This window comes from Salvia miltiorrhiza, chromosome 5 (genome assembly GCF_028751815.1).
Source record: "Salvia miltiorrhiza cultivar Shanhuang (shh) chromosome 5, IMPLAD_Smil_shh, whole genome shotgun sequence".
NCBI lineage: Eukaryota > Viridiplantae > Streptophyta > Magnoliopsida > Lamiales > Lamiaceae > Salvia > Salvia miltiorrhiza.
This window is the reverse complement of record NC_080391.1, coordinates 5,862,438-5,933,851: the sequence shown is the minus strand read 5'-3', so window position 1 is coordinate 5,933,851 and position 71,414 is coordinate 5,862,438. Positions and strand designations below refer to the sequence as shown.

At 34.5% G+C, this 71,414-nt stretch overlaps 8 protein-coding genes across 12 annotated transcripts; 2 read left to right on the top strand and 6 right to left on the bottom strand.

Annotated features, from left to right (window-relative positions):
* Positions 1-21,280: 21,280 nt before the first annotated feature.
* Positions 21,281-25,235, top strand: LOC130985477 (MACPF domain-containing protein NSL1). Its single transcript, XM_057908468.1, has 7 exons — positions 21,281-21,604; positions 22,739-22,977; positions 23,396-23,600; positions 23,723-23,806; positions 23,882-24,065; positions 24,205-24,371; positions 24,447-25,235. Exons 1-7 carry the CDS (start codon positions 21,326-21,328, stop codon positions 25,140-25,142), a joined length of 1,854 nt encoding a protein of 617 aa, XP_057764451.1. The 5' UTR covers positions 21,281-21,325; the 3' UTR covers positions 25,143-25,235.
* A 176-nt stretch (positions 25,236-25,411) lies between these two features.
* Positions 25,412-29,982, bottom strand: LOC130985478 (protein DEHYDRATION-INDUCED 19-like). 2 transcript variants are annotated; one of them, XM_057908469.1, is made up of 6 exons: positions 29,600-29,982; positions 29,390-29,529; positions 28,202-28,279; positions 27,804-28,087; positions 25,836-27,592; positions 25,412-25,701 (listed from the first exon to the last, which is right to left on the bottom strand). In XM_057908469.1, exons 1-5 carry the CDS (start codon positions 29,670-29,672, stop codon positions 27,481-27,483), a joined length of 687 nt encoding a protein of 228 aa, XP_057764452.1. In that variant the 5' UTR covers positions 29,673-29,982; the 3' UTR covers positions 25,412-25,701; positions 25,836-27,480. The 2 variants fall into 2 exon arrangements, with proteins under 2 accessions (XP_057764452.1, XP_057764453.1); XM_057908470.1 differs by having other exon boundaries at positions 29,390-29,511; positions 29,600-29,959.
* Positions 29,983-32,727: 2,745 nt separating this feature from the next.
* Positions 32,728-34,611, top strand: LOC130985476 (uncharacterized protein At4g28440-like). The gene is made up of 2 exons (XM_057908467.1): positions 32,728-33,220; positions 34,139-34,611. The coding sequence occupies exons 1-2, from the start codon at positions 32,941-32,943 to the stop codon at positions 34,330-34,332; spliced, it is 474 nt and encodes a 157-aa protein (XP_057764450.1). The 5' UTR covers positions 32,728-32,940; the 3' UTR covers positions 34,333-34,611.
* Positions 34,612-35,130: 519 nt separating this feature from the next.
* Positions 35,131-38,697, bottom strand: LOC130985475 (protein NUCLEAR FUSION DEFECTIVE 6, mitochondrial-like). Of its 4 annotated transcripts, none has more exons than XM_057908465.1 (3): positions 38,398-38,657; positions 38,175-38,299; positions 35,131-35,500 (listed from the first exon to the last, which is right to left on the bottom strand). In XM_057908465.1, exons 1-3 carry the CDS (start codon positions 38,535-38,537, stop codon positions 35,493-35,495), a joined length of 273 nt encoding a protein of 90 aa, XP_057764448.1. In that variant the 5' UTR covers positions 38,538-38,657; the 3' UTR covers positions 35,131-35,492. The 4 variants fall into 4 exon arrangements, with proteins under 4 accessions (XP_057764448.1, XP_057764445.1, XP_057764446.1 ...); XM_057908462.1 differs by lacking the exon at positions 35,131-35,500 and adding an exon at positions 35,509-36,184 and having other exon boundaries at positions 38,398-38,697; XM_057908463.1 differs by lacking the exon at positions 35,131-35,500 and adding an exon at positions 35,509-37,662.
* Positions 38,698-39,202: 505 nt separating this feature from the next.
* LOC130985474 (uncharacterized) lies at positions 39,203-40,255 on the bottom strand. Its single transcript, XM_057908461.1, has 3 exons — positions 39,809-40,255; positions 39,579-39,731; positions 39,203-39,509 (listed from the first exon to the last, which is right to left on the bottom strand). Exons 1-3 carry the CDS (start codon positions 39,851-39,853, stop codon positions 39,267-39,269), a joined length of 441 nt encoding a protein of 146 aa, XP_057764444.1. The 5' UTR covers positions 39,854-40,255; the 3' UTR covers positions 39,203-39,266.
* Positions 40,256-53,140: 12,885 nt separating this feature from the next.
* Positions 53,141-54,595, bottom strand: LOC130985473 (protein E6-like). The gene has a single exon (XM_057908460.1). It carries the CDS (start codon positions 54,309-54,311, stop codon positions 53,385-53,387), a length of 927 nt encoding a protein of 308 aa, XP_057764443.1. The 5' UTR covers positions 54,312-54,595; the 3' UTR covers positions 53,141-53,384.
* A 7,732-nt stretch (positions 54,596-62,327) lies between these two features.
* On the bottom strand, positions 62,328-63,286 carry LOC130985472 (uncharacterized). Its single transcript, XM_057908459.1, has one exon. It carries the CDS (start codon positions 62,968-62,970, stop codon positions 62,431-62,433), a length of 540 nt encoding a protein of 179 aa, XP_057764442.1. The 5' UTR covers positions 62,971-63,286; the 3' UTR covers positions 62,328-62,430.
* Positions 63,287-64,429: 1,143 nt separating this feature from the next.
* Positions 64,430-68,678, bottom strand: LOC130985471 (caffeoylshikimate esterase-like). Its single transcript, XM_057908457.1, has 7 exons — positions 68,608-68,678; positions 68,475-68,507; positions 68,258-68,384; positions 68,024-68,170; positions 67,788-67,918; positions 66,020-66,154; positions 64,430-65,106 (listed from the first exon to the last, which is right to left on the bottom strand). The coding sequence occupies exons 1-7, from the start codon at positions 68,608-68,610 to the stop codon at positions 64,795-64,797; spliced, it is 888 nt and encodes a 295-aa protein (XP_057764440.1). The 5' UTR covers positions 68,611-68,678; the 3' UTR covers positions 64,430-64,794.
* Positions 68,679-71,414: the final 2,736 nt, after the last annotated feature.

Here is a 71,414-nt window from a genome sequence, read left to right as displayed (position 1 = left end):
ATGAGTTTGCTTGATTTTTTGTAAAAGTCTTACACATGATTTGATCGATTTGACAGCTATCAATCAACGATTTGACAGCTAACAGTCAAGAATACATGTGGCAGGTGTGGGTGGCTAGATTATCTGACCGCCCACGCGGTTAGATCATTTTACGGGGCGATCACATGATTTTATCGGCCGATTAGATGATTCGGGCCGATAAAATTATGCGATTGCTCGGTGAAATGATCTAGCCACCCACCGGTCACATGTACTCTTGACTGATAACTGTCAAATTGGTCAAATGTGTAAGACTTTCACAAAAAATCAAGCAAACATATCAACATCAAGGGTATAGAATAGGGCATATGAAGCTTATGTTTATAAAAGAGGACATTTTTCATATACTTCCTCTGTCCACAAAGAGTGTGTGGTGGAGTGGAGGACACAGTTTTTAATAAAAAACTTGGAAGATGTGATTTTATTATTAAAGGGTAGTATGGGCCCTACCAAATTGTAAAAGTATAGGGTGGGTATTGTGTAGGTTTCCAAAAAAGGAAAATACACAATCTTTGTGGACGGACGAAAATAGTAATAAACACACAATCTTTATAGACGGAGGGAGTATAATTTAAGAAATAGACATTTTAAAGTTTTACTCTTTAATTAATTATTAAAAAATGAAGAGATAAATACATGCGACGGACTGTAACATCGTTAATTCATAGGCATATTCCGTTATCTCGGTGCATGACGTGGATCCATCAAGTTATAATGAAATCTTTGAGTGAAGCGGCGGCATTTGTATCGTAATTGCTTTATTTTGGAGCTGGAGCATGCTTTTTGGTAGTACCTATACAACCGTTGCTCCAATAGTAGTTCGACACGTGTAGAATAATGTTCTGGAAAGAAGTACTAACCCCCCCAATGCCGGCATCCCCGCCCAAGGGTCTGCTAAAACCACTGCGATTTTATTACAGGACCATATCTAACTTTTCTTGTCAATTTTTTTTTTCCTCAAAAGACAAAATACGAAAAATTAAACTTTTGCCTGACTGCCTTAAAAAAAAAAAACTTTTGCCTGAAAATTAAACTCGTATTTCTTCCAGAGATACGAGCGGAAAAAAAGAATTAATATTGATGATGCTGTGCTGACTTAACCATGCTATTCAGTCGAGTCTAGTCGAATATATATGGAACTGTTCTACTTGGTGGATAAAATATGATTAATTTTACTAAGATATTTTATTTGATTAAATAGACATAATCTAGTTTTCAATTTTGAGATTATAATTATTTAAGATTAATTTTAACTTATAAATTTTGGCTTTTCCACATAATAAAGTTAGTATTGAATAATCACGTTGAGCTTAACATCGAATCATCTCAAACTAATTTAATCTCTAGTAACCAAATTAAATATCCTTTATAAATACTCTTTCCGTCCCACGAATCTTGACACGTATTTTTTTTAGCCGTCCCACAAATATTGACACATTTCCAAATAAGATAATAATTAGTTCAAAAATAAGGGATCTTAATTACATTCTCTCTCATACTTTATCACTTTATTACATTCTCTCTCCTACTTTATCATTTTATACTTTATTGCCTACACACTTAAACACTAATTTACAATTTCTTAATTCTCGTGCCGAAATCAAACGTATCAAGATTCGTGGGACGTAGAGAGTATTAAATAGTTTGGTCAAATCCAAATACCATTTACATTTGATTACTACTCCATTTCTCATATCACTCTATCGATACCACACACTAATCAATTCATAGATATATGTCATTCTTACTTATATAAACACACATATAAAACACATATTATTTGTTAATGAGGTCAAAGGGAGGTGTCCAATTTTGTTAATGAGGTCAAAGGGAGGCTTTGGAGCTGGAACAAAATCTTCCATATGGTCGAGTCCAATGTTCCTTTTACCTTGTGGTGCTCTAACGAGTACGCACCACTTGTATGATGTTTTTGGTACTCCTGGTACCGCCCCAGTTTTTTAATAGATTTTTAATTGATAAAAAAAAAAACACATATTATTTGAGCTTTCCTCGTTTGTCCTATGGATGATTGATTTAAATAAAAATGATATTTCGTTCTTTTAAGAAATTTCAGAAATTTAAGCAGCGGTGCTCGCACTTTGTAGGTAGACTATCCTTGACATATTGCACTTCATCAATTTATGGGTAATTGTGGTACCCGCTAATTAAACGCGGGACAGGTGTGAGTACCAAAATTTTACAAATTTCAGGATTCGGTACCTATATTTTGCAGGTAGGATACTCGATTCGTGTCGATTTTACAGTTCTACGTATTAAATTACTCAATTATTTTTTCTCATTTTGAATCCTAATTAGTCAATTTTTCGTTGTGGTGACATAGGGATAAATATACTCTTTTGGCATAAATATATTCGTGTTGCATAAATATGATCGTGTGGAAAAATAATACTGACGGTTTGTTGTATAATTGGATAGAAAAAGTACTGTTGTTTCAGACCCAAAATTTGGCCAAAAAATAAGTGAGTGTGCGAAATGAGAAAAAAAGATAGTAGAGTAATTTTATACAGATTTTAAAATTCATGCGTGAAATAAGAATTTGTTGAAAATTCATTACTTTATATACAATTAACCTTAAAAAATAGTGAAAGTTTTGTTGCTTTCGCAAATCCAAAAATATTGGATAGAATGATAGAACAATCAACCCAACATTACCACATGAAAAGCTATAAATCAATTGAAAATTAAAGTACGCACAATGAAATGATTTTACACTGCAATGTTAATTAATTGAGTTGTGAATCCACTATAAAAATTCCTTTTACAATGAATTACACGAAATTACTCAATAGAATCCCTCTTATTGGATAGTATTGATAATAAAATAAATCTCTTCTAATCCTATCAACAATACTAGCAACAACTAGAATTTTAGTGTAGCTAAAAGGAAGGCATTAGCGCGATTCATTTTGAAATAGTTACCTATCCAATTGTATAAATCTCGCAAACACAATGAATCAGAAAATGCTTCACACAAAGTAATAGTGAAAGTATTGCAGAAAGAAATAACACTGAACACCAGAATTGTTCACCCAGTTCGGTAATAAAACACCTACGTCTGGGGGGCCACGCCCATGGAAAATTGTTCACTAATGAAGATATAATACGTATAGGACTTACACGATAGACTCTCTAGTCTTCTAGCCACGATATCTTCCCAAACCTTCATTTAGTAAACAATTAAGAGAAGAACAACAATCAACTCCCTAAACGTGAATAAACCTCATTCATCACCAACACCCACAAGCTAATCTTCACCAAGAGACTGGTGAAGATATGACAGATCAATAAGAACACCCACAATCTTGCTAGAAAGAATCAGACAAGGTAACAAAATAGTTTGTTCTCACACAAATAGAACAAACTAAGCACTCAACAAAACACTCTATGTATGCTGAAGTAGAGTAATAAACGCAGCAACCTTCATGTCATGATCTCTTCGTCTTTTATAGATGTAGGCGGTTGAAACCCTAGAAGAGATATGTTGGACCAAGCACTCTTCTTGATAATTCCTTATCTTCGAATAACCAAAGAGTTGCATCTGCTCTGAACACAGGAAGCAAGTATATCTAAAACTGACAAAATATACTTCAAGTAGGTTAATGCTTGAATTGGACTGTACTCGCCAAAGTACCAGGCACTGACAGATACGAGAAGAGCATATCTAATATATATATGTCTACATAATTTTTAAAATATATATATCTACATAATGACAACAACGTCACTTGAGTATCTCCTATACTCAACACATTTTTCGCAAGTTCTTCCCCAGAAATTGTACAAGGCAAGGCGACAACGGAACAAGAAAGGGCCGCCGCCAAATAATGCGGCAACAGAATCGAGATGGCCGACTTGAAAAACAGTTAAATAATTAGCAGCCGATAGAGTTTCATGAATTGGGTCGGAGCAATTCATGGCTAAACGAAAAACGACTTTCAATCACAGATAAAGAAAACAAAATAATAGGGGAAGTGGGTCGGATTTATTTTGCTCAAATTGAGAATGTTTTTCTTGTCTTCTATATAGGGACACAGTCCGTGTTGTCGTGCAGATATGATACCTGTAATTACATCCTAATGGAAAAAAATAGCCTCTTTCAACAAAATTAAAATCTGAATTCTCAAATGAAACGATGGATTTGGGGGACTGACGTGGATATAAAAAATCGAGTTAATTAAAAAACAACGTCAGTTTGGAAATATAGTAAAATGAGCGTATAACATCATCTCGTAAGGTCACTTGGCACTAAATTTCACTAGAAAATAATTGAGATATGAAAAGAAATTAATAATTAAGTAATTTAGGCATATATTTTAAAATTGATGTGCAAAATGGAAATTGTTTGAAAGTTTAATAATTTATACTCCCTCCGTCCACAAAAGTAGGGGTGAGCATTCGGATTTCGGATCGGATTTTTGACTGATCCGATCCGATTCGAAAATCCGAAATTTTCCTAAAATTCAATCCGATCCGAACCGTATTATCCGAAAATCCGAATCCGAAAATCCGAAAAATTTCGGATAAAATCCGATCCGAACCAAAAAATCCGAAATGTGAAAAAAAATTCGAAATGTCAAAAAAAAATTCGAAAACCGAAAAAATCCGAAAAATCCGAAATAGATATCAACCTAACATATTAGAGAATTACAATCAAATTAAGGTCATAATTAACAAGCCATTAATTATAATCAACCAAAATGGGAGTATAGGGTTAGAATTTAGAAATATTTAACTATTTAAAAACTAATAATTATATATATTTATTTATAATATTATAATATTAATTATATTATAAATATAATTCGGATTTCGGATTTTTTCGGATTTTTAAAGTGCCAATCCGATCCGATCCGAAAATCCGAAATTTGCTTAAAATTCAATCCTATCCGATCCGAAAATCCGAAAAATCCGTATCAAATTTTAAATTTCGGTTTGGTTCGGATTGGATATTCGGATTTCGGATATTTTGCTCACCCCTACACAAAAGAACTTCCTAGAAGGGAGTGGCATGCGTTTTAAGAAAAATATTATTGAGTGTATTAAAAGTGGAGAAAAAGTTGTTGAGTGTATTGAGAGTGGTGAAAAAGTATTATAATTAATATTGATAGTTGTGAAAAAGTAAAAGTAAGAGTTATTATAAGTGGTGAGGTATATTCCAAAAATAGGTAAGAAGTTCTTTTGTGGACATCCCAAAAACAAAAGATAGGAAGTTCTTTCGTGGACGGAGGGAGTATATATGCAACTAAGTTTAAAAAGATTGATGTAATTTTTTTTAATGTCAAATCAACTTCCTAAAAAATACATTAAAGTGTGTTTTCCTAAATATATATACTATATATATTAATAATATTTATAAATTTATGCTAAAAAATCAACTTATTATCAAAATTCAGGCAATTTTTTAATAGCTAACGTGCAATTTAACCCACTCACGTCAGCCTTTAGTTATAAACAAAATTAGACCCTAAAACCTCGTTAAAATTAACAAGCTAAAACCTACTGTATGTTTTTGGCCGGTGTCTACAAGAAAGAGTGAAAATAAAACATAATAAGGGCTGGGGAAATTAGCGGTAAACTTCGTGTGATAATGAATTTGAACTCGAGTTATTAGATATTAGCTACTCATTCCTTCCTATTGATAATGACTCATTAATGTTTGACATAATTATTAAAAAGAAGGATGATTAAAGAATAAAATTGATAAAAAGTGGCGAAACTCATAATTTTTTGTGAAACAAGGTGATTTCCTTTTTTGGAACATGCCATTATCAATAAGACAGACGAAAAAAAAAGAGTAAGTCATTATCAATGAGACGAAGAAAATACATAATTATCATTAGACCAACACATGCACATAAACGTTACTTTTCCGATTATTTCAGGGCATTATTTGTTAATCGTCATGCATGTAATTTATTTTAGATTTCAGGACAGTTGATGCCATAGCTTGGCACTATGGCCAACTCGGTTACTGATCTTCTCATTCTTAAAAATCTTTCCATCGCTGGACAACCCAGGAAGCCTTTCTCCTTTATTTACGTTGCTTGGCACCTTCCCCCGCCGTCTTGGATTAAAGTTAATACTGATGGCTCGGTCCGGGATGGGAGGATTCATGCGGGGGGCGTCTTTAGGAATGCCTTCAACGACGTTCTTGGTTGTTATCATTTTTCAGGCGGCCATGGGGTTGCGTTCGAAGCAGAGCTTTTAGCTATTATTATTGCGATTGAATCTGCACATCGCGCAAAATGGGAGAGAGTTTGGTTTGAGTCGGATTCTTCTTACGTGGTTCAGCTTCTTCAGTCGCTTTCTAAGACGGTTCCTTGGAGATTCAAGCCTCGGTGGCAGCTTGCTCTCTCCAAACTCCATACTTTCACGTGGCGCATTTCTCACATTTTTCGCGAAGGCAACAGATCGGCGGATTTCTTGGCTTCTCAAGCTTCGGAGGAGGGTTTTTGGCCTCATGCCATTGCTGGTTTAAATGATTTTGTCAAGGAGGATGTTTCTATTCCCTATTTTACTCGTTTCGCTTAATTTTTTGGTTTTTTTCTCTTGGTTCTGGATCGGTTGTGAGCCGGGAGGCCTAAGGGTAATGGTTCGGCCGGAATCCTTGAGACCTCCTAACTCAGCTCTGTCAACCTTGGTCCTTGACGAGTACTCTTTTTCCTCAGCTGTTATGAGGTTTTAACGAGGCTCGGCCCTTAGTCTGCAGCTTTGTGCTTTCAAGGGTTTTTGGTTCTCCGTTGTTAAGTTTCTTTTCTTTTAATAAAATCTTATTTCAGCAGATGCCATAGCTTGTTATTGTATTTCAATCTTAGTCTTTGACAACAAATAATTTCGATATATTTTTAGGGGAATGATATTTATTATGTTAAGCTAGGGAAGTATTAACGAGAACCGCAAATTTACACCAGCTGGAAACCGTCGATCCATCATTTTGTATTTGGACATGTTTTTATATTATGAATTTAATTATTTGGTCCATAAAAAAATAAAAAATAAAATAATTTAGTCCAATAAAAAATTACTCCCTACATCTCTCAAACATTTTTATATGGATTGTGATACGAGTTTTCATAAATTTTCGTTATGAAAATTATATGGATAATAGTTAGTGGAATTGTATCTAAAAATAAAATTAGAAGATATTTTAGGGACTAATAAAAAAAATGAAAAAAAAATGTTTGAGGGACGAATGGGTTATATGTCAATTTACGCATGTTGTAAAAGATTTGGTCAAGAACTTAGTAGTCAGTGCTTAGTGCCCTCTTTAATTTGACATCGTTGCATGACTATTACTTTTGTACACATTGGAGGTTCAAGATTGATTTCAAATTTCCACAAAATAAAATAAGACAAAAAAAAGGTGGATTATAAAATTAATATTCTGCTTTTCACGAATAATATTTTATCTCTCTCGACGAATATGAAATGGTTTACTCACGTCAACGAAACTTCAACGTTACAACCACTACGAGGTTAGCCTTTTCTTTTGCATTTTATCTTTTAAAAAGCAGAATCAGTTATTATTTATATTCTGAAATTGTTTCACAAACAGGTATGAAAAAAAGAAAATGAAGAAAATGTATGAATTTCCACAACGGCTGCGCTGTGTTGAAACTTATTTTGATCATTTACCGCAGTGCGTGGTCGGTGAGGCCGCCCCCGGTCCCGAACAGGAATATTAACCCAACGTATTTGGTCGGCGGCATTAACCAAATTAAGTGATTATTATTGTTGCTGAAATGAATTTCCCCATAATTCAAAGCTTTCAAATCCTTCTATTACAGGGACGGATCTAAATTTTTATTTTATTTTTTATTGTGGAGGCATAAAATAACTCTAAGGATGTCATGTGATTGTTTTTTATTCCTTTAAATAGATTAATAATATCATAAAGTATAAATTTATATCACTGAAAATGGAGATCATAATTTTTATATCACTTCACTCCCATAAGATTCGCTTGCGTATAAAATTATGCATTTTCCAAGAAAAAACGTGCCACTCGAAAATTTATACTATCTACATAAATTTATTATTATGTCAAAACAAACGAGGTGTAAGGTAATAGAGTTTATCCCTTATACCTAAAAGCAAATGCATCCTAAATATAAAATACTATATTAAAAACATTACCACGTAATAATCCAAGTCTATTGGAGATTGAGAGTTTAAAATTTTACTTATCTATTCTATATTTAACTATATATATATATATATATATATATAATAAAAAAATAAATGTTATGGGGGCACGTGCGTTCGTCTTTGCTTTCATGTAAATTGCATCAAACCCCATGTTATATTTAAATTCAGTATGAAATTCTTCTGATCCATCCATCCATAAAAGCTTGTCGTAATTTCTCATCGTCGGTTGTTCACAAAAACTTTTTATAATCTTGAAAATAATCTTATGAACTATTATCATTAGGGACATTTACTTTGTATGATTGATAATATGTATGATTGGACATTTTTATTCTAAAAAGTAGGATTTCTTCAATTCCACTATTTTAATGAGATAAGTAAGATACCATTTTAATGAGATATGAACTCAATCAGTCTTTGATCAAGATACTCACTACAATATGTGTCTATCAGTTATAAATTTCTAATGACATGTGCCCTCTTATCACTTGTCATGTGCACTTTCATTCTTGATTCAATATGTCGTTATAGTTTAAAGACATGCAAGGTATCACCCTATGCAAGCTAACTTACTTGACCAACAACCCACGAGGACAGCCTCTGTGACACCCAAATCCAATTTAATTTTTAATGAATACGCATGCGGAAAAATCATGACTATAAATAAATATTTAATATGAAAATAAAGAAATAAATATTTTATATAAAACACTTTAATCAACATAACATCTTTAAGTATAGCTAAATTCAAAATATTTAACTCGCCATTCGACCTTCCACGTGCCTCCGACCTTTAAAACCTGAAAATGTTAAATATGGGATGAGCATACAGGGTACACTCAGTGTGGGAATTAATAAAACGATAACACATACGGTCACTTCATATATATCCTCAATATTCGCACTGTGGCAACCCAAGGACTATTAAAGTCCTGGACCCTATTTACGGGTCCCTAGCGACATCCTCAAAATAAACCTCAAATCGCATTGTGGCAATCCAAGGACGGTGAAGTCCTGGACCTTATTTACGGGCCCCTAGCAATATCCTCAAAATATACGTCATAACACATATGGTAAACACATACTCCCTCCGTCCCGCGAGTCTTGACACGTTTTCCTTTTTGGGCCGTCCCACGAATCTTGACACGTTTCCTTTTTTGGCAATAATTATTACATTCTCTCTCTTACTTTATCACCTTTATTATATTCTCTCTCCTACTTTATCACTTTTATTACATTCTCTCTCCTACTTTATCAATTTTATACTTTATTAATTACACACTTAAAACACTAATCTACAACTCCTTAATTCCCGTGCCGAACCCAAACGTGTCAAGACTCGCGGGACGGAGGGAGTATTATTAAAATGGACAATAAATAACTACGGCATGTATTTAAATAAATCCCACACCTGAAACTTGAACTTTAAAAATTAACTGTGAGAATTTAATGTTCACGTCCTAGTCGCGCCGCACCTTGCCAAATAATTTCAAATAATAAAACATAAGGGCCTAATTGAATTTACAAAATACTTTAATATAACTAAACTTGAGAAAATTATTCATAAAGGTTTTAAGTGACCATTCCTTGTTCTATAAAAAATCTGAATCGGAAATAATAGGTAATTTAAAGAAGCACTTATGGGCTTAAATAAACTTTTCTTGCTACTAAAATAAAAGTTAATTAAGTCAAAAGCCCAATTCCTTTATAAAATTAAGACTCCATTTAAAGCCCAATCCTAACTCATCATATATGAGGCTCATACCACATCTCCACCCTAATTTAAATCACACACACAACTCCACACTACACAAACACACATTTACCTTGATGCCGGAGCGCGTGGTAGTCGAATGGCGTTGTCACACATGACTTTTAAAATTATTAAGAAATTTTATTTTGCAGAGTCTACAGGAAAGTAGACCTGCTCTGATACCACCTTGTGATGAAGAAGATGAGATATATATATATATATATATATATATATATATATATACTGGGTTGAATTATCGTGCTGCACAAGTTAAAATATGTGGTGTAATAAATTCCAAAAATATTGAATGGCTGAGGAGGGAATCGTAGCTAAGAAGAATTAAAATTTGTGGCTGAGTAGCAGTTTAGAATCAGTAAAGATAAAGATGAAGTAGAATGATGGACTCATATTTTAGCCCAACAAAAGTGAATGAATAAGGCTCAATTTTGAGAAATTATAGAAAAATTCGATCAATAAATATATATTCTAAGGTTTTTCATAACTTGAAAATCTAATATTTTTCAAATAAATATTGCAAAGCAAATAAATGGTTTTGGACTGTGACAGCCTCGTAAGTGCAATCACCCAAACAATATTGAATCATAGAGAGACTAGGTCTTGACATAGGCAGACCATAGTCTCTTCAACCTCTCGTGCCAATGATACTCTCAAGACGCAAAATGATTATGCCTATTAACTATTAGGGCAAATTGCATGAAAATGCCTCACTTTATACCAAAATTTGATTTTTTGACAATCTTTTCAATTGTAGCAAAAATTTGAACTACCTTGCAATTTGTTGCAATTGACTTCCGGAGTAATTTTCCGGCCAACTTAATGCTGATGTGGATTCCCGTAAAGTTGATGTGGCATGCCTCGCCGGACGACAAATTGCATGAAAATACCCCACTTTATACCAAAATCTGGTTTTTTGACAATCTTTTTAATTGTAGCAAAAATTTGAACTACCTTTCAATTTGTTGCAATTGACTTCTAGAGTAATTTTCCGGCCAACTTAATGCTGATGTGGATTCCCGTAAAGTTGATGTGGCATGCCTCGCCGGCTAATCAAACGACAACGTCTCTAATTACCTTTAACGATGTCGTTTTCCACGATTTTAAGCAAATTACAATTTCTAGTTTTATATATTTGTCAATTAGGGCTTCAAATGTCCTCATTTCTTCTCCCAAATTTTCTCATCTAAGTTGAAATTCTTGTTCCATAAATTCTCATTTGCAGCAAAAATCTTTGAACTGATGGATCTTCTTCTCAAACGGGACGACTGAGCTCATACAATTTCCCCTTACCTCCAAAATTCTGCAGATGCGAAGAACCAGAGCCGTGCATCTTGTAGGCTTCAAATAGTGTGACTAATCCGGAGAGGCGCTACTTCTCATCATGTACAAAAACACCCACATCAAGTATCTTGTACTCTTTAAAATATACTTTTATTTAATTCATATGTTTTTTTTTCTTTAGAAAATTTATGGAACAAGAATTTCAACTGAGATGACAAAATTTGGGAGAAGAAATGAGGACATTTGAAGCCCTAATCGACAAATATATAAAACTAGAAATTGTAATTTGCTTAAAATCGTGGAAAACGACATATTTTAAGGTAATTAGAGATGTTGTCGTTTGATTAGCCGGCGAGGCATGCCACATCAACTTTACGGGAATCCATATCAGCATTAAGTTGGCCAAAAAATTACTCCGGAAGTCAATTGCAACAAATTGAAAGGTAGTTCAAATTTTTGCTACAATTGAAAAGATAGTAAAAAAAACAGATTTTGGTATAAAGTGAGGTATTTTCGTGCAATTTGTCATTTGATTAGTCGGCGAGGGGTGCCACATCAACTTTACGGGAATCCACATCAGCATTAAGTTGGCCGGAAAATTACTCCGGAAGTCAATTGCAACAAATTGAAAGGTAGTTCAAATTTTTGCTACAATTGAAAAGATTGTCAAAAAACCAGATTTTGGTATAAAGTGGGGTATTTTCATGCAATTTACCCTAACTATTAAAGACAAATTAGACCTTCTTAAAATCAAGTCAAGCACTTCGGAAACACTCACATGCAGATTCTTGCGTCCAAAACAACCTCAAGATTTTAAGAGTTCATATTTGTGTCATAATGTCCAACTCATATTATACAACTTAGCTAAATATAAAGTAAAGAACAAAAAAGAAAATAATAATTAAAGACATAATTAACTGAAAATAATTTTATGATTAATTGGAAAAAGAGTGCACGACTGATTCCAACGTCGCCAAAAAATAACATACAAAATTAAAGTACTTGCCCCAAAGGGACTTGATCATTAATTGAATATCAACAAAAATACCTCAACTAATACAGTGTAATCATAATACTTAATAGCAAGCAGATTATCGTATCTTAAGCGAAAACACTCTAAGTAATCCTAATAAATTGTCAAGCAATATTCAGGCAAACTCAAATATGATGAATAATCAAAACTAAACTCGATAAAGCAAATAAAAATTAGATAAACAATCAAATACAAAAGACACTGACCCTAGGTAATATACTATCATTAATTAAACATATGTATTCAATCTATTGATTAAATTTTAAAGAAAGCCGGACTTAATTCGTAATCGGATCTCTTGTTTTCAATAAAATACTTTGCGTACATATATAGAATCTCAATAATAATTTTTCCCCTTTTGAGTTTCGGAGAGCTAGGAAATGTTTTTGTTAGGTCCGGGGGTCTCGAATAGGTGTATGGGGGGGGGAATACACCTATAGGCTATTTTTATGACTATCTACTGACCTCAATCAGAGGGATCTCAGTCAGATATTAAAACGAAACTTTACACGCAAACAAAGACTCATGTTTTACTGAAATCAGTTTTGACCAACAGGGTTGACGACTGATACTGAAAGCTCTTCAGTAATGAGTTATCAGTTAAGTTACTGGAACTTAACTGATTCAAATAAGGGCTTCAGTCGTGTTTGCAAAGATAGAGATGATATCGCTCTTCCTTACTATCAGAGGATAGTTCAGTCAGATTGATATCATACGCAGCGGAAATTAAACTTAGTTTCGCAATAGCCTCGGTGGAGCAAGTTGTTGGATTAAGGTTTCTCTTTGCTGTTAGTCAGTGTTCAGTTTTATCAATTGAAATAGCACAAGTATGAATGTAAAACTGAAAGCTGTAAATAACACAGAGACTTTTACGTGGTTCGGAAAAACCCTTTCCTACATCCACGGCTGGTTGATCAGACCAACAATCCACTCCGCAAGTGCTTGCCTGGTGCACTGCAAACCGTACCCGTCTGCTTGCTAGGTGCACACAACCGTAAGCTGAAGATAACCCCTCTTCAGCACCCACACACCTCGCGTAGGATTTCCCTGCTAAGCACACCTCGTGCTCAGACTTTTCACTCAGAGTTCAGAGTACCTTCCTGAACTCCGAATCACTCAAACACTCTTATGGGGGAGAGGTTTAAACGAGTGCCAACTATACTTACAAAGAACAAGTTCTTTGAAGCAAGTTTGACCTTTGGCTTCTGGGTAAATAGATATATGCCTAGGGTCTAAGAGAATGTATGTAATCAGCAGTGACTGATTTTGGCTTTGGAATTCTCTTCTTCGATTCAAGCTTTGGGCGGTTAAGCTTTGGGCTGAGTAGCAATTTCGGCATAGCTTCAGTTTATGTCGTTGAATCGGTGAAGATTGAAGTGATCCTCGAGCGCTATTTGTAGGAGAACTCTTGAATAGATCCGTTGGCGTAAATCGTCCTCAAGATTTCTTCCGTTGGAGAGCAATTCGAATTTGGGCTGAGGCTTCAATCTTCGAGGTTCCTTGTCTGTGTGGAAACGGCTCTCTTTGATGGACAGGAGATGTGACATCTCTGAAAAGTAACCACCAGATAGGAATGACCTCTGCAGAGATAAGATATTGAGATCTCTGCATTTAATGCGGCTGTACTTGTGCGTACGTGGATTCCTCTGAACGTTGGAAGATCAGTCCTAGGAGGAATGTTCAACTGATACTTGACTTTAGTATCAGTCCATTGCGCGCATTAAATAATCAGTCTTCAACTGATACTTCAGTTGGTATCTGCAGTCTTCAGTCTTCGTTCTTCAGTCTTCAGTCTTCGACACCACAACTAAACTAGAAACGAACTCTAACACTTGAGTTCAAAACGATTCTAGTCTATTACATATAAGTCCTATGAATTTTGGTATCATCAAAACAAGGGTTAGGATATTCCACAAGGTTCCCAACAGTTTTCCTCAAAGTGCGAACCTATCTAATGCTTAATTGTATAAATTATTATAATTTGAACTAATTTTTAATTTATATATAAATTTTAAAATTTTGATAAAAATTACTTATTTATTAATTATTAGTTTTTTCTTATTTTGTATACTTGTTAATTTTCGGTCAAATTTTGTGTTTGAAACGATGTCGTTTTCATCCAATTATACAATATGATGATTCTATTTTTCACGTGATCATATTTATGTCACAAATATATTTACGTCAAACAAGCATATTTATATCATGTTACCACGTCGAAAAATGAGCGAGTATGCAAATATGAGAAAAATTAATAATTGAGTAATTTAATATAAAATTTAAAGTTTTTATGCAAAATGAAAATTTATTAATTCACATGCAATTAACTCATCTTTAAATATTGTTTGCTTTATTGTTATACATTGCATTCAGAATCACAATGGACGGCACGATTTAATAATAGCTTTCCAAAAGTTTATGATTTACCTTATTAAAATAAAAATATACGTCAAAAGTCATAAATTAAATAAAAAAAATTATCTAATATCTCTTGTTCTTGTGAGGGAAGAAATCGATAAATCATCATTCTTCTAGTTCTACGCATTTTCCTCAAAGTATCATTGCAACGACGCCGCATTTTCCTCAAAGTATCATTGCAACGACGCCATCAAGCACACAATTGGCAGTCCAAAGTCCACATACTGCACAGTCGGAAAGCACACGGATTCAGATATTACAAAGAAGCTGTAATAAAGCGACGTTCTGTTTCGGTGAAGTTAGGGGTGAGCAGAAATCGAATTGCACTGCAAAATCAAATCGAATCGCATTATTTATGGGCGATGCGATTCTGCAGAATTTGGTGCAATTTACAGTTCGATTTATATAGAAATTGAAAATTTTCGGTTCGATTCCGGATTTTTCGGTTTTTTTTATTGAACCCTGAATCGAATCGATATATATATATATATATATATATATATATATATATATATATATATATATATATATAGGGTGTGGTTCTAGAGAGAACTACATTATTTGTGAGAACGGGAGAACCATAAATAAAAGAAGACCGAAGAACCATTTTCAGCCATTCGATCATCAAGATCTACGGTGGATGCATCATCTTGTTGGATGGATGCAGATCCTGGGTTCGAATCCTGAAGGGAGCATTTTTTTTAAATTCTTTTAGTGCATTAATTTTAACAGCGAATGCATTAATTTTTACTGTGGATGCATTAGATTTGGTGATTCTCCCGTTCTCACAAATAATGTAGTTCTCTCTAGAACCACACCCTATATATATATGGTTCTTTCTTGAACCTCTCCCTATATATATATATATATATATATATATATATATATATATATATATACACACACTAGCATTTGTACCATGTGCAATGCACGGAAAATATTTTTATATTTTTAAATTTATATAAAATTGATATCAACTCAATATCAGATTTATAAATATAATACTCCCTCCGTCCACAATTTAATGCCCTGTTTTGCTTTTTGTACCCTTTTACTCTCCTAATTTTTCTATATTTACTACCCTTTGCCACTAATGGACCCACCTTCAAACACCTTTTTCACTTTTATATTCTATATTTACTACACTTTATCACTTTATCACTTTAGTCAACTACCTTTATCACTTTAGTCAACTACCCTTATATTTCACCACAACACATTTTTCAGTTTTATTAGTCTCCGTGCCCACACCCAAATAGGGCATTAAATTGTGGACGGAGGGAGTAAAAATTAACTTTAATTAATTAGATATATTTTATTTGAATATTGAAAAATGAAAAAATAAAAAAGAATTCATATTTATTTAAAAACAAAAAAAAAAGTGAAAAATAAAAAATAATTAAAAATAGCTTTATTCAAAAAAATATGAGAGAGGAGAGAGATTTTTTAAAATTTTAATCTTTAAATAAATATAACTTTTATATTTTAAATAAAATATTATATAAAATATATCAAATTAAAGCTCTTATCGTGATCTTTAATTTGATATGCATATTAAATATATTATAATTAAGCGAATTCCATAATTTTAGAAAGAAATAAAATAAAGAAATAAAAAGTTAAAGAAAAAAAAAACCTTTTTATAGATTATAGAATTGTAAATAAATTAACATTTCATAAGTTTGTGGACTTAGTGGGTGTTTGGCTGAGCTTATAAGCTCCTCAAAACAGCTTATAAGCTCCTCCAAAGTGTTTGACAAAATAAGCTCTCAAACAACTTATAAGCTCCAAAAAAAAAGTTCCTCTATCCCAACTTATTTTTTTATAATCTCATATTCAACAATCTTTTTACAAATATTTTTCAACTCTAATTTATTATTTTCATTATATATTATTGAAGTTCATTTTTCTTCGAGTTTCTCTCTCTAACAAAAAATTCTCTCTCTAACAAAAAATTCTCTCTCTAGCTTATAAGCTCAATTATCCAAACACTTTGACAACTTATAAGCTCTTAAAAATTACATCTTATAAGCTCTTGAAACATCTTATAAGCTACAAGAGCTTATAAGCTCTTTAAAATAAGCTTAGCCAAACACCCTCTTAAATACTTTAACTAGATATTCGAAAATGTGAGTGAGAGATAGTGCGGTTGTGAATGGATCATTTAATTCCTAACCTTCATATTAAAAATATTTTCAAAATTACCATTGAAAATCAATTTGAAATTGAGAACTCCCTTTTTAATATAATATAGATATATGTATATGTATATATTTATATATACAATATATATTATTTTAAATTATAATTTTTAAAATTCAAAACCCTAATACAGTAATGCTCCACATTTGTTCAAATTTCACATTTCAAAACCCTAGAGGAGGTGTCGTTGTTTCTGTTTCAACACAATTCACGGCTCTTCCATCTCTTCGACTTCGAGTCTTTCGGTTCCGGTCGTTCTTCACCCTTCCGGCGTAACCCTTCAGGCTTCCAGACCTCGCCGTTGCCCTCACCCCTTCAAGCGACTTTCAGCATCCGCCACGTCCCTTCGGCAGTTCGCCCTCGCCCCTCTGCCAGTGCCAGGCTCGTCCCCCTTTTGACGAAAACCCGTGCGACAGTTGACAACAGCAAGCTCAGCTTTCGGCATCACCCTTCGCCCTCGGCCCCTCGCCCCTTTGCCAGTGCCAAGCTCTCGTTGGCCCATCCCCCTGCCGGCGACAGCAGCAAGCTTTGAAGTGGGGTTTTAGTAAATTTTTTCAGCTATTTAAAACAGATTTTTAGAGGAGAAAAATAAACATGCTCGATCGGTTTAGTCCAATCAACCAAAACCGACGGTTTTGTTGGTTCAGTTGAGATCTCGGGACTAGTGTGGTTCGGTCCTCCCATTGGGGTGCAGTTCGATTTTCGATTTCTGAAAACTGGTGCAGTTTTGCACCGAATCTCCCCGATGTACACCCCTAATCAAAGTAATTTAGTGTATTTCAATTGAATTTATACGAGTAGATAAATCGCTATTATATAGTGGCAATTATTTATTAGGGATACGTTTACTTTATTTGTAAAATTTGCATTAGAAAATAATAAATAAAAAAGATAAGAAATATTATTTTTTTCTCATTTTTTTTTTATCATATGTTTATTAGAGATAAAAATATAAGAAAATATTAAAAAATGGAGTATTTTCACACTACTTGTGGTGCCCGATAAAATATTTCACTATGTCCGAAAAAATGTCTATCATAGCACATATGAAAATGATAAAATGAATAATTTTTTTATCATAATAAATATATAAAAGGTAATAAAAAAATAATTAATATATATTTTTCTCTCATTTTTCATCAAATTAAACCTACCTAAAAGGTAAAAATGAAATTAATATTGTCCAGATTGTCCTACACGTCAGATTTCATCAAAAGAAAAAGTCGTTAGCAGCCGTATCAACTAACATCCATTCACATTGAAAAATCCTTCACGATGCTGAGAATAAGTAGTCAAAGTCAACATCCCCTAACCCCATCCTACGACATCGACTAACCAATTGCCAAAGATCTGCTCTCAAATCCAATTTAGTAGTAATACATTTATAAATACTCCCTCCGTCCCAAACGAAATGTCATGTTTTCCTTTTTGGGTTGTCCCAAACGAAATGTCATATTTCCTTTTTTGTCAATACACACTCTCTCTATACTTAATATTTAAATAATTTCCACCAACCCACTTTATCTACTTTATACACATTTTTTAATCTCCGTGCCGAAAGAAATAGGCCATTTCGTTTGGGACGCAGGGAGTAGTATCCTTTTCCTTGTCAACTGCTCATTCTTCTAATTTTTATTTTTCCTAATCGAAACTGTTTTTATTTATTTATCACTTGTACATGTAATTAGAAAAAAAACAAAAGAGTTTAAATTTTGGGCATTTAATCTTGATGCTCAAACCGTTCGTGTTGACTGGTCAAAGGTCGCCATATTAAGATAAAAAGTAATGCTAAATATATCGATTTTATATGAAACAGCAATGTAAACTTGGCTTTGATAGTTTATTAGACTCATTTTAAACGTATAATAAGCAACAAAATGACTATGTCAAACCTAAATATTCCCAAAATTATGGGTCGCGTTGGACCATGGAAAGAACTACTATTGTGCTATATTTCAAAATAGTAGACGTAATAAAAAGACGTCCCCTAGTAGAACTACCATAGTCACCATAAAATGGCATTTAGCTGTCACACGCAATACCTCTTCCAAAAGAACTTCAACTTGCTATGCATGTGGAACTCAAGAATGATCCCAACAATAATATTCCTAATTATAAATTAATTTGTAAAATTATATAAAATTAGTATTATAATATCATGTTCAGTTGGATAAATATGATTCGATATTTAATTTTAAGATAATATTGTGGTTTATGAGTCTTGGCCCATCTCCTATAATATAGTCTCTGATAAATATTCGAACTAATTTAATTTCAGATAATTTCGGGATAATTTTATCTCAAGTAATTGGACACCCAATAGTAGTATACTCCTATATCTACGTGGCATGAAGTGTGTCATACATATACCCCTGCCAAAGTGGTTAGTTAACCACTGATTATTTCACATCTAATTATCATTCATCTAAGGTACACACTTAAAATTAATATCTATCCAATGCAAATTGTAAAAAATATTTTTTTTTCTCATTCACAAAGTATAACTAATTTTTCTGAGTTCTCGAATTTCTTCCTAAATATTGTTGACTTGAGAGAATTTTTATTGAATAATAGCTTTGTTGAGCATCGGAGGTTGAACACGGATAATTCATTATTAAGTCCTACTACTATTTTGCATCAATAACATCTTTAAATTCTAATTGATGTATTCCCTACGTACTCTTCATTCATATTTTATTTATTAGTTAATTAATGTGAGATTTAACCCGTCACATTAAACAACATTTATTTTTACTAAATCAAAATAAAGACTTCTGAAAAAAACATGTATTCGTATAAATATATGCTATATATATAGTACTATTATAATTAATTATTATACTTTGTTATTATATATTGCATATTACAATTTATACACAAACCGAAACATATTCTTAAAATTTGCAGTATATGTATAAGACCAAATATAAAAATTGATTTATTATATACATATACATATTTTTTGTTACCATTATACCTCTAATATATTATAAATAGTATTAATGTATATGAAACATAAGACAAATGAGCAGTTGGATGCTCAAGAAATGATTAAATCATGAAATTGTATTTTAATTTGTAACATTCATATGAAAATTTGTGTACTCCAATTGAGGTAACACTACTATAAATTCGATCATCTTAGATAGTATATCATAAATGTCGTGGCCGTAAGATCAAGAGGGGTCTATTTTTTTTTTTTCATTATTGGAAGCAATATGACTTTCAATTTTTTTCTTTTTGTTCTAATTTATACAAGTCATAATAATTTTAATTTTATTTAAATAATGTTATATTTACTAATACTTTTAATTTTATTTAAATAATGTTTATAAACAGCTCGAAATTTATATTTTTATAAAATTCATAATTAATAAAAAAAAATCATACATTTAAGAATCCATAATTTACTTGATCACAAAATGAAAATTACAAAAGTTAATATAAAATTAAAAATAAATAAGCCAATTAAGTTACGAATAGATATATGAAATTTAAATTAATTGCAAGTACAATAAATGCAAATTACATGTTCAATTAGCCATATTGAATTTTCTCATATATGCTCATTCAATTCCTATTGAGGAGTTTTATGAGCTCGTCGATTACGAAGTTGATCCTTATGAACCATGAGAACGTATAAGACTTGTAATTCGTTCAATCGAATTGTGAAAATGTTCGACATCTTCATCTGAAGATAAATCCATAGAAAAATATATGGGATTATAATAGTATTGTTATGTGTCTCGTTCATTTTTTACTATTATATTGTACATGATGATACAGTATTGTAGCATCATAATATTAAGAATTTTGAACTATCTTTTGAATTTGAAAAATTTTAAGTGCGAAAGTAAGATCTAAAATTTGATCATGTTCTGAATTTGATATGAAGAAGAAATGTGGAGATAGAGATAGAAAATACAAAGGGGAAAAAAAAGAATTTTAAAGTTGTGGACAATATTTTTATGCAAAATAAGGCTCCTTTATAGAGAATTTTTTTAAGAATTTTGACATAGTTAATATTTTTTAAATATATAATTAATGCTATTAGCCGTCAAAAGTAACTAAATTTTACTCCTATAATTTCTCATTTTCGTTAATACCAAAAGTTTATCCTATATTCCTATATAATGACATTATTACACAAAGTCAACACAGTGAATGGTCTTAAGTTCTGACTCTGAACGACCTTTGGTAAAATTCCAACCCGATACTCTAATGAAGAAAAGACAAAACAAACTTACTATAACCCGAATTGACAGAAATACCCTCGTTTAATTCAATCCTGGTGCGAGGCTATATCGGTCATTACAGTGCTCCACTGATCATTAAAACGGTATAAATGAGTCAACGAGAGCATTGTTTCTCTCGGCTCCAACTTTAATTTTCTAACAACAACCTCCACTTCCATGGCGTACAACCCGAGCAGCAATGTTCGGATGGACGCGCAGGCCGCGGCGGAGAAGGCCGTTTCGGTTATCGGGTTCGGGTACGATCTGACGTCGGATCTCCGTTTGTCCGCCTGCAAGCACGGCCCCTCAGGGTCGGGTCTCATTGAACTGGACCGGACCCGCACCAAGGACTTACTGGTTCCCGGAAACGTCGTCGTTTCCCGCGTGCCTTCCTCCATCAAGTGCGATAAAGGCGAGCGTACCAGATTCAGCTCCGACGCTCTCACCTTCAATCAGGTACCAAAAACGTTTTAATTCTTTCTCTTTTTTTCCGGATTTTATCTTTTCTTAGAAAATTAATTCATTCCTAGTTTATTTCTCGGTGCTTCATTAGATAGAGAATTCTCGTGATTTCATCTTGGAATGAATTATGACTCGGTCAATTTGCAATTATTACAAATGATCACACATATGTATGTATAATGAATGGTTGTATGTGATTTTATTAATTAAATAGTGCATTTAAACACGTAGCATTAACGAAATGTAGGGTAACAAATGATTTCATTAGTGATAATGTACGCGACACGTTGTTGGATTAGTTGTGTTTCTAATGGGGAGATATATAGGAATTAAATGCTACTATGCCTACTGTCTCAATTATTAAAGAAGTAAAGACAAATAAATATTTCCTGGTCATTATCGGGTAAATATGGACTATATCAACAACTAGTTATTCAAATTTGGCGGCTTATAACTTAATTTATGCTTTAAATTTTTTCTTCCTTTTTCCCGAATATGGTATATTTCTGTAACTTACGAGATGAAAAATGAAATTTTCTTACATCTCTGATGAGGGCAGCTGAAGTGTAAAATATGGTTCGTAATTCATAGAGAGCTGTCTTGCAACTCTAATCTAGTAATCTGGAAGTCAACTTATGACCTAATCCTTGTTGAATTTGAGTGGTTGAACAAATCTGATGGCCCAAATTTCCTTTTCTTAAGATTTCTTTGTTTATTTTGTATCTCAAATGGCATTATGATATGCTGTATAATGTTGACTATGTCTGCATTTGTGTTTACTTTGTAGTTGTCATTCATGAATAAGGCTTCTATATATTTAGTGAAACAGAGAATGAATCAGCGACTTTATCTAGCAGATTTTGTAATATTGATCACGAATTAGTAATGTTTAGATTGCATCACTGACAAATTAACAAACAACGTAGTGTTTTCCAAAACTAAATCAGCATGTTTGGCAGTGTGTAGGAATACAGCAAGTTTCCATCTCTTACTGAAAACATATAAATTGCGGTGTATTAAATGGGAGGAAAAAGTTTTGGATGATCATCTGTGCGTGTAATGTGATCATCTTCACCACATTGTCGAGACTCTTACAGCGTCCTTGTTTCCTTGGCTTAAAATGTCCAGATGTCAGCGCATTTCAACCAGGAGTTGTCTCTGTCCGGGAAAATACCGTCTGGTCTGTTCAACACAATGTTCGGCTTCAAGGGTAGCTGGCAGAACGATGCGTCCACCACCAAAATTCTCGCATTTGATGGTTGGTTTATCGGTTTATACACAATTGAGTTGGAGAGATCTCAAATAACTTTATGTGATAGCGTGAAAAAGGAAGTGCCAGCTACATGGGATCCTGTTGCTCTCGCTGAGTAAGCTCCGTCACTTGAATCTCATTCATATTGCCAGAATCTTGTTAGTAGAAGTCCTTCTCCAGTATATATAAATCTTACTTGCTAAGATCTCAGCTTATGGCCAAAAAGAAGTATAAATCATATAAAAAACCATACTCTACTCTACATTTGATCTAGAGCCTATATCTGCATCTCATTTCAGAAATAGCTGAGTAGCTAAACCTGACTTGCTAACCATCACAGGCAATCACGCCCTTTATGAAGTGATCCGAAGGACACTTCCTCAAAGATTCGAACGATAGTTTGATATGTTTCCGCTGCTTTGTAGCATCTATTGTCTTAGACTCTTAGGTTGTCAAGTGGTTTTCTCAGTGAACACATTAGATATTCCTGATAATTGGTTAATATGCTAATGACTGATGGCCTGAATTTCCAGGTTTATTGATAAATACGGTACTCACATTGTTGTCGGGGTTAAAATGGGAGGTAAAGATGTAATTCACATAAAGCAGCTTCAAAATTCAAATCTCCAGCCTACTGAAGTGCAGAAATTGTTGAAGCAGTTAGCAGATGATCGATTTTGTGAAGATGGAGACAGAAACTCAGCAGCTAACTCAGATATTTCATCAACAAAGTCGAAGGTACTTGGAAAATTAGAGTCCATACCATATTAGTGCACTTGAAAACATACTCAGATGTTTAACACAGACGAACTTCCAGTAGATTGCAGTGTACTTAATAAACCATGATCCCCTGCTTGCAGGTTGAACAGTCCATAATCTGGGATCTGCAATTACCATTTGCAAGTACAGTGAGACCGCCCGTTGTTTCCCACTCCAAAAATGATGTAAGTCTACATATCAGATTACTTGATAAGTAATTCGACTTCAATCGTTCTTAACAACCAAGTATATTGCTGCAGGATTTGTTGAGCGTTCATGTCGGACGAGGGGGTTTAGATATCTCTCAAAGCCATAATCAGTGGCTTTCGACAGTGTCTCTGTATCCCAATGTCATATCTATGTCCTTTGTGCCTATTGTTTCCCTGCTAAGCGGCGTCCGAGGCAGTGGTTTCTTAAGCCATGCGATCAATCTCTACCTCCGATGTGAGTGTGCTATCAAGTTGCTATATATATTTATATTTTTCACATAATTACATGACACAATAAGTTGAAAGAAAGAATGGCTATATCACTATTTTGAGAGTTTGTAATCGACCATTATAATATCCTCTTCTTTGTGCAGATAAACCGCCCCTAGAGGAACTCGTCCAGTTTCTGGAGTATCAGTTGCCTCGGCAGTGGGCACCGGCATACAATGATCTTCCTCTCGGCCCTCGTCGCAAGAAAAAATCATCTCCTTCTCTCCAGTTCACACTATTGGGTCCTAAGCTCTATGTCAATGTTGTCAAGGTAAACATCACTCATAATCTTGTACTAGTTTTTCGGACTTGCACGATTTCCTTAAAACGACATTCAAATGTGTAGGTTGATACCGGTAGCCGGCCTGTGACGGGCATCCGGTTATACTTGGAAGGAAAGAGGAGTGATCACTTGGCAATTCATCTGCAGCATCTGTCAACACTCCCCGAGTCTCTGCAGCTCTCGCCCGACCATAGTTATGAGCCGGAAGACGAGTCTCTACACCGCGGTTACTTTGAGCCGGTGAAGTGGAGTATATTCTCGCACATATGCACTGCACCAGTCGAGTACCACGGGGCACGGATTGATGACTCCGCCTCCATAGTGACGAGGGCGTGGTTCGAGGTCAAGGGCATTGGAATGAAGAAGGTCCTCTTCTTGAGGCTTGGGTTCTCGATGGTGGCATCAGCAATCATCCGTCGGTCCGAATGGGATGGGCCCACGGCAACGTCAAAGAAGTCGGGATTGATGTCGATGTTGATGAGCACACCATTTAGTACTGCTCTGAACCAACCTCAGAAGCTCCCGCCCAAGGTGGATTTGAACTCTGCCGTCTACCCGGGAGGGCCGCCTTCACCGGCCAGAGCTCCAAAGATGTCGCATTTTGTTGACACCAAGGAGATGGTGAGGGGCCCCGAGGATACGCCGGGGTATTGGGTGGTCACCGGAGCAAAGCTCTGCGTGGAGAATGGGATGATACGAATCAAAGTGAAGTACTCGTTGTTGACTATAGTTTGTGATGACTCTGTTGATATGATATGAGGAAAGTGTGCGTGTCAAGATCTTGTTTGTACATTTTGTGTACATTTGCCCATTCATATAGCACCCAAAATATATTTTTTGTTGTAGCCTTAAGCTTGAATTCATTTATATGGACACGTAGAAGAATAGCATAATCAAGTAGTGATTACAATCTGTCAAAGAATGTGTAGCAGTTGGAATACTCATTGTTTCACTCTATGTATACATGTTACTCGCCAACTTAAATCAAAATCAAATACACACATACAGATTAGGAAACTTGAGAGTGATTGATTGAACGATTCTTTCTATTACTCTACCAAAATTGTGAAGTAACTCGGTTATACAACTGGATGTTATGGGCGTCTATTTAACTTATACACAATTTTTTTTGCGATTGTCTGTACAATACACTCGTACAAGTGTTCAATTAGAATATATGAGTGATCCGCAAGGTAACCTCATCTAATTTATAATTAGATTTATAAATTAACTGATCACTGAATATCACGATAGGTATTTGGCTCTGCTCCGCTGAAAAGAACCGGACCGCTTCTACCAACCAGCAGCTCCCAAGAAACTGTTGCAGAAAACATAAGAGAAAAACCCTAAGTATTAAAAAATAAAATAATACAAGAAAAATTTCCAACCGAAATGAAAATCAAAATACGATGTAGATAGAAAGATATAGATGGGTGCTTAATTATGAAAAACCTGATGTGGCGGACGGAGAAACGCGAATACAGAGCTCGGAAGAAAAAATTGGCTCCGTGAAGGAACACCACAACTCCGGTGCACCCCAGCAGGAACAACTCCAGCATCTCTCCGGCTAGTTTTCCGACAACTATTGCAGAAACTATTAAACCTCGTCGTCTAACGTAAGTCGCTTTTGGTTCTTATCTCTATGATGCTATCTTTTTATGCAGAGTAGGAGAAGGAGAGGAACAGAGAACGCTTTTATCCTTTTCTTTCTATCTTCTTCATCTTTATTCTCCTATAAATAAGTGACAATTCAATATGAAAAATATGACGTGGACTTCACATCCAATCACGATTATATCGTTTTCTTTGGGCAATTATTGGTGGATTAACTCTAGCAAAAAATCCGACTTAAATAAACTAAGTCGGTGGCCGATTGAAATGTTCTCGCAGCCTGTTTTTCTATTCAAAGATTAAAATGATGGTTTCTTAATGGGACAAAAATATACATTTACGAATTCTATGCAGAAAAATTGAACATAGGATAATACTCGTTTAAAAAGGACCGTCCAATTAATTGATTTGATCCCACATTCGCTTTATGACCATCTCTGGAAAGCTTTTAATCATGCTCGTAATACTGTTATTTTGGAATTTTTTCATATTCGTCGTTACGTCATGAGATAAATAAAGCGGTTCTGCACATGATGTCATGATTCAGAAGTCAGACTTTTCTACTTGGCTCACAAATATTGTTGTTTCCGATATTAATTAATGATAGTTTGTTTTCCCCTCAAAAAAAAATAATTGATTTGATCCTTTTATCCGATTCAATTTCGTCTTTCAATATTACAATACACATTTAGTTAGACTTATAATTTAGCATAAGAGATTATCAAACTTTTAATTTAGTGGACAAGAACAGCCATGGGACCCGAGCACTTATTTTTAGTACTGAAAATCTACCGCCAGACACCGATGCGGCGCGTCGGCCCCACCCCGCCGCCCACCTTATCACGATTTAATTTTTTCAATCACGAATACTAGTTTATTTCCTCTTCTTTTCACAACATTTTCTCCACTGCACTCTGCTTCTACATGGCGCAGCTCAATGGAATTAGAAACGAGTAGCGTTTCATGTGGAGATGCTGCAACGTATTAAGTCGTGTGAAATTTTCAAATTCAAATTCTATTAATTCGACATTAACTCAAAAAGAAATGTTAAGAGATTTGTCTAGTACATAAAAAAGGGACACAACAATCTGTCGTAATGATATGCTTCTGCAATGGAAAATAATGACGCCAAGAAAAAAAAAAAAAAGGCCGAGAGAGAGAGAGACTGAATATGCATTTCTAATCTGTTTCAAGTTTTCTTTTTCTTTCTGAAGGAACAAACTTTTACAAGTTACAATCAAATTAAAATCTGTGAATTGAATCATTCCTTGCCCAGATTAATGTACACTAGTTCAAATTAATTTCCTCACATCCCTCTTCACTAGCAAGAAATATTCATATCTTAAGCAGTGAGACGTTTTTAGGGAAGCACAGCTCAGTTTCAGCTCACACCAAATTATTCTTGTCAAAATCATACTAGCCAAGATATAATACGTTTGTCACAGCTGTCGAGACGCTCTTTGGGTGGCCGAAAAGCTTACCACATTCAGTGATCGGCTAATAGAGTCGACGCGAGCAGATCCTGCACGAAAACAGCTCTTCCAGCTGCCTGGCTCATTCTCTGTTCCCGCTCTTCACTACTCAAGCAAGACTGAAAACTGCACAAAAATGACAAAACTGAGTCGAGTATTACACAAACTTGAGCAGAACTTCGTCGTGGTTCCAAAACCACATGGACACACAAATCAAATTTTCAGTTCTCATTCATGAAAAATCGGTAATATTTTGCTGCAACATAAGTTTTCAGATGCAAAATAGTGTAAACATAGCCCGTAAAATGGTTTTGAAAAATCGAAATTGGATTGGTACCTTGATTTCCACATATGCTGAGGTGCCACATTTTTGGCAGAATTTTCCTCTAAACTCGACATCAAAGATTTTGAAATATCATCATTTTCAGATGTAGGGAAGTTCAAAACAAGAGAGCAGAGAAGATTATCATTCACGGCAGTAGATGAAGCTGCACTGGTCGACCGAAATCCACTGCCTCCTAGAAGCACCTGTAAATGGGCCTCTCTGAGATCCCTCCCCAGTTGGGAGAGGGCTTGACTATTGGGAAAGGGAACTTTACGCAATCGGCCACGACGCTGCATGTAGCTGTATGTTAAAGATATCCTTGGTTGTATTGGGGTATGAGCACATCAAAAGTATTTTCTACAACTGAAACCAAAATACAAATAACAACGGTATTCTCAACACAAGGATATCTTGAACAAGTGTCCATGTTGCAGTGTGAGATGGCTTATCATGTCACCAGCAACTTTAACTGAACAAACAGGACAAACCTGCAAGAAAAGGGTAAATGTTGTATGATGAAAGAGATCAAGAGCTAGTATTCTTTTTCAAAGTAAGAAAGATTTACAATCAGGAAATATCGATGTATTTTGGCGTCGTTTATTTCTCATGCAACTTAATATCGTAACGAGTAACTGAGCCTGCAGATCTACGAGGATCTGCTTTGTTCCACAACCAACGAAACAATTTATACCTCATGCTTTCTTACATGGGGGCATGGATCTTCTCTCTGCAATCCATGCCTTACACCACCTTCTAGAACCTCTGCTACCACTACCATCCAGGTGTAATGGCCGATTAAAAAACCAACCAAACTTCGTAGTGATAAATAAGCATCCAATTGGATGATTAGAGTGCAGATCGAGTTATCCGTCACTCAGGTGAGGAATTTATGATCGATACAACTACACCTCCTAAAATGGGTGATGCGGGAGTAAAACATGGCATCAATAGACAAGTTGATACATCAAGTTTGTGCCATTAGTTTTTGTCTATTAGATAATATTAGGCTGCAACAATGGTGAATTGGTCACTAAGAGGGTGTTTACTTTGCATGATTAATACTAGGATTTCTTCAATCTCACCCTTTCAGTGAAAAATGAATCAAACAAAACTAGCTCAAATGATAGAAATTATCAAGGGTACTGGGATATCCCAAAGTTCCAATACATCAAAGTAAACAAGGGATTAGTCTTACTATTTTTATCTATCAAGGCTAATCCTCAAGAGTAAACGCTCCCCAAAATTAACAAACAAGCTTCCGATGTAGAGTTGCAGACTGCAGTTAAATGAATACAATCCAGGAAAACTAAGTTTATGGAGCTAAAACTCTAACAAAAGACATGGCCAAAATAGGCTAGAAAACATGCCCAAATTAAACCAAGTATCACAACCCTTGAAAATGTCCCTAACCAAACCAAACATTTCCATGAATAGATAATTCTTAGCTGGAATAGGATTACCAAAATTCATAACATCAAGGTTTTGGCTTTTTCTAACAAACGAATCGAATCTACCAATAAAAATGACAACAACTCCTGCAATTTGTAAATAAAACATCAACAAAAATGAAATACACAAATAAAGATCTGAAAACTCACGGCGGATTTGGACTCATACGAATGCTCAGCCTCCAGATGTGAGCAAAGGGATGCTATATCCAACTCTTCATAACAATACGGGCACAGGTAGTCGGGTCGGGCCTCTTCCTCACCGTCAAAATCTTCGATGTTAAACCGATCTTTATAAAAAAAACATAAGATTCAACAAAATAATAAGAAAAAAAATGGAGGAAAAACGAGGAAACAGACCCAATTGAGAGTGATGATTATTGAACTGCCTCTTGGCGGCGGCGAGGCGCATCGTCCAGAAATCGGAGTCCATGAATAAATAATTAGTGAAGAAGAGAAACAAGAAGGGGCTTCAAAGATGGTGGTTTTATTTCCTAAGAAATGAGAGAAATCGAGAGTCGAATTGAAGGAAGGAGAATGGAATGGATTTCCCTTTACGGTTGAGCTATAGAATGGAGGGATGGATTTTGATTCACGTATTAATTTGCGTTAAAAGGCTGATCTTCCGACAACAATTTACAGTGCAATTGTAATTTTTGCAAAGTTTGGGCAGTGAACACGAAGGTGACGTCGAGAGAAAATGTCGGTATTTATATTTGTTAGTACAAAGTTTCAAACTGTTTTAGTCAGGTTTGGTCTTTCGGTTATTGCATTACATGATAAAATTCCATGGTTAAACTTTTTGTACTTGTGTTGAGGTACAAGGATAAAATTCTTGGAATGATCTGTATATAATGCTTGAGCTTTTTACTTTGAAAGATTAATTTTGATAAATAAAAATAATAAAATTAATTTTTTATCTATTTTGTTGAATTAAAATTTTGAGATATACCAAATTTTTTTATTATTTTTATCATTTAAGCTAATTTTGATTGATTCTTATCTCATCAAAAAATGAGATTTGAGTAATCTTACTTTTAAGGATAAAAATATTTAATCATCCAATTTATCAATTATGTAGCTTTATTTTTTTTTTTTAATAAATCCGCAGTTTAATAATACAGCTTTATCTAAAGTGAGATTGTATAAAGGAGTTTCTTTTGTCTTCAACTTTAATTAAACTTTAAAAACTTTGGCCCCAAATTAAAATCAATAATGCTTGAGGCAAAGAGATTTTTTTCTAATATTCTCATAAAAACTCCAAGTTCTCATTGGGTATCAAAGTATTTGAATCACCCGAAAACAAGTTGTCCTTAAAAATATTAAGCTTTTAATGTTTTTTATACACTTCTTTTTATATAATGCTTTTGTATTTATTATGATAATATTTTTATTGTCATAAATAATTTAGATCATCAAGATCTACTATTGATTCATCACCTTATTGGGTAAATTTTAAATTAATGTCTGAATTGCGGAAATTAAAATTATCGCTTACCTATGAGATTCAAACTAAGGATCATGAATTTACCCAATAAAGTGATGAATCAATCGTAAATCTTGATGATCTAAGGATTAACAAAGTGACAATAGTTCGTATTTTATATTTTAAGAGTTGTTTTATTTTAGCCTTCACATATATATATATAAGCTAATTTGTATGCCAAAAAAGAGTAAACCAAATCTTTGTTATTATTCGCCTTAAAAAAAATCTTTGTTATTATTATTATTATTATTATTATTATTATTATTATTATTATTATTATAGATAGCTTTATATATATATGTAATTAATTTGCTTAAAGAATTTTTATATTTAAATTAATTTTCTTAATTAGTGTCAATTAATAGATTATCTTTTTAATATTTGATAGTTTAGGTATATACACGTATAATGCTAGGGTCTCTATAATTAATGGAATTACATTATCCTATATATTATTGTTTAAGGAATATTAACTTTATTTATGAATGTTGAGTAAACTCTTTCCTTACATGAAACATATTTTTTTATGATATTTTATATGCAATTTAATTATATTATTTTTATTTTTACAAATTTAAGCATTTAGAAAAAATTTCATACGATGTACCGATTTAAGAATGTACATGTAATTATAGATGCATATATTATAATATATACAAATATAATAATATTATATTTATAGATTGTTAGTGTACGAAAAATATTATCAAATTGGAATATTACTTTACTTACTCGTACGAGCCCATCGAGCTAATTCGTAAATCTATAAAATTAGCAAGACTCATTTAATCTATAGATTTTTAGTCCTAACTTTCTAAAATTAGCCCATTTTTTTTTCTAAGTTATAAAAATTTAGCCCTAACTTTCTAGTTTTTGTAATTTATTATGATTAATCTATAGATTTTTAGTTAGACTAACATCCAGGGACGGGGGTAGGGGGGCTAGAGCACCCTCCCAAATTTTGAGTTTTTTTTTTTTTTTTTAATTTTAAAATATATATAGATATATGTTTATACCTATTACTCCCTCCGTCCCACTAGACTTGGCACACTTGCCTTTTTTGTTTGTCCCATTAGAATTGACACTTTCCTAAAATAGCATGTGGTCCCTACTTTCTCTACTCACATAAAATAAGTGGACCCTACCAACTTTACACTATCCTCCCTTTATTCTTAATCTCCGTGCCCAACTCAAAAGTGCCAAGTCTAGTGGGACGGAGGGAGTATAAAATAATTTTGTTTTATAAAAGAGTATTTGGTTATTATATTCTCTCATGTGTACTTAATTTAAGGATAATTTTGTTATTTAAAACTATATAATCTATGAAATATTGTTTGTTATTATTACTATTATACTTGTCTTTTAATAAAAAATGCCTAATATGTATGAAATGCTAATTTGTAATATATAGAAAATATATAATCTATAAACATGTTGTTTGTTATTATTATTATTATGCTTGCCTTTTAATAAAAAATGTCTTAAATATACGGAATGTCCAAAAAATTTTTGTGATATATTAAAATTATATAATCTATGAAAATATTGTTCGTTATTATTAGTATTATGCTCGTATTTTAATAAAAAAAATAGCTTAAATATACAGAATGCCCAAAAAAAAATTCTCGTCCGTACAAGTTCAGCCCCCCGAACTTAATTACTGGCTCCGTCCCTGCTAACATCCCATATATGTATGTATGTATGTATGTTAATTAATTAAAATATTATACCTTATGTAATATTTTTGTTTTTTGACTTAATTATATCTTATAATATTGATTAATGTAGATACCTACAATACAGAACCGATCACCTACCCACCGTGGGCAAGCATAACGTGCCCACCATTGATGTGGCAATTTTAATTAGGAAAGATAACTAATAAATCTTACTCTAATTAAAATTATCTTACTATAATTATAATTGCCACATCATGGTGGGCACATTATGCATGCCCACGGTGGGTAGGTGATCGGTTCTGACCTACAATATACTACTAGTAGATTAAAAACTGAGATGTAGTCAACGACCTTTTCCGAAGTAAATAAAATTGCTAAAATAAATAAAATTACCAAGACTAGCCCCCAATTCGAATCGCGAATTTAGGGTTAGGGTTTCTCATCTAACCACTGGCCCAAACCGAATCATCTAAAACCCAAAAACTCATACAATTTCTTCTTCCGTCTGTTCCCTAGCGTCATTTCTGTCCCCGCTTATGGAAACCAAATCCGCATCGACAACGCCGCAGCAAGATGGCGCCGCCGCCGCTAAGAAGCCGGGGCTGCGGAAGCCGGTGTTCGTAAAAGTCGACAGCTTGAAGCCGGGAACGAATGGGCACACGCTAACTGTGAAAGTAGTGACTGCCAACACCGTTCTCAACAAGAAGCCGCGCAATCCGACGTTTCGTGGGCCTCAAAATCAGAACACGAAAATCGCGGAATGCCTGGTTGGCGACGACACCGGAACGATCCTCTTCACCGCCCGCAATGACCAGGGTATGGCGTTACTTTCTCTCTATCTTGTATTGTTTTTGTTTAGAAATAAATTTCCTGTTTTTGGTATGAAAATGTTAAATGGAAGTTTAATTTATTTAGTTTAAAGGCCAGTGTGGAACAATAAAAAACTCCACATTTAAGAAGGGCTGAAAGTGGTTCTCATTTGAAAATTGGTGTGATATGTTCGTGTTATGCATTTTCACTGGCCGATTTATCCAGACCTCTGTTGCTCGTTTATTTCTATTTATATTTCTCTCCTATTCATAACTTTGTCATGCATTTTTATGCTTTAAAATGATTCAACGTGGTGGTGACTTCATTTTAAGCTACCTATATCAAAACTGAATGTCCTTCATCCCCATGTGAGATCATTTCTTAAAATTCTTTCTGAATGTACCCCAATTTCCAAAATCTTGTCAAATTGAAATTTCTACAGATTCTCACGAGGATGTGCTCTACTATTTCTGTCTGCGTGGCTTGGTGGAAGCCTTAAAATACCTAGATTATGGAACATTAATTTTGACACATTTTATTTTTGGGTTTTGATAATTTATAATTGCAATAATAAACATAAAGACCGCTCCGCGAGTACTTGAGCCCAAGACCTTTGCCCTCGGGTATTATACGTTTGTATGTGTCATTTATCTGGTGCAGTTACAAATTTACAATGAGCTTGAGACCCCGTACATTTTAATTTTTGGGTCTTGCTCCTCACAATTTTTGGCTTGTGTTGAGGCATGATCAAACATGTTCTGGAAGCATACTGGTTTGCATATGATGATATGGATATTATATACAATCTGAGGTGCATGTTGAGGCTTTCTTTGAATTGCAATTTAGTCTTTTAGTTTGTTTACCTGTGGTATGAATTAAAGATGAATGTGTATTTGTTGATGAAAAGCTTTTCTGAACTTGCAGTTGAGATGATGAAGCCAGGTAACACAGTGGTACTCCGAAATGCAAAAATAGACATGTTCAAGGGATCAATGAGGCTGGCCGTCGATAAGTGGGGCCGTATTGAGGTTGCTGAACCAGAAAAGTTTGTGGTCAAAGAGGACAACAATTTATCCCTAGTGGAGTATGAGTTGGTTAATGTTGTGGAAGAATCTTGAACACGCACGCCGTTTAGTCCATGTTGGGGTTCAATTTTACTTTATGGCTTCGATCTGGTATACTGATTTCTCCGATTAGTTTTTGTTTTTTTGTTTCTCTCCATTAAAGTAATTATCGTGTAGGACTAAGTTAGCTTGGTTTTAATGGTTGATGTGTAAAAAGATGGACCTTGATTTGTAGCACATCTCTGTTAGAATTTTGTCTATTGATAGATTTGCTTGTCAGCAGCATATGTAGTCAGCCATATTGATCATTATCTCAGCTCGGAGTTACACATCTTTCTTACTGATTTAGCTTTACAGTTCGTGTTTGAAATCGACTAGACTACCTTCGAGCCATTGTGATGAATGTAAATGTGGGTGGTGTTTCAAGTAGCCATTCATCATTGTCAATAATTTCATGAATGGGATCATAAATAAACTGTTAACATAGGGTATATGATCCTCTCATATTCTGCCCCCATTCTGGTGCTACTCGTAGTTATAAAGATAAAGAACTGTGGTTAATTTGGTGGCGGTTGAATGGTATATGATCATTTTTCGTCTTGAGAATTGATCGCTCGTCATAATGCAGATAAGAGAAACATTTTGAGCAAATAACCTAATGACAAACCTTGTTATGCTATCAATAATGCGTATAGAATATTTATCCCATTTCTTTAATAAATGAGAAAAATATCCCCTTTTTATAAGTTGCTACTTTATTTTGCATGATTGAACCAGCGATGGATAATTCGACTTGCGCTTTAATCATCCAACAAAGAGAACAGTGACAAATTTAAGCAATTAGCAGTGTTCTGTAGCCACAACGAGAACAATGATTTATTTCCACATTCTTGATATTACTGTTTCTATATTGCATGACTACAACAAGCACTAGCTAGTACAATAAATCTATCATCTACTAAAACCACATTACCCAAAAAATTGCGCTTAAAACATATGATTTAGCCACTAATATAGAAACTACAAGAAAAGAAGTTCAAAAGTCCACATGGTATCCTGTGAATTACATTCCTGATTGCCAACTATCAGGAGGTAATGTAATTATTTGAATGGCAGAACCTACATCAAAGAGCTATAAACAAAAGCTCAACAATCAGACTCCAATCGGGATAAAGCTCAAAAAATGTCTCTTGAGGGTGGCCACATTCTAACAATCATCCATCTACACAATAAAGAAAAACAAAATTTCTTATAGCCAATAGTTGAAATGAACAAGAATTTTTGATACATGCCTGAGAATTCAATAAAAAAGAAAGACAAAAATAAGTTTATGATCCCAATATGCTAGTTAATTATTTAGTTTTTTGAGATAATACAACTTCAACATAAACTAATTGACACAATTTGGAATATCTTCAATCCGAATATCAGCCGATGAGCAGTTATCACAACCCTAGAAAGAAAAAGAAGCCCAAGTCAAAAGGTCATGATCAAACAGATAGCAGGTCATGCACATTGTAGTCTGTAAAGTGTTTGGGCTTAAGAAAAAATATGATCAGGTTGTGCATAATTCACGGTATACAAATAGTATAGCAAGGATTCCCTCCTGAATAAACAAAACAATTTTGCACCTGGAGCATGATGTATATAATAGTAACAATTACCACATCTCAAGGAATAGATGCCACAATTTAAAATAATTCAGATTTCTACCCACTATAACAAATCAACAAGCAACTCTTATCTCCCCATGATAGTCTAGTAAAACACAAAAAGAATCCAAAAAAATTGGTGATCTCTTGTGCTGAGCTCATTCACGACTCTATTTATCAGACATTGTCCTAGTGCACATGCGAATAATACTTTGCAGGACCATCCAACAGTCATCATACCCCCTCGTTGCAAGCTGATGAATAAAACATATTATTAGCATGGTATTTATACGGCTAAATAAGCATTAATTTAGCCAAATAAGTAAAACTCGAAGATAGATTCTCATAAATGTGATGTGTTCATCTTATGACTAAGTTGTGATTCCCATTATTCAATAATTAAGTAAAGCCAAAATGTTCATGAAAAAAACCAAACATTTCCGGCATAAAACAAAGTATCGTAGAGTATGCCTGATTTGTTAATTTCAGTACTCAATATAATGAAGGTGTTACATGTTTCAAGATTTTATAACTTCATTATGCATGTTGCATTCAGTTATGTAACATGAGGGGCACGACAAAAGATCAAAAATGGATAAACTAAAACATCAAGCAGAAGTATTATGGAGAACCAACATGACAGAAGACGAGGGACTATTAAACCTATAATCCATCAGCAGGTGATCAATAAAACGCCCTAGTCCTGCAGATTACAACTTTGGATTACACGTATCAGAAAGTTATGCATCAAGATTTCCAACTTACAACAATTGGGAACACTCTAGTAAAATGTATTCCGAAGAAAAAAAGACATGAAAATTAGGCCAACATTATTGCTCGGTACTATTTCACAAGGAAACTGACATCTATGTTAAGCATGGAAGACCTCCCACCAACACCCATATTCTAGTTTAGAGCAATTGATGATATTTTAATGTGATAGCTCATGAATTTTGTATATATATTTCCTAACGGTGGGAAAGAATAAAAGAGAATAAATCCATGTCTAAAAAAACCAGTATTTCTGACAAAGTTTCCAATTCCACTGAACAACTCAGCCATGGTTCAGTAAAATTTGCATTGTTTGAGTTGCAAAAGCCAGATCCCTGCTTCATATGGTGGCAAGATAATTGTGAGCGATCTGATTTCTTGTACTATTATAAACTGCAGCTAAAGCAAATCTATCAAAACCCATACTAACAATTCTACCACAGTGACATACACTAGCAGTTTCTGGAAAATTTCTGCCACAAATCCCACAAAACTCAAGCATAAAGGACTATCTTCTTGACTCAAATTACTTAATAGTACAAAATTTCAACTGAACACTTGAGAAATTCAGAACTCGAAACCAAATGCAGTGGAATCCTTGCCACTCAATCAACTTGTGATTATTAAGTTACGCATTGGGGCAATAAAGACAGGTTACTCATATTTCACCCAGAGTCACAGGTCCAACTCAGGAAAACAGCATCTGAGATTGCAAACTAAGGTTAATTTCAAAGTTTCTTTTCTCTCTTTTTTCTTTCTCTAATAGCTCCCTACACCTGACTGGAAGGGCTACATAGATGGGGCCTTTTATAAAACTATAATTAAGGAAATTGTATACAGATATAGGGTTGACTACCTCGTCTATCAATTGGTAGACATGACATTCTACATTGTTTTCATCAGATAAAGAATAAAATCCCGTCACCTTCTTTTCATGACCTTCATCTAGTCCTTTCTTGCCCTACAAGATTAAAACAATACACCTCTTTCATTTTGAGAGCTTTGTGCTAGACCTCAAATAAAATAATGCATGTATTGATGTATATGAAAAATAAGAGGCTTGTGTCAAAAATAACGTCAAATCTAATAGATTTAGTAAATTGCATCTCTTACTCAAGTTACTTATTATTGAGCCAGAAAAGCACTATCTACCTTATTCAGAAAGTAGCAATTAGCAAAGTGCAATGAGGGTTATCGGTCACAAGAAAACCGATTTGAACCTAATATTAAAAACTTAATGAAATAGCCGCCAAATCAAACTGATCGACCATCCTATTTGGGAAACATAAGCACACATACAAAGCACAAGCTATATGAATCGCGAACAAAGTAATCAAACACACATCAACACATAACAAATCATACCGTAATCGGTGCTATTCGATTAACAAATATCACACATATTCAGAGTTAAAACAGAAGACATCGATATATTTCCAGAGAGAGGTGCGAAGAGGAAAACGAAGAATTTACCCTCGATAGTCCAAGCGTGGGTACGAGGAGCAACGGAAAGCATCGAGGTAAGCACCGCCGAGGCAGTCGCAGTGTGGTACGGCAACATCGAAGCCAAGCTAACACAGCTCATCTCCACGGGCGACCTAGCGCAAAAGCGCATCTCAGACACCAAATCGTCGCGATAGAGAACTCCGTTTGGAATCACATAAGCAGGAAGTCGAACTCAATCAACGCAGATTACCTGAAAATGCGAGCGGAGAGCGGATTTTGGGATGGGACGCGAAATGGAGATGGAGAAGTCCTCGGCTTGACGCCGACGGAGATTCTGGCGGCGGAGCTTCGGGCGGAGCGCAAGACAGACCTGGCGGCGAAGGAGGCCATGACAAAATGCGGAAGTGTAGCGAAACTGTTATGCGGATCTCAGGCGCCGATTACAGACTACAGTCTACAGAGGTAGGGCTTAATGGGGGTTTTAGCGCTGGCCCAGACTTATTGAGCTCAACAGTGTCTTTTCTTTCTGTTTCGATTATTATCTTAAAAAAAAAAGCTAAGCAACAGTGTTATCAGTGTTCAGCCCAAATAAAAGTATTCCTTAGGGCCCAAATTGAGGTGAAAGTCTTCAGCCCAGTTGTAAAATAAAATCTTCTTGCCAAACCAAACTAACGTTTCTACTACTATTTAAAGTATTTTATATTTAGCAAAATGGAGTTTCATTATAATCTCAATATTTTGAGAATCGAATTACCAAGAACGTGTCAATATTATTCTATTACAAATACACAAACACGTGTTCATGAGAATGTATATCAGATGAACATAATATATATGTGTGTATATCAGAATGTATACTATTGTTCGAGTGACCTTTACGATTAATTTATTTTATTTCCAATGTCAAAATTGTTCAGACGAGTTATTGTCTTATCATGATTAATAATTGTCTTATCCGCAAAGTAGTAGACCCGATAAATTGTGTTGAAGTAAAGAAAATAATGAATTACTCGGCAAAAGGCAGTAAAGGTGATGACGGAGATCGACAAAAGAAATAGAGACACATAAAAATGAAAAGTAAGAATGAATTATTAGTTGGTGTACATTAAAATAGGAGTATTATTGAGAAAGCAGTGTGTGCTTGGGCCTTCGAAAAATCCTCGCAATCACGTGGTGCAGCAGCGGAGTACAGAATCCCTGAGAATCAAGTGCTCCACATCGGGGGCTGTGGCCCCCACGATGACACCCCTCACCGCCTACATTCCCCTCTTTCTCTCTCTGCATCTTATTGCCGCCAATTGGCCTCATTCCGATCAACCTTCCCAGCTGCACGCTTTGGTCCGGGAAAAACGATGCTGTCGACTGCAATTCATCACATCAAACTCCAATTTCGCAAATTAAACAACCAAATATACATAACTGCGATCGTACCTCGGTATCCAGATCAGAGGACGAGAGCGATGAGAAGCTCGAGATTTGGCGTTGGCGGAGGCGGGGTTGCGGCGGCGGCGCCACCGGCTCTGAGGCGCCGGGCGCCGTGATCCTGGAGTTGATGTTTCCGAGGCCGAGCGGCCATCCATTGCCCTATCCAGATAAGTTGTTATTAATATCATAGAATCTATACAATACAAGCGATTCATCATTGTATACACAACACAAACCTCCATGGCGACGACGGCGTTCGGCGTTGCGGTGAGAGTGATCATGAGCTCATGATCCAAAACTGCAAAGGGTGGGGAAATCTATCTGCTTCTTTATTTTACAAAGAATGAGGGCCGGGTAGGGCCCCGCCTAGGGGAAGGTAAGAACTCTTTATTAGTTTGTCGGAACTTGCGTTAAGACTATTTTTATTTTTATGTGCAGTATCCGATATAGCATTTGAGGCTGTTTGATGTGTTGGTCAAAGAGGCCAGTTTCAATCAAAGCTTGGGTTAAAACAAATTCTCGATTCTCTATCGGAAGTATTGGATCATGTAAATAGAAAAGTTGTATGAGATTTGATTGTTAATTACGGTACATTGAAGTATGTTGTTGGATTGCAGTTTATTTATGATTCAGAAATTGGTTGTTAACTTCGTAGCATCAGTTCACCATCCGACTAATTATTTGGTGAGGGGCTAGTAGTTAACTTTTTTCAATTGTAATTTTATTTTTAATCAGTTTTAGAAGCTTTATCCTATTACTTATTGTAACATCCAGGGCCGGCCCTGGGCATGGGCGAGCATAGGCGACCGCCCAGGGCCCATGATTTTTGAGGGCCCCAAAAAAATTATATACCTTTAATATATATGTTATATTTTAGGTCCGATTTAAATAAAAATATAATGAGTGGATTTTGAAAATAGCCACTTTGAAATAGTAAACTTAAAAATTGTCCACTAAGATAAAAACATAAAAAAATGGCCAGTGTTACCAAAATACCCTTCACATTAAAAATTAAAAAAATGTCCACTTTGCATCAACCCTTTAAAAAATCCCGCAATTCACAACCAGTGTGAATTCACAACCAAAAAATTTGGTTGTGAATTCACACTGGTTGTGAATTCACAATTCACAATCAATCGAATTCACAACCAGAATTTTTTATTTGTGAATTCACAAATCCCACAATTCACAATCAATTGTGAATTCACAACCAGAATTTTTTGGTTGTGAATTCACAACCAAAAATTAATTCACAATCAGAATTTTTTGATTGTGAATTAACAACCAATCGAATTCACAATTAAAATTTAATTCACAACTAGAATTTATTTTGGTTGTGAATTCAAGTAGTTGTGAATTTGAGTTTTTAAAGTTTGAATTCACAACTAAAATTAGAATTTATTTTGATTGTGAATTCGAGTTTTAATTTTGAATTAATAGATCTGGTTGTGAATTCAAGAATATTAAGTTGTGAATTCATAGATTTGGTCGTGAATTCAAAAACATTAAGCTGTGAATTCATAAATTTGGTTGTGAATTTAAGAACATAAAAAAAATAATTATACAGCTCAATCAAATTACTATACAACACCAAGAACATATTAATGTTGTGAAAATTGAAACCAGAAAATTGAAATCTCGTAACATAAATCGAAACCAGAAAAGTGACTAAACAAGATTCAATATCATATCTCAAAACCAAAAACATGATCCCATAACTATATCACAAACCCAAGAACAAAAATAAAAATTGAAGATCCAGAGGTGGTGGACTGTGACTAAACAAGATTCCATAATCATCTCCCTCTCTCTCACACGACACTCCCCCCCTGCTCTTTCTTCTCCGCTAATTGTGACCGTCACTGGCCGCTCACACCCTCTCTTCCTATCTTTCACTCCAGAACAGACACATACACAGACACCCAGGCACACAACCACACACACCAACGCCAGCGCCTTCCTCTTTTCTTTGAACTCCGGCGACGACAGCGGCAGGCGAAGCCACACCTGCCACCGCGCCCTTCTTCCTTATTGTTGGATTTCAAGCCACCGCAACCACGGCCGCCTCGGATTTCAAGCCCCAAGCCGTCTGAAACCCTAGATCTACCACTGCCTTGAACCCTAGATCTGCAACATCCTGAATCTGAATGGGCGGCGTCATTTTCGGCGCTGCTAGGGCGAAGACGACGAGGCCGCGGCGGCGGCACTTCGCCGGAGGAGAGAAAGAAGGAGGAAGGGAGAGAGAGAGAGAGAGAAGTGAGAGAGCGTAGAGAGAGAGCGTAGAGAGAGAGAGAGCGAGCGAGAGAAGTGAGGGAGTATTTTTGACTGGCCATTTTTTTAAATTTTAAAGTGAGGGGTAATTTTGTACTTTTACACAAAAACTGGCCAATTTTTTATGTTTTTATTTCATAGGCCAAAATTTAATTTTACTATATGAAAGTGGCTATATTTATATATTAACACAAATATAATTGTATATTGATATGTTCTTAATTGGGCCCAAGAATATTGTATCCATTTAATTAATTAGGGCTCAAAATATCATAATTATTAATACTCTTTTAAAATAAATAAAACAACTTTAAAGATTATTTAGCAGATCAGATTCGGTAGATATAATTATGGGATTGTACCGTTCACCCCTAATCTTTTCATCTTTTCCTCTTTTCCTCTTTTCTGCAAACAGTCAGCCGCCCAAATTAATCCCAGAAATCTTTTCCCAAAAATTTTCTACCGTTAACAATGAACTATATATTCAGAATATTCTTCAATCTACAAACCACAATTTTATCAATTCCTTGCAATCTACATACTGAAAATCTTCATCTATAATCAAGTGAGTGATCATCTGTATTGGAAAATTGAGATCAAATTGAAAGGAAGGCTGAAGGCAATAATCAATTTTGATTTCCACTTTTTCAGTTTAGTACAATTTAATTTTCTGTTGAAATATTTGATTTTCGAAACTGAATGATTCTAAATGTTAGAATTAAAATCACTAATTGCATTTGAATGATTCTTTGCGGTAAAGTTTAAAATATACTCCGTAATAGATAAATGGCTAATGATTCTTAGGCGTTTAGCATAGGCTATTATAATAGGCCATATATTTGATATGTGTATATGAACTGTATATATATAAAAAAAGCTTTATATTCAATTCTAATTGCAATGTTTATTTTATATGAATGATTGTTGATTCTATTTAGTAAATTAATAAATTATATTCTTTTTATGTAACAGAAATTTTGTTCAATTGCAGTGGCTAGTGGGAGTTGAAAGATGTTTAGCAATTTTGTCTATTGAAAAAGATGTTTTAGAAATGCTAGAAACAAATGAGATTATAAATGACTTTGCAAGTCAAAAATCTCAAAGAAATTATTTTGTATAATAAAAAAAAGTTTATTTATTTATATATATTTGTCATATTGTATTTTTATTATAAAAAATAAAGGGCCCATTTTTTCTAGTTCGCCCCGGGCCCTATTTTTATCAGGACCGGCCCTGGTAACATCATCGAATCTAATCCGACGCCAACTCCAAATTTAATTATCCCCAGAATTGATATTATTGACTTGATCTCAGTAACATCAACTGTTGAGCACTCCAGTAAGTCTGGTTATATTTTTTATATTACAAATTGTTATTACCGCTCCGAACTTCTATTGATTCAGTGACTAGATTGCCCCTCCCTAGGAAGGTGGTTGAATCTCTTAACTTTGTGTGGGGTGCGTGTTTCGCTCATGATGTGATCGCCACTTTACTTAATACTACTAGCTCTGTTCAACAGGGATAATTAGGGCTGGTAAAACGGTTCCGGTTATCCGGTTAAAACCGAAACCGAACCGAAAAAACCGGTTATCGGTTAACCGATAACCGGTTTTTACCGGTTCGGTTCGATTATCGGTTAGTATATTTTCTGTTAATCGGTTAATCGGTTTAACCGGTCGGTTAACCGGTTAAACCGAATTAACCGGTTTAGTAATAAATTAATTAATTAATTTAGTCTAGGGTAGTAAGGTAAATTTGGCTTCCCTTTTGCAACAATACAGCTGTACTCCCAAGTAATATCTGGAAGTGAATCCGAAAGGACCCCCCTCGATTCAATTGTTTTCCAAATTCCAAGATTGTTTTCCTTTTCCAAATTCAAGATTGTTTTCCTTTTCCAAATTCCAAATTAATGTCTAGGACTTGCTGAACAGCCTGAACTTGGTTCGACACCATCTTCGCCCGATCTAGGCCAACCACCATGATGGAGGAGATGGTGGCTCGGTGCTCGCCGGTGTGCAGCGCCCGACCATCTGCCGCCGATTGCGTCGCGTCCGTATCAATTATGAGGCAGCGTCCGAATCGCGCGGTCGGACCCGCAGAGGGCCGACGATCTCGCCGTTCACCTGCTGCACCTCTGTTACAATCCCGCCAGGGCAGGCTTGGCCGCGCGCACGGGAGGCAACGGCGAGATGGCGGTGAGACCGCGCGAGATCTGTCCAGCGAGGCCGCGTATGGCTTCGAGCGAACACGCCGCTGCTTCCTCCTCTGAAGCGCCTCTCTTCGACTCGGGCTTGGACGCCAACGCAGCGACGATGACCAGCAGGATCCGTCCGGCGAGGCCGCGTGAAGTCTTGTACGTCGCGGACTCCGGCGGCGGTGGCGGGCTGACGGGAAAGGCAGCGGCTGTTGCTGCTAAAACTTTGGAAAAAACTTGCTGCAGTCTAGGGTTTTGTTGAAATTAACCGGTTAATCGGTTAACCGACTAACCGGTCCGGTTTTAACCGGACCGGTTAGTCGGTTAACCGGACTGAAAACCGGTTCGGTTTTCGGTTATTGTTTTGACTGTTAAACGGTTCCGGTTAACCGGTGAACCGGTTCGGTTATAACCGAACCGGACCGATTACCAGCCCTAGGGATAATGGTCGTTTTTATTCATTTTTCAAATTAAAAAGATATTTATTATTTCAAAAAAATATTAGCGCATAAATATATTAATTTTAGATCAATTTTGATTTTTAACATAAATTTTATAAACTGTCAAAAAATATATTAATTTATTAATTGTTGTAATTTTAACACAAAATCGAGTTTCTCCCAAATTGAACTGATGTGGCGCGTCGGAATGCCGATTGTGGACCAATAGGACGCTTAAAAATTCATTGTGGCCACATCATCTCAATGTCGTCATTTATTTAAAAAAAATCTGTTCAAATTAAGCAGATATTAAGATGAGATGTCGATGTTAAAGTCAATTGTGAATCTTGGACGACGCTATTTGATGGGTTAACATCCAACATATTTTTAGGATTTATGGGAAAATAGAGTTTTAACCTGAGTGTGAATGATCGGAAAATAAACAGAAGAAGATGAAGAACTCAAAATGTCGGAAAATAAGAACACATCCAGAAATCTTTCTTTCCAAGTTAAAATTATATCCCTCTCCCTTTAGAATGACTACGATGAACTATTTATAGTGCAGATACAAAGGGGTACAAACGTAAATTTCATGAATACTCACGTACACTGCATTGCATGGTGCCTAACTAACTACTTTTTGGAGCGCACTAATAACAAAACTAATTGATTAGCTTTTGTCGGGTGTCGCTATCTTCCCAACGATACTTGATTGTCAAGGCTGAGGTATCATTGGTTTGGCTTGGCTCACGGTTGTTGCATTGTCTCCTTATAATTAGCCAACACCGTCATATTTGACAACGTCGCCTTTTTTGACAACACCGGGTGATTTGACAACACCACCTTATTTGACAACGCTGACTTCTTTGACAACGTTGGCCTTTATCTTCTTGGAATCGAGCCTCATTGACTAATTCTCACCTGCTCCGACAATATACATATGAAAATACATATCAACAATTAAAGTATTATGCCGATGTATATTCTACTCCTCATCAGCTACTCCCTCTGGTCTGGTTGAACTGTGTCTTCTTTGTGTTCAATCAATGAAGTATTGTTGGAGCCAGCGCTGTGCTGCTCTCCCAAATCAGGTAAAAAAAATAAGAACTATTATTATTGTATGATCACTATTTTATTAGATACAAAAATACTGCAACTAACACGGTGTGATTGAAGTATAACAATAACCGAGTATCGTATCCTCAGAGACTGATAATCGAAAACACTCTAAGTAATCATAATAAAAATCTAATTAACAATATTCAGGCAAACATAAAAATATGGATGAAATAAAACTAAAATCAAAACAAAGCAAATAAAAACAGGAAAAAAAAACTCAAATAATAAAAAAAATCTGACCCTAGGGATGTATGTAATATCATTAATTAAATATATGAATTCAACATATTGATTCAATTACCAATTTAATCAAGCCCCGATGAAAGATCGCTATATTATTCATAATCTTCTCTAACGAACAACTATGAAAGTAAATTAATAAATTCATCATACAATTCAAGTCTCAAAATAATAAATTAACTCACAATAGCACACAAATAATAGCTTCCTATAGCCACTGATCATATCCAAGTCTCAATGTAAAACTATATATATCATGCATTCCTGAATTGGCTGAACAATTATCACATTCAAGACTCAAACAGAACAGTTAGACATGTAAATTATTGATTATGTAATACACAAGAAACCAAACACCAGGAATCATGAATCACAAGCTAGATGGTAAATTGATATCAATAAATCAAATACATATATTCTATAAACTATGTACAAACCCTAGGTTCAAATAAAAGAATTAGCCAAACATCATAAAATAAAAGCATGAACATAATTGAAAAGAAAGCAATAATAAAAACTGAATTATATAAAATCCGGAATGAACGTTGAATGACAACTTGAATCTTGCAGGAAAAATAAACCTAAGCTATGAAATTCTAAATGTAAAACTCAAAAATTAAGAAAAGCGGGAGAAAAGAGGTGAAGATAGGTGTCTAATAGGTCAACAAAATGACATATATATATATATAGGCACATGGAAAAAATACAATACAAAACTTGAAAATACTGATAAAATCCCAAAATTTCAAAAAATCCCAAAAATCAAAAAAATTCGTCGAACAGTATTCCAAAAATTAACATTTAATTAATGGAAATGGTTGAAATTGATATAACTTGAAATGCATCACTAACTTAATTTAGTCAAATTGAATTAATTAAAGAAATAATTTATATAATAGGGAAAATGTGCAGATTGGCCCCCGAAGTAGTAGCCCCTATAGCGTATAACCCCTCTTACTCACTGTATGTGCAATTAAACCCCTGAACTCCAAGAAAAGGGTGCAAATTCCCCCATCTGACTAACGGCTGTTAACGACGTTAGGTGATCAGAGGTGGGAATTTGCACCATTTTCTCGGAGTTCAGGGGTTTAGTTGCACACACAGTGACTAAGGGGGGTTTTACGCTACAGGGGCTACTACTTCAAGGGCTAATCTGCACATTTTCCTTTCTTTTTTTTTTAAATTATCTTTCATCTCTCTTTTCTCTCAAAAGTCACGCACAAAAAAACAGGAAGCCCTTCTCTCCAAAATCTGATCGCCGCCACCGCTGATTTAAGCTCCGGCGAGGCTGGCCGAGGGCGCCGCCCCTTTCCCTCTCTCCTGGGCCCTAAACCCCGGAGCTTTCTCGGCTGCACACGCTCAACGTCAAGGGCGAGCCCTAATTCCCCCTTCAGTCCGAAATCGCCGCCGCGATATTCGGCAAACCGGCCGCCTACTGCCAATGACACCCACCACATGCTCTCTATCTCAATCTGTAATAGATCGCGAGCCCCAGCTTTTCTCGATGAGGAGTCGCCTCTTTCTCTCAAATATGGTGAAATCACCGCCACCGCTGCTAAAAGGCCAGCAAGCAACCAATCCATGGCTCCAGTGCAGCCGCACCCGGCCGGAGAGCCGTCTCCTGCTCGATTCTCCTCTAAAGAGGACGAAGGATAGAACCTTAGCACCGGCGTGCCTCCACCGCTCGAATCTCGAACGAAGAGCGCTGCGCACGCTCTCCATCACCACTGGCTGCTCTCTCTCAAACTTGCAGTCGTCCTCTGTGCTTTGCTTCAACAAAAGACAGTGCGAAGGTCGCCCCCAAATCACGCCGCAGAAGTAAGCTTGCCGCCTCGAAGCTTCGCGAGTTTGTGATGTTTGGCAAGGCGTCGGCGCCATCGCCAAATTTGACGCCTCTCACAATGTAACGATCATAACCTACTTATTTTCGCTATTTCTATATAATGTCGATTTGATGGATTAATCGTTTGTGTTGCTGATAAAAGATGATCCTACAACTTGTTGATTCAACCACCGTTAGCGGCGGTGCAGTGGCCGAGAGAGAAAGATGGCTGAGTGAGAGAGATGAGAGTTAATTAAAAAAGGGAAAAGGTGAAGATTAGCCCCTGAAGTAATAGCCCCTATAGCGTAAAACCCCCTTTAGTCACTGTGTGTGCAACTAAACCCCTGAACTCCGAGAAAAGGGTGCAAATTTTCCCCTCTGACCTAACGCCGTTAACAGCCGTTAGTCAGAGATGGGAATTTGCACCATTTTCTCAGAGTTCAGGGGTTTAGTTGCACACACAGTGAGTAAGAGGGGTTATACGCTATAGGGGCTACTACTTCGGGGGCCAATTTGCACCTTTTCCCTATATAATAATATGGGACATTTGCAAAAATGCCCACATCCTTATAAAAACTTGTAAAATTGCCCACTTTCATAAACAAAAATGGGCAATTTTACAAGTTTTTATAAGAAGGGGGCATTTTTCCCTATTAACACTAATAATATTTAATGTACTATGATCATAAAAATAATATAAAATGATTGATATATGTAGAATGTCGACATATTAGAATATAGTTTATTAATAGTGCATTTGTGATTAATAAGTGATATATTCATTTGTGGAATCATTGCATTGCTCATTGTATGTGGCTACTTGTAATATAAATGTCAGGTTATTTTTTATAGTTAAGAAAATAAAAATTAATCTCATAAAATTATGAGTCAAGTCAACCAGTCAGTTATGAAAGTTAGAAATACTATAAAATTAATTGAATGATAAATCATATCCCAAAAAATAGGAAATCAGTTACGAAAATTGGGCTAAATTTATGACCTTATATCTAAACTATCAAAAACTACCATTAAAGCTATAAATTCAAATTCAAATTCAAATGGACCATATATCGTAAAAATAAAGGGTGTCGGTTTGTTATTTATCCACATCTAAAAAATTGTTTCTAGATTATATATTTCTTCATTTTTTTTTACCAAAACGAATACTTAATTATCGAGTAAGCTGAAAAGTCAGTGATCCATCAGTTTGTGAGAACTTCCACCACAAATTCATTTTACCCAACTCATTAATGTGTAATGCACTCTATTGGTTGAATTTTTACTTTTCATATTCTTCGCGGTTCGATCTCTTTCATCACCTAATTATTTAGTCCATTGAATCAAGTCATTGGTCCCATAATTATGAGAAGTTGCAGCAATCGATGATTATACAGAATGTCTACCGTACATTTGAATATATATAATCGAATTTACATTTTCCATATTAATTTGCAGTGAATGTAAGATTTCGTAAGTTTGTATTTCAACATATTTTTGCATGAAACGTATCCGCATGTTATGCTTGACTGCGATTAAATTAGTAGCTGGAGCCTAGGGAGTCTTCCTATAAGTTTTTGTATTGTATACATTAAAATGGAAATATTTTGTCAAATAAATGGATTATACTTCCTCTATCACTAAAATAACTTCCTATTTTTTATTGTCAAGGCGTCTCCCAAATAATTTTTTTATTCATTTTGGAACACTATCCCACCACTTATAGTACTCTATTTATTTTTATTTTTCACTTTTTCACCACCCTCAATACTAATTAGGACATATTTTTATCACTTTCAAAATTAATTATAAGATTTTTTTTACTATTTTCAATATACTCAATAATTTTATCTTAAAATTTGTGTCTCTCCCTCCTATTAAGTTATTTGGGGGATTGAAGGAGTATATAATTCATTTCAAGCAATTGCAAGTAACAATACCCCTCCCCCCAAGTTTTTCTATAAGCCCATTCATCTCCCACGTTCAGGCCCAGTATGTTGAGCCCAACAAATAATTGTTAACATGTACCCCAATACAAAACTACTCCTTTTATATAAAAAATTAAATATGAGTTGGTAGAATATCAACATATTGATTGATTGATATCATGCATATTCCACGTGGCTTAGATTCATGAGAAATTATGTTTTTTTTTTTTTTTTGAATGTGGAAATTATGAACCTTATCGGTATATGAGTATTAAACAAAATGATGGATGGAGACCGGGAATTCGGACCACCCAAACAAGCCGAATTAGTAGCTGTACATTATCCCGCCAACGCAACAGAAAATGAAATTTTCCTCCAAATATTGAACTCTTCCTTAAAAAAAACAAAATATAGCTTGTAATTTATAAATAAAAAATAAATCCAAGTAGCCTGTGACCTTAAATATTTTGAAGCATGGAAGATATATATTTTGTATGCACTCGAAACATTTGGCTGTGGTTAGAATTTGACAGAAAAATATTCTTTCTGCTTTGTCACTCATGAATATGGGTACTCAGTTTAGTTTAAATCGTTTCACTTCCAATGAATCCAATCCTCAACAATATTATAATAACATATACATTCCTCTTAGAGAGAAGTGTCAACCATCTTCTCTTTCAAATACTCATTATTACATATTTATTTGGTCAAACGGTAAGGAGTTAATGCCTAAGGTCAAAAATCTTGGGTTCGAGTCTTGTGGCGCGGTCATTTAATTTCTTTATCTAATATTATAAATTTATCAAAAAAAAATACCCATTATTACTATGTTTTATCAATCTATTAATTCTATCACTCAAAGTAAACATTGAATTAAAAAGTATTATAATATCAACTAAAATTGATGTACTTGTCTTAGATAGATTGAGTCGAACTAAATCCAAACTGATCAGATTTCTTGGACAGCAACAAGATATGCAATATAAATAAAAACCAAATATATATACATATTTATTTGGATACGTGAATTCAAGAATGTGTTAATGATTAAGAACACACCGGAATTGGGATTTTGAAGTAGAGAAGTATAGAAAATGAGATTTGTTAGGATTCTTGTCAGAGACTGAAATGGTAAATTAACAGTAGAGCCGTACTTAGCAAAGTGATTATGCGAAGTCGGCAATCCATAAGATTAATGGAAGCTATGATTAATTACAGCAGTGTCACAACTTGATCCTTCCGTTTTGACCATTTTGCCCCCACCTAGCATCATTACAATTTACAATCTTCTCCATTTTATACTACAACTCTCGTGACGCACTGAGACTGAATGGGCCTCCATTGTAAGATAAAAAAAAAAAACTAAGACTAATATATGCCTTAAATATTAATACGACATCCAACACCTTTCTTTTCTTTTCTTTTACTTCGTAATGTTTATTTATTTTTCTTTTTTGATGAAAGCAAAATATGAGAATTTTAAGAAAGTCAAAAGTCCAGGATTTTTGATAGATCATGAGAATGAGGCTGGAGATTTTAGATTTTTAGTACATAAATGTGTGAAAAATGTGTTTCCGGGATTTTGCAATCATTTTCTTCTTTAAAGCTAGATAATTAATCTAAGTATGCAGTTTTAAAAATTAAAAGAAAAGTAAGTAAAGTCAGAAAATCAATTGGAACCTTGAAGCTTAAGCCTGAGCAACTCATATCTTTCTCTCAAAATAGTTAAAAGAAAGGTAAAAAAAGAAAAAAAGAAAAAGAAAAATGGAGCAATCTTTAAAAGTGAATGAATAAAGATTGGTCAGTTGGCCGTCATCAGCGGGAGAATTGGACCGGCATCTTTGATTAACTTTGACACTTTTTTTAGTAGCTTATTCAATATAGAATTAAAAAGGAAAAAATAGTAAAAAGGAATTGCTTTGGGTAATGGGCTATTTTTGGATTGCCATCATTAAATTTTGGTAAATAAATTTCCTTGTCACGAAGCCTTGGAATAATGGGCACTCCACATTCAAGTGCCCATTCCACTCCGGCGACGTTCAAAAATTCATAACTATATAAGAATTTCATAAACTCTCCCATTTCCCAACTTGCTTCGTCTATTTATGTCACTATGAAATGAAATCCACCTCTCATAATTTACATCGACAATGTAAAAGTATTAAATACTATATTTTCACTTGCGTTACCTAAGAGCACTCCCAGCAGATCACCTAAATGCATCACTAACTCTAAATTTAGGTTAAAACAATTGAAAATGAGATAAAAAATGCATGCAACAGATCCCCTAAATTAGATGGGCCCACAAAAAATTTTACACCTACCTAAATTCAATCTTAAATTTACACCCACCCTAAATTTATTTTAAGCTTATAATTAGTAGGGCCCACACATAATTATTGTTTTTATGTAGAAAATAGGAGATTTGGTATATGCATTTATAAAATCGAGATCCTAAAATTAAATAGGGAAGCTTTAGGGAGGAATATAAGACCATAATTTTGAGATTTCTGCTGGGAGTGCTCTAAAGAGGAGTATATAATTTTAGAATAAGAATAAGATTTAATTATTTTATCATATTCTCTACATTATAGTTATTTTTTTGCAATTTTTTGGTAACTTTTTTATTTTTATTAAAAAATAAATTAAAATTTAAAAATGCAAAAAAAATTTAAAAAAATAAGTACAATGTAGAGAATATAATAAAATAACTAAATCCTATTTTTATTTAAAAAATAAATTAAATAAATTAAAATTATCTTTATTATATTAGTGTGTGGGTGGCCACAATGTGGCTGCATAGATTTATTGATAATTTTAATAGTATTTAATTACTACCTGATAAATAAAATATCAAGTTTGTACGTATCCGATGAATCTAAATTTAAGTACATAGTTATATTTGTCAAATTTAGAGTGACCTCTTGGAATATAAGTTACACTATTAGGAGAACATAATATAATGTTAAAAATTAAAATCAAATATATAGGCACTAAGATGTTAAAATTTCTCCAATGAATTATATTTCAATTAAAAGAAGGGAACAAAGCAAAAAAGAAAAGTACCCAACAATACTTTTACTTTTAAAAGCGATTGGGTAACTCACTCTCTTTCTCACTCAAATGACAATCACATTTCCCCCCTACAAAAATAAAAATAAAAATAAAATAGAAATATTAATAATAACACCATTATTTTAAAATAAAAGTAAGCTACCAACAAAAATCATTTTGGATGTTGGGAAAAGAACCAAGTATCAAGTGCAAAAACAAAAACTAATGCGACCACATATTTTGAAATTCTCTATCACCTATCTATTATTTTGAATTGTAATTGTGACAATTATCGGTCCCGTTTGCTTCAGATCTTAAAAAATGACAAAAATCATTCAACTCGAAGGACAAACATTATAACCTCCCTTGATCTATGACAAGATTTACTTTAACCTTAAATTAACAATCAAATCATTACACTTTCTCTGGTATGTCTATAACCTTTAAAAAAGTTGTGTCAGCGATCATAGTTAACCACGCCAGTCAATATAATAATACTAAAATAAAATAAAAAAACACACATTAATTTCCACTTCTCCAATATAGGGCGTTTAATATACAAATTATTTCAACATTTCATATTTCACCACGAAATTCAACTATAGAAGTAGAAAACACTAGCCGCAAAAAAAGCAACTTGAAATAAAATCTGTGGTTTGGTTTTCACTAAAAACCATAATTTAAAAACACCATTAAAAAGCATCAATGGAGACTGTAAATTAAAATAAATAAGTATCATCTTGTTCTTCAAGGCATGTTTTCGTCATCCTGGAACTCTTCCCTGTTCTGGTATCCTCCCATGGAGTTGTCGCCGTTGAACTCATACGCATTGTTTCCGTAGAAGTTTCTGTTGTTGAATTCATTTTGGGGGCGAGCGCCTCGCAAGGTCTCGTAGGGGTGATTGCTGCTGTATTTCTCGGAGTTAAGGTCGTAGTAATACTTGCCGTTTTCCAAGTAGCGCGTGTCGCTCATTCCTTGAGGCTGGAAGGAGTTGCGACGGCTGCTGAAGGTGGCAGCGCCCTCGCTCTGCCCCTGCGGCTGGAAGGAGTTGCGGCCGTTGCTGAAGGTGGCGGCGCCCTCGCTCTGCCCCTGCGGCTGGCTGTTGAAGCTGCTCCCGCCATTGTAGTAGAAGTTGCCGGCGGCGTTGTCTCCGTTGTTGGCGGCGGCGGGGTAGCTTCTGAACTCGGTATCCTCCTCTTGCTGCTGCTGGTTGTTGTTGTAGTAATTCTGCGCGCCGCTGTAATAATTGTTTCTGTTGTTGTCGTTGTCGGGATGGGTGGCGCTGAAGCTGCTTTCCTCGGGGAAGGCGGCGGTGCCTTGGTTTACGTCAGATTCGGGATGGGTGACGTAGGCCACCGGGTTGTAGTTCTTGGGGAGGTATTTGTTGACGGGTTGTTTGAATTCGGCGGCGGGGGTGGTGGTGGTGGTGGCGGCGGCGGTGGAGGGAGGGTTTTGGCCGGACTCGTGGCCGTAGAGGCCGTAGCTGTTCTCGTTTTCCGGGAGGAAATTGGGCTCTTGCTGATTGGTGGAAGCTTCTTTGTTGTTGGGGACAGCAACGTTGTTGGTGGTGCTGGGGATTTTGTTGAAGAACTGGCTGTCTCTTGCATGGCTATGCAGAGAGGAGAAGAGGGTGAGGAGGAGGAAGAGGGAGAGTTTCATGGCGGGGGAAGCCATTGCAGGATGAGAGAGAGAGAAAGAGAGAGAGTGTATAGTGTTGTGAACTTGGTGTGGTTTGTGTTTTTATAGATGGGAAGCTCTGCCTCTGCCTTTGTGAGTGTGTGAGTGAGTGAGTGAGTGAGTGTGTTATGAACTTTTAAAATTTCAACCGATTTGGTGGAAATGGGAGAGGATTAGGTCATTATAGCACAAATAAGACTTATTTAATTGCGTTTTGTGCGCGTATTTATTTCCATAATTTCCTCTGTAGTGAATATTAATTTATTATTATATCTGCTCCTGTGAGCACTTCCCACAGTAAATATGGGCGCAATCAATAAATTCAACTTTTATGGAGAAAATATAACGTACAATGGATGGTAATGTATGAAACAAGCATTCCACAAAAGCTTCACGTTTCATTATTATAAGGATACACAACCCTGCTTAATGTATCAATAGTTTACTGATAATGTTAATCTACATATATAACCAACTAATTTTCCAAAAAAGAAAGAACATCATTCGGAATGTCCATAGAATCAGGTCGTGGAATTGTTAGATTTTGTAAATTATACTCCAGAAAATAACAAATAAACTGGCACATTGATTAATGTCATAATGTGAAAAGGAAAATTACTATCACATGTGCAAGTATGTTGATCATACATGAGGTCAAAGGTCTCGAATTTTAAATTTATTTATTTACGTATGTTGATCTAATAATAAAATACTCCCTCCGTCCATGAAAAAGAGTCCCATTTGGGACTCGGCACGGGTTTTAAGAAAGTTGTTAAAGTAGGTGTAAGTGGAGAGAGAAATAAATTTATAGGGGTAGTGTTAATATGACTTTTAATGTCCCTAATTCTCAATTAACTTTTGATGACAATTCATAATTTAAATTTAATAAAATTATTGAATTAATTATTGAACACTTAATTTTTGAAATTAATTCAATATACACTTCTAACATAATTTTAATTTAGAATTCAATTCAGAATTCCATTTTCATTCCTGATTCAGCTTAATGATCGAATTCAATGTAATTTAAGATGCATAATTAACTTGAATTCAACAACAAATTCAAACAAATCAAACAAATTCGATTCTAGTTCATAATACAAACAAATTCGACTCCAACAGTAAATGGATTTCACCAACAAATTTAAGAAATTCCAAAAACAAATTTCAGCAACAAATTCAACAAATCGAATCCAACAACAAATTTAAGAAATTCCAGTAACAAATTCAGAAAATTCTAGCAACAATTTCGAACAAATTCAACAAATCAATTCCAGCAACAAATTTAAGAAATTACAAACCAAATCGAGTAGCGCTAGCTTCGCTTTGAAGCTACTCGCGCAGGTAGAGCAGAGGAGGCGGCACCTTAGGGTTTCGAGCTCAGTGAGGCAGTGCTTTCAGACGATGGGCTCGGCGACGGCTGTTCGGCCGGGAATGGAGAAGTGACTGGCCTCTGCAGCGGTGGCGCTCAGGGAAGCGGTGAGAGAGAGAGAGAGAGATGAAGCTAGGGGATTTAGGGTAGATTCTGGATTTTGGGGATTTAGGGCTGAGTGGTGAGAGAGAGAGATGAAGCCAGGGGAGCGGCGCTCAGGCGCGGCTTCGCCGGAGAGGGAACCGCGCGGCCGCAGCCCTCGCTGCTGTCACCTTCGCCGGCAGTAGATGAAGGCGGCGCGGCGTCTGGGTTCAAGGGTGCGTGAGAGTTTGAGAAGAGGGAGAGGGCGTGAGGCGAGAGGTGAGAGAAGGGAGGTGCACCGGTGGTGGTGCCCGGAGAGTCGGCGACGCCGGTGAGGAAGGAGGGGGGAGGGGGGCGCTGCATCTATGTGTGTGTCGTGTGTGTGTTTTGTGAGTGTGTGCATGAGTTTTAATTAGGTTTTAATTTAGGAATTAACTCAATTATTTTTAGTTATTGAGGTAGATGTATTAATGGCAAAGTAAAGTAAATATTGAAGTCTGTGGAGGGTATAATGGTACAAAAAGTGAAACAGGACTTTTTTTTGTGGACAAAAAAAAGAGGGGAAACAGGACTCTTTTTCGTGGACGGAGGGAGTAGTTAATATATGAGATCGTCCCGATCTTTAAAAATTTATGTATCTTTAACTAAAAATAAAGAAAGTTAGGTTCTCGTATTGTTATCAATCAGTCATTTGGATTTTCGTTCTAATTTAGTAAGACCTGGTTATCACGAGATGAGATCCAGTGTCCCACAATCTTATGTGTGCCACCGTGTCTCATGCTTATATCTCTTATTTAAAAAATATTTTTTATAAAAATAAAATTGATTATAATACTATGAATTATATTGAAGTTTTATTTCAAAAAATTATTTTTTTTTAAAGTATATACCATGACTTTGAATTTATCAACCTATTATTAGCTAATAAAAGTGAAATTAAATGATAAAAAATAATTATATACCCTAAATTGATGGGATAAACCCTAGTTAATAATCATAAAATTAAACTAAAGCATATAAAGTTGAAATTGAAAAAAATATACATAAGAAATTAAACAAAATTGAAAATGGGACACAAAATGGGACATAAAGTGTGGTACACTGAATCTCATTCCGGTTATCACGGTACATTTAATGCGCATTAATAAAATTAATTATAAACCAAGTCAAAAAAAATTATAAACCAAATAGCATTTTATTTTTATTTTATTTTTAGTTAATTTAAAAGGTAAAATATATTATTTTATTCCAACAGTATAAAAAACATTTGCATATTAAATCAAGAAAACTTATTAAATAATATGGACATTTTATCGTATGGAAAAATTTAGATGACAACAGAATTGACGAATGACATTTCTATTCGTATAAAACTAATTAATGACATGGAAAAATGGAGTGTTTTATGTTTATGTAACCTTTTTAGAGGGACGAAAAAATAATACAAGGTCAAGGTTGTTGTTTCTTTCTCTTATTTAAAGTGGAAAATAACTAAAAATTGCTCTTTAATTAAAATTAATAAATAAAAAGCAATTTCTTTGTGATTCACCAAGTGTACCTCCTACAGTCCTACTGCTGCAATATGATGAGAATTGATCTATTCTTCCATGAACAAAAGGATCAAAACCTTCCACAACCCCACCCCCCCCCCCCTCCCCCCCCCCCCCAACCCACCCTCACACCATGTAATCTGTTTAATCGATGACAAGTTTCACTTGATTAAAAAGCCCATTAGTTTTATTTGAACAAAACTACCATGCACGAATCCATTTATGAACTAGCTCGATCGTATTACACTTGAACCTTATTATTTATTTAATGAGTATATATCTAAGAGTAAGTGAACTTAATAGATATACTTAAATAGTATAAATAAAGATTGGAATCAAAATTGCAGGTTTCCTATCAAAGGCGGGAGCAGCGTTGAGCAATAAATGTATTCACATCTTTAGGTGGATTCTGCGTATGATGGATAATTCCATAAATAACTCGAAAGAAAAAAAAAATCCAAAAATTAGGGAAAAGTGGGTAGAATAGACAATAGAGGAGAGTAGTCATGCGTGGATTGTGGGTGGAGTGGGTGGGACATGAAAAATTATAGTCCTACACTAACCATGTGCCTCTTCAAATATTAAGGGTTATACCAAACTCTTCTTTACACTTATGGAATTGATTTTGATGGGGGGCCTCCACACTCATTCACAAATTGCATGCCTATACCAACATTTCACAAATATGGGGGTCCCCACCCACACAAATCACACATTACATATGGTTTTAAATTAAATGATTCACTCTAATTACACTACATATATTAGTCCTAAGTCTCATAGCCACTACATTTTTAGAAAACCCAATTTTTGCTATGCTAAATGTTCTATTCACTTACCATTTGTTATAGCATAGTGAATTGTTTTTTTTTTGGGGGAAATGGATTTGACAAGTTTAAATTTTATACTTCCTCCGCCTCATAGTAACGTCTCAATTACTATACTCAGATGTCCCACTAATATGGTTCCATATTTTTTTCAACAAAAAAATTACTTATTTAAAATGTTGCTAACAGTGAACCCAACACACTTTATACACCATGGAAGCGTTTACTTCGAAGGATTATGCTTGATAAATAAAAATAGTAAGACTAATCTCTTATTTGCTTTAATGGATTGAAACTTTGAATATCTTAAGGCCCTTGATTACTTCTATCATTTAAACTAATTTTACTTGATTCATTGGGATTTGGAGAAATCATACGATAAAATACTCAATAGTGCATCTTTTGAATCACACAAAATAAACACCCTCAACTCACTTAAAATAATCCTATAAATACTTTCTACCAACTCACTTTATACATTTTTTTAAAACTACACTTTTCTTAATCTTCTTGCCAAAAAGTAACGAGACATTACTAATTATCAAGTAGGACAATATTACAAGGAGACGAATGAAGTATTTTGTTTTGTTCTAAAAAAATAAGATTGTTCTTATTATCAAGTAGGACAATATTCGTATAGTTGTATGTTATATGATGGTGCATTTATATAATTGTTAATTAATTTTTAAAAGTTTTGTAACTCCTAAACTTACATCATTTATTAGTATTATGAAAAAGACTCACATTATTACAATTACAATACTCTTTAAATTTCGACAATCAGTTAGATTTTTCGTTCTTAGATAATTCTACTCATTCTAGATTTAAACATGATAAATTCATTGGACATTATATGTCAAAGTAAAAAATGTATTCCTATTTCTCAACTTAATAATATGTATAAATGTATAACTTTCCCATAATCTTTCATCTACTATGTTAATTGATACACACCAACTCTACCAGCCCCCTCTGTCTTCCTAGACCACCGTGTACTTTTCTTTCTTCTTTGGGCTCAAGTAATAAATGTTTTCAACTATGATTTTATCACTATTTATGTTTTTAAGTTAATGACTTTTAATTCGATGGGTTGCCCCTTTTATGTTTGGTTCTATTATGGAAACATAATTGGTGGGGGTGATTTGAGAAATTTATATTTCCATTCATTATTTGGCTCATATTCAATATATATCCAACAAATTATTTAAAATTTAGCGACGCAACTACTTAATGCATAACGCATTATTACCGGCTCGCTACTGCCACTTTATGTTGTTTTCGTGCCTTGAAGAATTGCATGTGGCGATAATTAATAATAATAATTTCACATAATGAAAACGTCAAAATTTCGGGTTGTTTTTTCTTCCGTTTTTAATTATTTGGATGGGGTTGCAGATTCAGCATTAAGGGATGCATAAATGATGATGGCATCTTATATAGGTCTCTATGATCAACCTCACCTATCTATAATTGTTTTTTTGGTAACTCTAATAAATATAAAATTATAAATCAAAATTAGTAAAATAATAATAATGTCTATAGTGGGGCACCGTTTTGGTGTGGAGTTCGAAAGGGGATGGTTAGTTAATCAAATTACCAAATCACATTTAGTTAGCAAGTGTTTGACCAATCAGCCTTTCCAATTTGTCAAACACCTTTACACAATCACATTTGCCTTTGTTTTTTTCTTGGGCTAAGCGAAATTCTTGCGCGATTATCGGAAAACATAAATTTTCATAGAAATTGCAAAACGAGGCCCATAAATATCGTTTGGAATGGATGACATGTCAGTCCCCTTCCCTTTTTCCTCGTATTTCTGAAATAATAAATCTATGCCGCCACATTTGGCCACCTACACATTAGTATGATAAGGAAAATCTTGATTTATTTAATTTATTTTTTAAAATAAAAATAGGATTTAGTTATTTTACTATATTTTCTACATTGTAATTATTTTTTTTATTTTTTTTGTATTTTTTATTTTTAATTTATTTTTTAATAAAAATAAAAAGTTACCAAAAAATTACAAAAAAATAATTACAATGTAGAGAATATGATAAAATAACTAAATCTTATTTTTATTTTAAAAAATAAGTTAAATAAATTAAATTATTTTTTATTTAAGTAAATTGTGGGTGGCCACAATGTGGCTGTTTAGCATTACTCTTTCTGAAATTAGATGGTTTTAAATTGTAAGTAGTATTGTATATCGTGTAATACATGAAAGTAAAATATACTAAATTACTAATACTCCATTATAAAATGAAAAATAAAAGTATACTCGATATTTAGGTAAATAATTGTCTCAAGACACAAAGTAATTGAATATTAGTGAGCCGATGTTATTACTAATTGAAATATATACCTATTTTAAATAAAAGAGAGTATGCATAAAAAAGTGGGTAGTAAAATGAGTCCATCAAATACAAAGTCTCGTCTGCAAAAGACCTTGTGTAGCTTCAATTAGTGAATTTTACAATTTTAGGGTGTCAAATTTTGATCTTTCTTCGCAGCGTCCATTCTCTTATCAATTCATATTTTCAATCACTCCTGATCAATCGATTATCAATGCAGGGCCGACCTTATATCTCATAGGACCCTAAGCATAAATTATAAAATGAACCCTTATCATTTTTTATATGAGCTACACAAGAATAATATATTAACATAATATTTTTTTAATTAATTATTCAAGAGTTTTCAACCTAAAGAAAAGAATAGAGAAGGCACTAATAACATTAATAAATTTGGGGCCCTAAAAACTAATAAATAAAAAAATTGTGCCCCAAAAAATTTAGAGCCCTAAGCAGCAACTTGTTGAGCATATAGTCAGGTAGGGATTTGCTTCGATCGATGCAACCCATACTCGATTGGATAGCATGAGAAGTATAGTACTCCCTCCATTCCATTACAAATGTCCCACTTTTCATAATAGAATGTCTCATTCTTTTTTTGACAATATATTCTATATCTATACCTAATATTTAAACAATTTTCATCAACTCACTGTATATACTGTCTATATATTTCTTAATCTTCGTGTCCAAAAGTAATGAGACATTTGTAATGAGACGGAGCTAGGGAGTACGTACATCTTATAACCCTCTTTTTGTTTGAAAAAAGAAAATCGTGAAGACTATTGGTATAGAGGAATGCAAATAAACAGTGCAACACATGTAATATTTAAAGAATAATGAAATATATAATATTAATAATAAAATAATTAGCTAATAAAAACATGTATACGTATTATGTTATAACAATCGAAAAGTCTAAACACGAATAGATTTATTTTTACTAAGCGTAATAGATATAATAACTTAATAATGGCAATAAATAAGACAATAAATGAAGGGAAAAAAGGTAATTATTGGATTATAGCAGGAAAAAAAGAAAAAGAAAAGAATATAGTTGGTTTGATAAATGAAATTCGAACCATTATGCTTGATACTAGTTTTTTCCTGGACTAGATACTTTATCAAACTGAATAGTGTGGTGTGTGGATTTGGTTAAGGCAGTCATAGTCCAATATTAATTGATACATGTCCATGAGCATGTTCATTGCTTGTCTGTTTTCGACTAAAACACAAAGACTTGCCCCTACCTATCAACACACCAGGTCCACACACTATTAAACTAATTTGGAGAAATGTTATTAGCTACTAGTAAAATATTACGAATTTGAATTTTGACATAATATCGTTTTCTAGATGAAGTTCTTTTTGTATAATTTTCAAACTATTGTCTCTATAGTAGGACACATGCGTATATATAATTTGTTAAAAAAAATCCCTATTCTTGAAAGATTTTAGCAAAATAAATTGGAAAAACCCAAAACTCAAGACTTGAATCACTTGTGATTGATTTCTTGAGAAAAAGATGGTGTCCATCCTAGAAACTTTTCCACAATGAAAGCAAGCAATTATGAGGCGCAGATGTTGGTTGAATGCCATTGCCCCTTCTACTAAGAAAGACCAAATATTTCTTTTTTTTGAGGAAAACCAACCAACTATTTCTTTAGTCTTCACAATCTTCACATTAATATACAAGGCTAATCTACTCGGAATTTGCACATGATATAGGTGGGATGCCATGGGATGTGTATATATATCTACAAATAATTGTGCACCCTTCAAATTTCTGTGTACGAAAACAGTCTCTGTACCATCTTCCGCTATTTATGTTAATTGAATACTAAGTAGGAGTATTATATACGGCAAAAAGAAGATATCAGAAAATTAAATACATAGCAAATCTGAAAATAGTAAAGATTTAGAAGTCAGTTATCAATCTTGGAGAGAAACGGGAGCCCAAAACAAAAGCGAGAGCAACAAGATATTAGGAACAAGGATTGGAATCAATGGATTAATGTCGTTCCCCAGCCTTCTCCGTCTGAATCTGGACCTCGCATATCTTCTCCTCTCCTCCTCGCCCCACTCGGCGGCACCCACCCCTTTGGCCAACAACAGCGGCGGAGGCAATTGATAGGGGCATTTGCACCTCCACGAGGTCTCCGGCAGCCCCCATCTGCGGCCCCTTTTGATGAACTGAGAGAAGGCCCATCTCATGAGCGGAGGCGCCGATGAGGCGGCGCGCCGGCAGAGGAGCGGGGGGTAGTCCCAATCGAGGTAGCAGGGGATTTGGGTGGCGATGAATATCTGAGAGTGGAGCGGCGGCGCGTGAGTTGGGCTGGTTAGGATGTGAGTCAGCGCGTGGAGTTTTTGCTCCCAACTCGTATTGTCCATCGTGTTTGTTGTGGTTGATGTGAGAGATAGGATGAAACTATTAAATATAATTGCTAAAATATTACTGCTTTGTATCTGCATGATGCAATAAATCTATGCAGCCACATTTTGGTCACCCACACACTAGGTTAGGTCTCAGTCTCATCGATTGTCTACTAGTATAATTTTTTTGGTAGCACGAGCATATTACAAATTTCATTTTCTGTTAGTCCGAGGCTCCGAGCCATTAATTCGTAGAAATCATGTAAATTTGGTAACAAAAAATTGGATGGAAAGATGATAGATAGGGGTGGTGCCAATTGCCAAAGTAGAAGAGTTGGCAGAAAATTAAAGATGCATCTCTATCCCTCGCATGTAAGGTTGAGTAGGTAATAGTAATGAATGAATTGCCATAAAATTTCTAACGACTTTTATCTATTTATTTATTTATTTATTTTAAATGAAAGTTTTAAGCAGTGAAAGAGGAAAACAAACATCATTGAGAGTCTAAAAATTGGCCCCCTACCTCCCAACCCAATCATGTGTTATTTTCTTTGCACCCAAAAACTGGAGGCAATTAATGTGGCTGTTTGCACTCTGCCTAGTAATAAACACACGTACGCTATCCGTCGCTCCAAATTCGAAACATCCTTGCATCATCTCTCTTTAAATCAATTCCTTAATAAAATATTCTTCTATGCTTGCTAAGTAAATTAATAAATGAAAAAAAAAGGGAACATTTCAACTCAAGAATCTCGTTCACGATGCAATTATTTTAATTTACAATTAGGGAATCATCACTTGAAACTTTACCATCATAGTTAAATCCACCTCACAATCGTGCTTAAGTTTCAAGAGAAAACGTTAACTGGGTTTCTCTGCCTAATTACCATTAGTAGTCACTCGCTTAATTTGGCTTGGTACTAAATTAAGAAGTGGTCATTAATTTTAGAACGATAAAATATTGTAATTAAACAGTAATATTATAGTCAGTTAGCAATTAGAGACTGAAATAAAGAAAATGCATCAATAATAAAACACATCAAATAATAAAACTATTATCCAAGTTAACTCCAAGATGTGAAATTTCTATAGCTAGATAAATAATGAATAGAAATCAAATAAACAAACATAGACAACTAATTGTTACCTGCTCATCTTTCATTTTTGAGTTGGATAGCTTCTTAAGTAAAGCTTTAATTTATGATTTTAATTGTAGGGAAAATTTCGTGGTAACTACTCTTCTTTCTTACAATATAAATATAATGAAATCGGTTAAAGAAAACGTTTTCAGTTTTCCCTTTCAACAAGAAACTAATTGCAACAGCTCTATCGAATTCTTTTTTTGCGTGTACTGTACCATATAATATTAGTTTTCTTTTTTTTATTTTTTATTTTTGATAAAATTTGAATATTTTATTTTGATAATCTCTAATAGATTCTAATGTATGCAACTACTATATACTACCATTCTAGTATCTAGAGGAAAATCTATCCAATCCAACTTGTATAGAAATTAGCCAAAAATAGTCCAATCGTGTATGCAATTAGGAAATAGTACTAAATTTAAGAACAATCTACTTCATAATGCCCAAATATTACATTATTTCACACAGGGCCGAATATTGAGTAGGCCGAATCTGGGAATTACAGCCCAAGACACTATAAAAATCACATCCTATGCAAATGAGGCCTACATACATAGTAAACAAAAGTCAAAGTGATGAGCCCAAGAAAACGACATTTCATATATATGAAGCAACACAACTTATCCTCATTAAGCTGTTTAATTTATTACATTACATTAATTGGTGGTCTCGTTTCGAAACGAGAACTTGTATAATTCTATGAGACATGTACATATACTACGCCAACTCATTAATTTTGAACCCCCAGTTCTTTTTGTTTTTGTTTTTCAGCATTTAATTAAGAAATTCTGGCATCTAGCCAAGAGAGAATGTGTGCGAAGACAATGTCGATGTTTTGAGGCAATTCTCCGATGGTGAGAGAATGCCACATGTCGGGAAATAAGTGGAAAGTTTTGTCGGTGGAAGGGGCGCGTTGATGGAGAAGTTGGGTGTGGGAGGGATGAATAACGCGATCTTGGGCGCCATGCATAAGCAGGAAGGGTAGCGACACCTGCTCTAGTCTCGCCTCCAGTTCTAAGCTCGTCTTCCACAGTTGTGTTGCAGTACCCAAACGAACACCACCTTTGTAGCATAGCGGATTCCTTCTCACCTGCATCACGCCATCACTACTTAATTTAATTCATTTATAATTATATTAAGATAGATATATGTCCCTCAAATATAACCTTATGCCTATATATCCATGCCAGTCAAACCTTAATATGGAATAGTATTAAATAAAGAAATTTATAGGTCGCGCTACAGGGGACTCGAACCCAAGACCTTTGGCCTTAGGCATTAACTCCTTATCGCTTAACCAACACACACGCACACCAATACATTATACCTTTTGGATACGCCAAAAGTATTGATAATATATATTTATTATGTATCTCTTTTTGTTTCGTTAAAAATACCTTCTTTTTTTTTGAAAAGTAAAAAAATATAGTACTTATATAGATGAGTACAATGCATACTCAACTCTTACACCATGAGGATATCAAAATTAAAATTTACACGGAAGACAATCTTTGCGTTAAAAATACCTAATTATTCGAAGGATTTATTTGAAACTTGGAGGCAACATTAAGGTTGTTCTTACCATTTATTTTCTCTATTTTACAAGTGTTTACTCTCTTCGATCCAATTTAATAAGTCACGGAGTCTTGATACATATGCTAAGAAATAAATAATTTATAATAAAATTAGGAGAGAGAAAGTAACTTTCTAAGGATATATTTGTTATAAAAAGAGTAGGGGAGAGTGATTTTTTTTAAAGAGATAATTATTTGTAGGCCATTTGATGTAAATAATGAGTTGAATATTAATAATTCTCTAATTTTGAAAATGGCTTATTAAATGAGACGTTCAAATAAGAAAATGTGACCTATTAAATTATGAAAAAGGAAAAAAATAATATGACAGAAGGCAATGTATTTTAAACACAACATACACAAATGAAGCAAAATATAAAGTTAAAAATAGATAGGATAAGAAACCAGGATTGATTAATGATTAAGTACCTCATCCCTTATCTCTGGAACCCTGAAGGCTGCATCAATAACTTCTCCAAATGGAGTAATCCATGTGGGGATCACATAACTAAGCATGTCTCCAATACTGATCCACACTGGGTGTGGCTTCAACTCCTCAGCAAACTAGAATTTGCACATATACACCAAGATGGCAAAACTATTTTAAAAAACATTTTGTCATCTAATTTTTGTAAGGTAAAAATATAATGACATCTATATTTATGCATCAGTTATAGTACATGGCCTAAAGTACTTATAGTATTATATATAGATAACTTTCATACACATTTCAGAAGTTGGAGAATATATTTGTAATTTATCATATGTACAATGTACTCTAATACTATACGTATATTGAATATCCATTGATGTGGATGATATTATGAATACCCCTTTTAAAGAAAAAGGCCCAGGATAAAGATCAAAGCCCATTAAGAGCGAAAAGGATGTTATTTATCCTCCCTATAAATTATCTTAACTCTTTATGCCCATTAAGAGCGAAAAGGATGTTATTTATCCTCCCTATAAATTATCTTAATTCTTTATTATTATGGGGATATTCCTTTGAAATTCCCTAGGCATAGGCGACGCAAGCATACCTGAAGCAAGTCCTTGAAGCTTATTTAGACTTAGTGTTCGTTTGGTTCAAGTAGAGGAATAGAAAGGGAATGGAATCAAATGAAGGAGTGGAATGGTAACAATAACTATTACTTTTATTGAGTGTTTGATTTGACAATGAAAATGAATCATTAGTAAGTGATTCTCTTTCTTTTGTTTTCCCTCTATTTTGAGGGATAACAAATTGGGTTACCCTCAAATAAGGGTAATGGTTAACTCATTACCCAAACCAAACAACAAGTAACGGATTCAATTAATTGAACTATTTTCAACCTCTAAAAACACCCAATCAAACGTGGGCTTAGTCACATCTGAACAAATAAGCATGGGTATGAAGATAAAAGAGGCGCTAAATTCATCTACAAAATCAAAGTCAACGTCCATACACGAACAGATCGAAAGGGGTTACACATCAATGGTGACCATCGAAGACAACGATGAAGGGGCTTGGTCAATAAAACGACAAAGAAGTTATTATTGGTTGGGACACGTGAAGGGATCTCATTCGTTGAGAAAGGAATCTTCCAAGTGCATTCCATTATGAAAAATATCTCAAAGATATGATGTCAGGCGATGTCGTTATCCGGTGCAATACACGTGAAGACTTAAAAAGACAAAATTACACCTCAACATAACGCGCAACATACCTGAGTTGACGATTCTACCCCGCCACACAAAGCTGAAAATACTATTGTACCCCTAACTTAGAAATGTCTATAAATAACCAGAGTTTTATTGCTCACAACCGATCGGGTTTCATCTAATCACATCACGGGAATCTTGTACATCTCGAATTCACGTCAGATTCCCGCTATTCCTCAGCTTTGCTCGCAATTTCCACAAGGTTTAACTATTTTTCTCTATTTCATTTTTTAATTAAAATTTATTGTGCAGAGATCCCACCTATTTAATTGGATACCTAGCTTGAATGCTTGATAGCGAATTCTATGTTAAAATAATGAAGCCAGTCCCACCTAGCTACTCGAATTTTATGTAATCCAGAGGCACACGTAGATATGTATGTCTAAAAGCATTAGAAAAATAGTATGCGATATTTATAACATTACACATGTTAGTAAAGAAGAATATAATTAAGTTTTGTTTAATTAAAAAAGAGTAAATTTAGGTTTGGCATGACCTTACACATAGGTGCTACGAGCACAGCCATATCCCAATAGCTTGGCGCCTTGATGTGTAGGAGGAGAGCTACAGCGCCTCCCATTGATTCCCCCATTAATATCTTCTTAATCTTCTTGTTTTCTTGCCTTTCTGTAAATTAATTAAGAAAATATTAACTCCAAAACTTTTTATCTACAAATTTGACTTCAGATATATGATCCTAATGTAAATTATTAATCAGGTGAAGTTAATTACCATAAATGGAAGTGAAATGATGGAAGCAGTCGTTGACAAGATGGTCAAAATTAGGGATGTAACATTGAAGCCCAGACGACTTGCCATGGCCTTGGTAGTCAATGCCATAAACTGCATAGCCAGCCTTTGCAAGTCTAATACCGCACCCTGCATTTCATCCATTCAATTTCAATGCTTAATTTAACAATTAAACAATCTCTAATCCAAATATTGATTTTTATTTTATTTTTTCACCTCTCAAGGAGACACTGCACTCTAAGCCATATCCATGGCACAAGAAGACTAATCCTTTAGGCTCAGAATGTGCAGGCACCCAACTACATGTGAAGAGCTTCATTCCTCTCGAATTATAAATGAATTCCTGAAAAAAATAAAGAGTAACAAATTAATAATGAAGGGCTTGCAAATTAATTTATGATATATCAAACCATAACTAGACAAGTAGGATTACCTCTTCATATCTGAATTCAGTGCTTCCTGATTCCTGTAGAATTTGAGGAAGGTGAAATTTCAAATAATCATATGCAAAGAACAAAAAAAGAAGCTCATGCATGATATTGGAAAAGAAAAGAAAGAAACTGTACCATGACAAAATTGTCTCAGTAATATAAAATATTATATTATGATAGATTAAATTAACACTAATGTAATGAAGGGATTGTGCGTATATATAATGCATCAAGTATATTAATTAAAATAATTAAAGACATTACGTTACATGGATGAGTTGGAGAGTGGGCCAAGAAATGAGTGAATAGCCCAAACTTCATAATTGCTTTCACAAGCAAATGGGATCATCTATCCCATAATTTAGTACTATTATTAATTTATTACTACTACTAGCTAGTGCGTATATTCGTGCGATGCACGACGAAGTTAATAAAATTAAATGACTTTTTAAATAAATAAATATAAATAATAAACAAAATCAAAATATAAATAAATGCACAATATGGTTTAAAAATAAAATATTAATTACTCAATAAAATTCCGAATTTAAAAACATAATTTCAACAATGTATAAAGTGTAATAATAATTATAGTTATTAAATAATCTTAAATTATTTGATAATGAAAATTATAGACACATTATTATTATAGAGTATTCCACATAATAAATAAATAAACATTTTCATACATAGACATAAATACAAAGGAGACGGAGGAGGAGGGCGGCGAAGAAGATTAGACGTCCACAAGCTTTGGGGTTCTGATGCACTTATTGAATGTTGTTGGTTTTGCCTTTAGGGTTCTGATACATTTTTTGGATGTTGTTGGTTTTGCCTTAGATTTTGGTTTTTAGCTTTCACAAGTGACTTGCACATTTGGTACTATCACTACAAAAAAACCGAGTATTACCGGGGAAATTACCGGCGGCGAAACGCCCGCCGGTAATTATCGGCGGCCCAACGACGTCGAAAGAAGGCGGGTCGGTTTTTTTCTTTAACGGCGGTATTACCGGCGGCATTATCACCGCCGGTAATTAGAGGCGGCTCGCCGCCGGTAATTTTAAATTAATTTAATTTAACTTTAATTTTAAAAAAATTGTTGATTAACGGCGGCAAAATGCCGCCGGTAATTCTTTAAATAAAAACGACTTCAGATCCCCTTTTCTTTCACAGCAATCACGCGCAGCCCTCAAACCCTTCTCCCTGCCCCCTGCCGCGTCTCCTCGCCGACCCAGCAGCCGCCGCCGACCGCCAGCCGCCGCCGACCGCCGCCGTCAGTCCACCGCCGCCGACCAGCCACCCCTGCAGGTATTATTTCTCTCTCTTTCTCTTTTAATTATCTCTCACTTTCACATTTAATTAATTTATTTCTTTAACATTTAATTAGTTGAACGACGTCGCGCCGTTGCCGACACCGCCATCGCCACCGCTCCGCCGCCGACCACTACCGTACGCTTTCGTTCTCGTTAATTATTTGATTTATTTATTAATTATTTTGTTAGATTAAAATTAATATTAATTAGATTAATTTTAATTAATTTATAATATTTGAAGTATGATTAATTAATTTAAAATTTGTTTTTTAATATTATTTTGTTAGAATCTAATTAACGTTAATTTGATTAATTTTAATTAATTTATAATATGTGAAGTGTGATTAATTTTAATTAGTTAAATTATATTGAAATTTGTTTTTACAATCTAATTAATAATTAGTTGGAGTTTGATTAATTTTAAATTAAAGTTGTTTGATTAATTATAAAGCATGATTAATTTTAAGTATGAATTTGTTAGAAATTTATTTATGTTAAATAATTTTGTTAAATAAAGTATGATTAATTGAATTTTAAGTATGCTACGTATGTGTTTATCATGAAATGATATGATATTATATATTGTGGGATAGATTTAATCAATTTCTTAAGGATCTTCTCCCTTGGGGATAGAAATTGATTATTTCTTAAGGATCTTCTCCCAACAAATGATTGTTTTAAATTTCAAACTTTATTTTTTATTGCTTTATATGTATTGTATATTGCTTCGACATTGGGGGGCCGGGTAGACCTAGTATAGGCTTAGTAAATTAGGACCACTATGGTCACTATAGCTGCTGGTAGAGTCGAGCACTTGGTAGTTAGGATAGTGTGGTTATGCTGTCGAAATTTCGTTTGATTTAAGTAATTTATGATATTTTATTTATTTTTCTCAATTAGAATTTGCAAGAATGAGTGATAATCGCATGTGGATGTATGCGAGATACAATGATCGTTCTGCATTTGAAACGGGGCTGGAGAGTTTCCTTGATTATGCGATAAATCAAACGGCGTATACAGATGGAGTAGGTAACATTAGGTGCTCGTATAAGAAGTGTAACAATGAAGCCTTTTTATCTGTACCTACAGTCAGAAAACATGTTACTAGGCGTGGATTTGTCCACAATTACACAACTTGGGTTTATCACGGGGAAGCACCGATGTATATGGCGACAGAACATGCTGGACCTAGTAATTACCAAGTAATGGATGATGATGATGGGTCATACAATAACTATGAAAGGATGGTGCATGATCATGCTGGACCTAGTAATTATCAAGATGTGTCAAATCTGGAGGAGCCGCCCAATCCTGATGCTCAACAGATTTACGACATGTTGAACGCGGCCGATAATCCATTGTACCCAGGCTGTGACACTTACTCACAGTTATCCTGGATGACTCAATTCATGAGCATAAAGACTGAAAGTCACATGTCAGAGAGAACTTACAATCAGTTGTCTTCGATGTTTCGAAATGCTTTACCGAATGATAACAACTGTCCAGAAGACTTCTATAGTACGAAGAGAGATCTGCGCGGTTTGGGTTTGCCCGTGGAAAAGATCGATTGTTGCGTTAATAATTGTATGTTGTATTGGGGGGAAACTAGTGAGCTACATAGTTGTATGT

Coding starts and splice junctions, on each gene's coding strand:
- LOC130985477 (XM_057908468.1), top strand. CDS start 21,326: ATGGCGTACAACCCGAGCAGCAATGTTCGGATGGACGCGCAGGCCGCG. Junction 23,807..23,881: donor TTTCCCACTCCAAAAATGAT/GTAAGTCTACAT, acceptor ATATTGCTGCAG/GATTTGTTGAGCGTTCATGT. Junction 24,372..24,446: donor TCTATGTCAATGTTGTCAAG/GTAAACATCACT, acceptor TCAAATGTGTAG/GTTGATACCGGTAGCCGGCC.
- LOC130985478 (XM_057908469.1), bottom strand. CDS start 29,672: ATGGACTCCGATTTCTGGACGATGCGCCTCGCCGCCGCCAAGAGGCAG. Junction 28,088..28,201: donor AACATGGACACTTGTTCAAG/ATATCCTTGTGT, acceptor ACATACAGCTAC/ATGCAGCGTCGTGGCCGATT. Junction 27,593..27,803: donor CAGCATATGTGGAAATCAAG/GTACCAATCCAA, acceptor ATTTTTGTGCAG/TTTTCAGTCTTGCTTGAGTA.
- LOC130985476 (XM_057908467.1), top strand. CDS start 32,941: ATGGAAACCAAATCCGCATCGACAACGCCGCAGCAAGATGGCGCCGCC. Junction 33,221..34,138: donor CACCGCCCGCAATGACCAGG/GTATGGCGTTAC, acceptor CTGAACTTGCAG/TTGAGATGATGAAGCCAGGT.
- LOC130985475 (XM_057908462.1), bottom strand. CDS start 38,537: ATGGCCTCCTTCGCCGCCAGGTCTGTCTTGCGCTCCGCCCGAAGCTCC. Junction 38,300..38,397: donor CTCTCCGCTCGCATTTTCAG/GTAATCTGCGTT, acceptor CTTTTGCGCTAG/GTCGCCCGTGGAGATGAGCT. Junction 36,185..38,174: donor CCACGCTTGGACTATCGAGG/GTAAATTCTTCG, acceptor TTTATTCATCAG/CTTGCAACGAGGGGGTATGA.
- LOC130985474 (XM_057908461.1), bottom strand. CDS start 39,853: ATGATCACTCTCACCGCAACGCCGAACGCCGTCGTCGCCATGGAG. Junction 39,732..39,808: donor ACGCCGTCGTCGCCATGGAG/GTTTGTGTTGTG, acceptor TTATCTGGATAG/GGCAATGGATGGCCGCTCGG. Junction 39,510..39,578: donor CCTCTGATCTGGATACCGAG/GTACGATCGCAG, acceptor GATGAATTGCAG/TCGACAGCATCGTTTTTCCC.
- LOC130985473 (XM_057908460.1), bottom strand. CDS start 54,311: ATGGCTTCCCCCGCCATGAAACTCTCCCTCTTCCTCCTCCTCACCCTC.
- LOC130985472 (XM_057908459.1), bottom strand. CDS start 62,970: ATGCAGATACAAAGCAGTAATATTTTAGCAATTATATTTAATAGTTTC.
- LOC130985471 (XM_057908457.1), bottom strand. Junction 67,919..68,023: donor TCATTTCACTTCCATTTATG/GTAATTAACTTC, acceptor ATTAATTTACAG/AAAGGCAAGAAAACAAGAAG. Junction 65,107..66,019: donor TTCCAGAGATAAGGGATGAG/GTACTTAATCAT, acceptor GGCGTGATGCAG/GTGAGAAGGAATCCGCTATG.